Below are 72,089 nucleotides of genomic sequence, written 5' to 3'. Positions count from 1 at the left end.
AAATTCTGTGATCGGTTGGTGAGTTATAGTTGGACCTAAATCAAGGAGAAACCTAAATCTACTGATGGGGCGAGATCTCTTTGGTGCAAGATCAGATCTGTAAATATGATAGTCTGGGATATAATTGAAGTCTGAAAAATTATCTATACCTACAGGTCTGACATAGTGCAGGCGCGGAGATTCGCAGGATCGACACAACGCAGGTGCGGATACCCGCAGGTCTGACACAGTTGAGGTGCGGATATCCACAGGATCGTCACAGTGAAGGCGTGCGGATATCCGTAGGCTTTACATAGTGCAGGCGCGAAGTCCGACGAACCGACACAGTAGAAGTGCGAATACCCACAGGTTGGCCACAGAGAAGGCGCGGACGTACGCAGGTTTCTATTGGTGAAGTTACAGATTTTTTTTCTTGAAATATGTTTTAGCTGCTTTTGTTTATTACTACAGTGTTCAGGGTTCTGAATTGGTATCTGGTTATTGGTACTGTGTTCTAAGAAGTTATTGATTCAGTATTTGTACAAGGAAGTTGGTTGATTGTAGATCTATTTGATGTTTGATTGATATCCATGGATCCAGTTTGAAAATTTATGAAACGTGGTCCTTGGAAGAAAAGAGAAGTTTTATGTAGGTCAGCACCTATGGGGGTTGTAGCTCCCTTCCAGAAGTGACTGGAGAATGAGAGAAGGTTGTATCCTTATGCAGGTTGAAGCCTGCATGCTGGTATAAGACTGCACTAGTACAAAATCATTGTAAAAGGAAGTTTCTAATTGAAAGAAGATAGAGACATATTGCAGCAGGTGGTTTTCACCCACATTGGGTTTCCACCTTATATCTTGTGTTCTTTTGTGTGACTGTCTGCTCTACTTTTCTGTTCCTGCTTACTGTTATATGGTTCTGACACACAGCTTAATAATCAACATCCGAAGAATAAATTAAATTATAAGTCTGGGAGGTATACGCAAGTTTCATTAGTCAGATCTGAAAATCTTTGTATAAATTGAAAAGAGTTTGATAATACTGATTCACCCCCCCACCCCCCCCACTCTCAGTATTATTTCCAACAAATTTGGTGTTTTGGTAATAAGAATGAGTTTTATTTTGAGCCAACACTGAGTTAACTCAGAGGGCTGAAGCTCTTGGGTTAGGGCCCAACCCTAGCTTCCAAGGCTCCTCTTTCTTGTATAAGTATGTTTAGCGTAGTTTCATAGATTCATTGTTAATTTGCTTTTTAGATGCATTTCCATTACAAGTAGTGTAGATTAGATTGGTTGTTTATTAGTTTGCTTCCATTTGTGCTTGACTTCAGTAGTAGGTTAACAGAGATAAAAGGATCACCACAAGGTTGTTAGCAAGTGTCTCAGCCCCACTTCCTCCCTTTGGGATCATGACTTGAGGAAGGGACCCTTAAGCAGCCCCAAAAACACAAATTTCTAGTTCTTTTATGAGCTTTGGAGTTTGTTGTCTTTAAATTAGTATTTGGTTAGTTTTGCAAGGTAGATTTCCATTGTCATATTTTTCATCTTCATTTCTGCAGAAAATCTTATCCATGCTTCCATTCCTTTCAACAACTTTCCTCATGCATAGTGTAGGAAATTAATTCATTAATTCTACTTTTCTAGTTTATGAAAATGTTTCTTGTTTGCATAGATTTTTGGAAGATATACATGTTTTATGCAGAGTAGGTGATTCAGGAGAAGAGTAAGAATTCATAGCCAATAGCCACCTTCCACTCCATCCACCTTAGCCATCCCTTGTTTTCACCATCACCTTCACTAGTTTTCATCATTTTTCATAGAAATTTTCCAAGCACATTGAGCGCATTCAGCCATCTACTATCTTTGATGTTGATTTATGAGTGGTCCTGGACCTTCTACCACTCCATTCCACCCACAAAACACCTTTCCTTGGCCTTCTATCACCTTCAACACCAGACATGTTTCTCTCGGCTGTATCATGTAGGTTTAGAGGGGATCATGTAAGTTTCTATTACATCCTGTAGGTTTTCCTGAAATGGCTTGCTTTGAGGCTGAATTGATGGAAAACCTCTAGGAGGTCACCAAAAGACTCCCAATGGTATTCCACACAATCCAACCATCTCATAACCCTTCCAACCATCCTCAAACATCCTTAATTCACTTGCCACATCAACAAAAGCAATTAGTTTGCATACTTGATTTTGCATAAAAAGGCAAAAAAAAAAAAATAGATTTAGTTCAGTCTCTTTACTTGCACATTAGTGATGTTTGATTATTCTTACTTCTATATCTTATATAGTATCATTTGGTTCATGTTGATTTAACATTTCTTAGAGTAGATCTCCCTTAGAGTATATTTACCTTTCTTCCATCAAATAATCAAGCTTCTTATGACTCCATAGAAGTCTGGCTTGAAACCCCAATGGTCTCTCTCCAACTAAACAGTGACAACAGGCAGAACCATCACTTTTACTTGTGTATACAACATTGTAACCTCCATGTTTGTATGAACCCCAAGTTGATAAAGTAAAGCTGGCAACCCAGAAGTTGCAACATCCTTGCTGCAATACTGGCACTCATCACCCATCATCCCCCATTTTGATATGCATTTGGAAATCCTTCTCCTCCGGGCTACTGAAAAACTCCTTACACCCTGTCATATGCAACGAGGCACCTAAATCAAGGTACTGCACACTCCCCATAACATTTTTGGCCATGCATGGTACTTGGGTGAAGTCTAATTCAAATTTTGAAGCCAATTCTTCAACGGATGCTCCTCCTGAATGCTTCTTATTAGAATTTTCGTGCAAACATTTTGTTGAATAGTTCCTCAACTCATCGCAGTAGAAGCATTTTGTCTTGCTGATTTCTTTCTTCTTGCCTTATTTTGGTTAGAATCAGGTTTTCTCTGGGTCTTCTTCCCTTTTCCCTTCTTCAACTTTTCAACCAATGAAAAATTCTCTTCATCCTCAACTTTGGATGCTATTCCATCCTGGTTATTTCTCCTGAACTCTTCTTGAACCAAATCACACCACAACTTTTCCCAATTCGGTAATTTTTCCCTTCCATTCACAGGGTCCTAGTAGTTGTGCTAGGATTTTGGATGACCTGCTAGAGCTAAGCTCACCAGGTGATCTTCTACAACATTTACCCCAACCCCTCCAGGATCATCTTGAACTTGTGTAAATCTAGAGAGATATTGCGGAATAGTATCATTCTTCTACATCTTAATGTTTCAAACTTTATCTTCCACGACCAATTTTCTATGGTCACTGCTATTTTCAAATAGCTTAGTCAGTGCCTTTCACATAGAAAATGGTATCCCTTTTCCATGGATATTTGAGACCACATGGTCTCGTACACCCTCCAGAAGAATTCACCTGGTATTTGCAACATCCTTCTTCCATTGGGCTAATTGTTGTGCATCCAACTATGGAGGTTTTTCAATATCATTTTTAACATATTCTAACATACAATTGTCATAGAGCATTGCTTTCATTCAATCCTTACAGGCTATGAAATTAGAGCTACCCTCAAAGTCATACTCCAGTCTCAGTTCGTTGAAAGACATTCTCTCAATCCTGAAGAAAATTTGTTGCACATGTTATGTTCCTATACCAATAGGTGTCATAATATATGAATGGATGAGATTAAATCTGTAATATGTACATACCTTTGCTTTCTGCAAATGTTTTCCATATTTGTAAAAAATAAAAAATGTGAAGAGGGTAGGTCCTAAAAGAAAAATCAAGGGACAAAAAGAATGAAAAAGATCAAAAAGATGAAAAATGAATCCCAAAGAAAAAGAAAAGAAAAAAGACCAAGAAAGTGTGCAAGTCCAAATGCCACTACTGTTTTATTTTTTGTACAATAATGATCGTGTGCAACCTGTTATTTATGCCACAATCCATGGTAACCAAACAATTTAATCTTGGTTATTCCATGTTTTCAATTTCATGCTTAGAGATAGAGAATAAAATATAACCAAACTGTTTAATCTTGGTAGATAAGTAGATAGGTAGAGTAAATAAAAAAGGATCTCAACAGTTTAATCTGAGCCCTTGGATGTAATAAGGATAGATTTAGATAGATTTCTATTGTAAAAGAAAAGAAAGTTTTGATAAGGGTTTTCCAATTTAAGTGCACCCTAATAAAGAGTAAAGAAATGGTAGGATGAGTAGATGGGTAAGTAGTTGGATGGTTGTAGAATTATGGTGATTTATCTTGTCATTTACTTTTATCATCAAATTTCTTAAAGTGTGGATGACAATGGAATAGTTACAAAGTCAAGTGATTAATTCCCCCCCATTCATTTCACTTTTTTACTAATTTCCCACAAGCAAAAATCAAAGTGCCTAAAACTTCAAGTTAAAGGGGCTCAGAGCATTTCTCTGACTTCTGGAGGGACCAGACCCTCGGCCCAATAACAAATATTCACTCCCTTAATAAACATTCATCTCACCTAAAAATCCTTTTTCCTATGGTAAAATTACCATTTACCTATGAAAAGTAATTAACCTTACCTGAAACCCCTTGTTTACATAAAAACCCATAAAAGAGCATTAAGCCTAAGTTATGATGTGTAAATTCAAATGCATGAGCAAATGTGTCAAGATATTGTACTTGGCGCGATTTGTTCTCATTCCATTTCATAATAACTTCTTTTATTATATTTAACTCCTGAGAAACAAAACCCTTTTCCCATATAGTTAATTAAAATCCCATATGTTAAATATCCCACCCTGATGGTTTGAAAAGTAATCCATAATAATAAATAATTAAATGGATTAATTAGTCGAGTTGTGACTAATTAAGAGCCATAACCCTTCGCCTTAAAAAAATGGATTAATTGATCAAACCATGATTAATTAATAACCCTTCTTCCAATCACATCACCCCTGATGTCATTAAGCTGCCCTAACTCGTAATTAAAATTCCATCAGGCCCCTCCATTAACTCCCCGATCAAGTCATGTTCTCGATCATCATACGATCTAACCCCTTTAGATCTAACGGTTGGCACACATATCGGGCGACCTTCGATACTTACCATTACCCGCCCAACGTGAGTAGTTTTACTATTCACCCCTCTACTACGTGTCACCTGATGAATGGCATCGGGCAGACCTCTCCCAAAACTGCCAAGTCCCCAAAAGTGGTGCCATAAATTCTGCTTACCACCTCCACTATGCATAAAAATGTCACCTCCTTCAGTTGGCGCCAGCTATGGTTTTCCATTATACCTGCCAAAATCATTGACTTTGCAGATAAACCAAAAATACTCATTGTTTCCTTTTGTTACCAAGAAAAGAACCTTCTGGTCTCCATGAAAACACTGAGTACGTTCGCGTTGTCCACCTACTACCGTCAACCTTCCATAGTCGCTGAAATCCAAACCATTGTGCAGACCTATGCGCTTCCTGAAAACAGTGCACAACCACCATTTTACCGTTCAAACAACCGAAACTAGGTATTTACCCTATTTTCGACTATGAAACCCTATTTTCATGCCAAACCTGAACTATATTGCTTTAAAAATTAAGTAATTTAGTAAGATAAGCTATCTGATAGTCCTGAAACACTCTGAAATAGACCAATTATTCCCAATTCTTCTAAAATCCTTTGCCCCATCCTTGAATCCACAAGAACCAAGGATGGATACCCCAATTGCTTTGAATGTCATGCTCGTTACTACTCCCCACAGAGATTTAGACCATCTTCCCCTGGCTGACAAAGATTTTCAGATTAAATACCTCATCTTTGAAGAATCCCCTTTGAAATTACATTTCAGACACCAAGATAACTACTTGAACCATCTAGATAAGATAGGCCTCTGGGAGTCAAACCTACCCAAGTATCAATTCCCCATCATTCATGTCTTCCTGGAGAGATTGTTCACTACTATCATGCAAATTATGACCCTATCATGAGAGATGTAATGTCCCCAGATCAGAAAGTCCTATTTACTATCACTGCAGAATCCATAAATGAGATGTTACAGTTACGACTTGGTGAAAACCTCACCCACCTTACCATTCCTGACTTGCTCGACAGATTCTCAAAACTATCTAGTTCCAGAAGTATTCAAATCCTCCAGACTTTCATTGCTTAAGAAAGATACACAACAAAGGACCCCCCGCCTTACATGTTAGCCTTCTTTTCTGGTCTAGGCAAAGATATCACATCAATAATATCATGCATTTTAGGTTTTACCACTAGTGAGTATGTAGATGATATCATATTTGCCTACATGTCTATTTTCACTCCTGGCCAGCCTCCTGCAGTCAAATTTGATTATGCAAAATTCATCTCAGATAAGATGCATGATCAGTTTCTGAGATTGGAAAATGAAAGAGTGTTCAAATATTCATCAGTCCTGTACCATTTATTTCTTTACTATCAAACTGATAAGTTTCCCTTGTCTGTCCAAAAACTTGATACCAAAGGAAATCCTAGATCTGTCGTCTTCTGGACCCCTCTATTCCACAGGTCAAATTCTCCCTACACATATACAAATTTCATTGATCTATTTGTACACCCAATGGTTACCATGTTTCTAGGAAGCCCTCCTCCCAGGATCAGTGCAGACATCAAGAGGGTCTTGAAATTGTCAAAGCAATGCAAAGTAGGGGATTGGTACTTGTACCAAAACCATACAGAAATCAGAATATATGGATGTGAGTTGCCACCTTAAAAAATGCCAAGGTAACTCCCCATGAGATTATTTGCTCTGGAGTACTACTGGAAAATGATCAATTTTGATGAGATTCATTGTGTTAAAACCAAGAAGAAGGCCCAACTAAGAATCAAAGATCATCTTGGCCCATTCTTTTGTAACAGTAGAGAAGCAGGAAAGGAGGCAAATGAAATCCTCCAAAGGTTGAGATTAAAACAAAGTTTCATATGGACCTATGATCCCCATAGCTTTATTTGTAATAGGAGGAAGAAAAATAAACTATCTCCTTACATCCACCATATGATCCAAGAAATTGAACAGTATGCCAATAAAACTGAATAGATGGAAAACAAATTAGTAGATCAAGATAGTACACAGGTTGCAGTTGACAATGTGTTGATGGATTTAGAAAGGAGGCTTGATAAATATTTATTTGTATAGGTGCCTGGAGAAACTCCATCTCAAAGGCAGTCACAGGAACACAGTGGACAAACTTCAGAGCAAGCAAGGCCATCAGAACAACCAGGATCATTAGAGGCCGGACCATAAGAACAAGGAGAGCCATCAAAACAATAGGAGCTTTCAGAACAACAAGAAGAATTTGAACAACCTGAAATTTCAGAGGAATTTGCTCAACTTGAAAAAATCATGATCAATCCTCCTGTTTTGCAGACTCCTCTCAATCAGGAAAGAAACCTTAAGAAAAACTGAGAGGAGGCCACTCCTTCCAGCATTCCTATTGATAAAATTTTTGATAAGAAGCAAAGGTTAAACCCATTTTCTGAACAATAATAAACCGAAGAAACAGCAGGCAACACAGTGGCATAAAGAACTGATAGTGGGCATACTACCCCTTCAAGAGGCACACCATCTACCTCACAGTTCCAAGTATTAGAAAGGCAACATAGCACAGAGGTATCTTCCTTCAGGGCTCCTTCTGGTAAGATCCAGGATATCAAAGAAAAGTATAAAGAAATCAAAGCAAATAATGAGAAACTAAAGGTCCAAACCTATGCTCATTATCTTAGAATGGCTCCAACCAACCAGACAAGGCTGATGTTAGCCTTTGATATAAAAGAAGGCAAAATGTAGATGAGCTTTCTTAAGCCAACTGTGCAACAACCAAGATCAATGGCTAGCTATTTGAAAACTGATTTTGAAGTTTTGGCAAAGGATATTCATCCCATTGACCAAATAGAGCTGCATAAACAAACAAGTGAAATGGTCTACTCTACATTGACCAACAAAGCAATCACAGCTCATCAACTATAGAAATCACTGAATAACACATCTACACAACTTCAATTGTATATTGCCTCTTCTTAGGCCAAAGACACCAGAATAAAGATTTTGGAAGACTTGATCATAGAGCTAGGACATGATCCCAAGGATGTCAAAGCAGCAGAGTAATCAATAAAGAAGAAAAATGATGACATAGCTGCACTAAACAAGCAGCTTAAGATTCCTCCTCTTCACTATCCTCAAACTACTGAAGTTTTAGAAAAATAGAAGGAGGAAGAGCTTATGGACCTAGTCCTTAAGTTGAATGATCAATTAAAGGAAACTGAGAAAGAATTGGAGAATTTGATGTAGTCCAAGCAGATTGAGCTGGCCATCGCTCCTCAGATTGTAATACCTACAATTTCCACAGCAGTACCCTCCACCCTGGTAGTTTCCTTGGCACCGACGATTCCAACAGTAAAAACATTGCCAGTAGCAGGTACTACTTCAACCATAGGTACATCAACTAGTACAGGGACAACAAAAGAAAGTATAGATGAATTGGTTAAGACTATGGAACAAATGAGCATCCATGCCACAAAAATGAAGAAGCTCAGAGACCAAGTAACAAGTTTGGAAACAAGCTGTGAACTTGCACAAATTCAGAATAAAGAAGAAGCACAAAAAAACCAAAGAATGGTGGAACAAATAAGAATCCTTGAAAAGGATTTGACACTAGAAAAGCCATTGGGAGATGTCAAGGATATACTATGGACCAATATCATTGATTCCATCAATGATATTTGGCCTTCCATTCAGGTTATTTTTGAGAAAATTGAATTAGTCAAAATAGCCATGGAAGCCATACAAAAGACAAAGGAAGAATTGGGAGACAAGCCTAAAGAAGCAAATCAGTTGATAGGTTTTTTGAACAGTAGAAACAGGTACCAACTAGATGAATTAGAAATTCAGGATAGAACCACAACTATCATTGAGAGAAAGAAGGTTCTTGCTAAAAGGAACCTGATGTCTAATTTGGACAAAAAATGTCAAAGCGTTCAAGCAAACATCGATAGTTTCATGTTAAAATATTGAATTTTGAGAGAAAAAGGACTTCCTAGTCCCTTGGTCATACATGACAAATTAATGACACAAGAAGATTACATTGACAGGTTGCACAAACAATCCAAGAGCCAAGCTAGTTCTTCAGGAGTAAAAGCATTACCCACAGGAAAGGTACTTTATGATGGCCTGGAGAATCTATTCTATATAGAACATGAAATCAAGCACTTGTTCATCGGCAAACTCAATTTTTCCAAATACACAGAAGCTGATGAAGTCTACAGGAAAATGATCAGAATAAAATTACCAGATAGTGAATGGTGGACCAATTTTATAGATTTACTATAAGTTACTGTAGTAAATCTAGAAGGTAAAGATAGCAGCCAGGTAATACAGGATTAATCAACACAGGTAAAGAGTATCAGTAGGTTAAAGATAAGTTTGAATCCAACACATAACTACCAAGGCAACTGCAAGAGCCAAATCTGAATTCTAGCAGCCAACACATTCACAAATAAAGGGACAACAAGCAAACATATTTCCATCTGTCTCTATCTTCGCGTAGAATATAAATTTTGTTTTCTAGATTGATTCTCATATAGTTGTGAGATATTTTGTATCAAATTTTGTATAAATACTTCACAATTCAAAGTAATTAGTGTGGATTTAAAAAGCATTTCTAGAGACATTGTGTTTTAAGCTAAGGAGCTATTGTGTTCAAGACTGGACTGGTTTATTGGACTATGAAATAAAGCTGAGGACATTTCACACCATTCTTGTGCACATCTGGAACAAATAAGTATCATTTTCTCATGTTTAAATACTTGTATTCTCTTTATGTCACGAATTACTCATATGTGTTTCTAATATAATATTAAAAGCAAACAAGGAATGATACCATCAGAATTAGCTTAAGTGCTCTCTGTTTTGACTGTTTTCTTTATTTATGTTTTCTTCTAAACTGCCTTGGTCTAGATATTCTTAATTGCCTTCTTACTTCCGTATTTTACCCCCTTTGGCCCATAGTATAGGATTCTTCATTGCCCTTTTCTACTGGCCATCCTTCCCTTCTTCATCTTAATCCCTATTAAGGATTCTTCACTGTCATTAGCCCTGGTTAGCACTCTCATCCATTTAAACTTGCAGATTTGATTTTACTGTGTTAGCCTACCCGTTGAACTCTTACCTCAGTGATAAATCAAATCCAGTTAAGCCTTTCTTGATTGACACCATAGCCCAATGGCCTAAATATTTTCTCTGCCCATCTGTCTTCTTAATTCCACCACCAAATCAAAACAAACAACCACGAACATTAAGAACTAGCCTGAAATCCTAATTCAACAAAGTTAAATTATAAAGAGAGAACCCTCTATGGACTTAGGTTGGCTAGAACCTGAGTCTAAAATATTGGTTTGTGGTTACCTCGGGCCATTCCTTCTTTAATAACTTCTAAGGAAAAATGAGTGATAACATAATGGCGACCATACTGGGGATCCAAAACCCTTAGTTTTAATAAACCTTTGAAGAATTCAAATTTTTATTCATAAGCATCTTAAAGGGTTATTAGAAGTCATTTCAAAAGTTCATAAAATTTAAAACAATCATAAAAAGCTCAAAATATGGCTTCAGGGAGAACTCACTATACCAGGGCCAACCCTGATCCAAATCCTTCCCTTGTATTTGAAAATCCAAACCTTATTCTGAGGATAATAAAAAGACAAGAAAGTTCAGTAAGCCCCAGACCTATTTTTAGATCCCATTCATGCCCTGTTGAGTGGTTATTCATTGAAGACATCCCTTTTGATGAGTATTTTGGTCTCTCTTTGTTCAAATCCACATCTGATAGTGAACTGTTGGACCTAGCCCCAGATCCGGAATTCCTTAGAGAACTTGAAATCCAACGAGCCAAATTGTCAATTGATCAAATCTACTAAACTCCCCTCAAACACCCCTTACCACTGATAGACACCCTGAACTTTCTGAAATCTAGCTTAAACATATTTTAGCTCACCATATTTTCCCACACCACTGAAGATCATCCCTCAACCTCATTTCCATTCATACCTTCAATCCCTCATCAACCCATGACTGCCACTCAAACACCTATTACCTCTGTTAGATCAACTCCCCTTGTAGTCCCAAATCCTCCAATTACCCAAACTTCTGTTCTCAACTCTGTAGAGCTTAGAGCTATGACACTCAGATATGTCCCCCTTGTAATGCCTGCTCCTCAAGGTTCCTTACTAGCAGATTATCAAAGTAAAATCACCTCATTTCATGGAATTGGAACATACACAACACAACAACACACTAAGAAAATGACAGATTATTTTGAACTGCATGAGATTGACATAGGAGATGTCCAAATGAGAATCTTTGTCTAAAGTCTAGCTGGAGAAGTGAGAACATGGTTTAGATCTTTTCCCCCTCAGAGCATAGATAGTTTAGAAGTCTTTTATCAACAATTCCTTAATAGGTGGGAGAAGAAAATGAACCCCCTTCAAGTTCTATCTGAATATGAAAACCTTAAAAGGGGACCAAATGAAACTGTTCAAGACTATTGTACTAGGTTTAACAACGTGTACAATGCAATCCCTCCTGACCTTGGACCTCCACCTGGTTTAGCCCTGATTAAGTTTCCAGACGAATTTGACACAGATATGGTTTTTCAACTTAGAGAAAGGAATCCCCCTACACTTAAAGATATGAAAAGTGTAGCAGTTAGCGTAGAAGCTAATCTGTGGTCCAAAAGGGTTAGAGTTAGAAATGAGAGAATAACACCTTTGAAAGATGAATCTTCACCCTTTGATAAGAAAATGGATGCTTTAGCTAAAGGAATGGAAAGGTTGATGGATGGAATAGAAGTCATTGAAAAAAAACCTCACTGGGATAACCAACAGGCTAATCTAGTAAGGCACCCAAACTTTAGGAAAAACCAGAACCAAAACACTGGTAAAAATGGACCTGATCAAAACAGTAGGCCACCTTTCCAAGAAAATTATGCTAAGAATTCCCACCAAGAAGACCCTGAGATAGACACTCAGATCAACCTTATGGGTTTAGATAATGAAGAAACTATTTTTCTAACTCAGGATGATCAAGAATTATACATGCTTCAACAATTACAAACTCAAACAGGAGAATCTTTTGACTATAAGCAAGGGTATGAATCTGCTATTTTTGAAGTTCATAAATAGTACAACTTAAGAAGCAAGGAGAACATTGATGTTCCTAATCAGAATAAAAAAGCAATACCTGACCAGCCTAAGAAAGTAAAAGCTATAAATTAAAATCCTCAAGTTACAAAAACCTTACAAATCCTTTCTAGACCACATCAAAATCCTTCTAGTCCCACCATTGAAGATGTAACCAATAACCAACCTTATAATGAGCAGCCTTCCACTTTAGTGCCCCTCAAAGGAACAGTGGAACAACCTCTTGAAATCATATTAGAAAATTCGAATAAAAACACTCCTAACAATGAAAAAGAAAAACATACTACTCAGAACTTTGGCTCTAAAATTCCAAATATTCAAATAGATAAATCCTCTCTGCCTTTCAATTTGGGAGCAGAGGTGGCCAAACTCAAAATTTCAGTGCCTTTGATAGAATTGGTTAAACATGAAACTTACAGATCTCAAATTAGTAAATCTCTAAACTTTGTTGAAAATGAAGATTCTGTGAATCTATTTGATGACCAGCCTGAGTTAATTTTTGGACCAGATGTTAATGGAAAGCCAGTTGAAGGAGGGGTACCACCCTTCTACATCAGCCTTAACATCCACGATAAAATCCTACATAATGCCATGCTTGACTCTGGGGCCTCACATAATCTTATGCTTAACTCTGTAACGGAAAAGATAAACTTGGATATCACCAGGCCTTATAAGGATCTCCTTTCCTTTGATTCAAGCCAAGTTAAATGCTTAGGTCTCATAACAAATTTTTGTGTCTCCCTAGTTCAATACCCTGCCAAGACCATACTTATGGACATAGTTCTTGCTGACATACCACCCAAGTCTGGTATGTTTTTGTCTAGATCTTAAGGCGCCAAACTCCAGGGATCTCTACAACTGGACATGTCTTATGCTACCATATCAGTCTTTGGACACCCCAAGAAGCTGTATAGAGAGACTCTCATGAAGTATGTAGTGAGTTCCCAGGAGAGACCTCAGAATTTTCCCATATATTTAGTACATTCTGATATTGATTCCTTCATACTTTACAATGATGAAAATAATCAAGAAGACAATTCAAGTAGTATAACAGAAGAACCAAAAGAAATTGTAGTATTAAAAGAAAATCAAAATGTCCAAATTCATTAAACATTAGATAAAAAAGATAATCTAGATACCTCAGTCAAGAAAGATCTCTCTACCCTACATGAAAATTATAAGCATGAAATCCTATGGCATCTGGAGTTTGATGGGTCAGTCAACAAATTAGGTGGAGGAGTAGGTGTATGGATTTATAACTTAGAAAATGATCATTTAGAAGGTCATGCCTACAGGTTGAACTTTAAATGCACAAAAAATATAGCGAATATGAAGCACTTCTGTTAGGTATGAAGCTAGTCAAAAGGTTAGGAGCCATTAGAGTCTCTATCATGGGAGATTCTGAGTTAGTGATTAAACAAATTAATGTTGTTTATATGTCTAAAGATCCTAGACTAGGGTTTTATAGAGGAACAGTCATAGAGATACTCAATACATTCTTAGAAACCAAACTTGTTGTTATCCCTAGAAAACACAACATGCAGGCTCACAGCTTAGCCATGCTTTCTAGCACTTGTAAGTTGCCTTCTCATCCCAACCATCAGTACACTACTGAGGTTAGGCATAGACCTGCTATTCACAATTTAAAGAACTGGAAAGTGTTTGATAATGATCAGCAAATTAACCATTTTCTAACTCTAAATAAGGAATTTGTGAATAGTAACATAGACACAAACATAACAGTAGAGATTGATTGTTCTGATAAAGTAGAAATTAATAAACTAGAAGATGATCAGATAGATAGATTTCACCCTACAAATTTTACTAAAGCAGATATTCGAAACCTTAAACAGATGGAAATTGATGAAGTCATTGATGAAGAAACTGAAGTCATAAACCTTAAAGATAATTTTCTACCCAAAGGATTAACTCCTTTGGAGGACTTATTCGATTCAAACGATATTCCCAAAAAGCCTAAAATGGAACCTTTGAAATCAGAGATTGAGGAATGTAACATAGGATTTGAAGAGAATCCCAAATTAATAAAGCTGTCAAAGTCATTACCTCCCAACGAAAAACTGAAATATATGGAACTACTAAAAGAATTCCAGGATGTTTTTGCTTGGAGTTATGAGGACATGAAATCCTATGATACTAGCATAATACAACACACTATTCCACTAAAGGAAGATCAAAAGTCCTTTAAACAGAATCTTAGAAGAATTAACCCTATTCTACTACCTTCTATTGAAAAGGAGATTAAGAGAATGTATGAAGTAAGAATCATTGCATCTATCAGGGTCTCAAACTGGGTTTCCAATTTGGTACCCACAAGAAAGAAAATTGGCGAAATTAGGCTATGTGTTGACCTTAGGAATTTGAATAAAGTTTCACTTAAGGATAACTATCCTCTTCTGAAAATGGATCACATACTACAGAGGGTAGTAGGTTCCTCCAGGATCTCACTTCTACATGGGTTCTCTGGTTATAACGAAATCCTAGTCCACCCAGATGATTAGGCAAAGACTGCATTCACAACTCCATGGGGCACTTTCATGTATGTGAAAATGCCATTTGGGTTAAGAAATGCAGGGGCCACCTTTCAAAGAGCAATGGACATAGCCTTTTCCAAAGAAATCCATGACTTCCTAGTAATTTACCTTGATGACCTCACAGTATTCTCTAAATCAAATCAACAAGACCTGGATCATCTTAGGTAGGTCTTTATTAAATGCAGGAAATATGGAATTTCTCTGAATCCTAAAAAGTCTCTATTTGGGTTGGAAGAAGGGAAATTATTAGGCCACATTATCTCCAAATATGGTATCAGGATTGACCAAACAAGAATTGAAGCTATTTTGCAGATACCACATCCCAGGAATATCAATGAACTTCAAGCATTTCTAGGGAAGATAAACTTTTTGAGGAGATTTATCTCTAATTCAGCTGAGTTAATTAGATTACTAAACAACATGTTAAAGAAAGATTTGAATATTAAATGGACTCTAGAGGCAAAAAAGTGATTTGAAGATATAAATTTGGCCTTAACTCAGACACCAGTCCTAATGAGTCCAATGTTTGATAGGGAATTTATCATATTTTCTTTTGCTTCAGAACACACCATTGCTGTAGTCCTTTTGCAGAAAAATAATTAGGGTTTCGAACAGCCAATAGCCTTCTTTAGTAAAGCCTTGAGATATGCACCTTTAAAGTATAACATAATGGAGAAACAATCTTTTTCTCTTGTTAAAGCCATAAAGGATTTCAGAGTTTATATTTTTTACTCCCATATAGTATTTTATGTTCCCAATGTTGTGGTTAAAGACATTCTAACACAGGATGGACCTGATGGAAAAAGGGGAAATGGATAGCTACAATATTAGAGTATGATTTGATAATTAAACTTAAAATATGGATCAAAGGCCAAGGTTTGGCTAAGCTAATGGCTGAATCAAACTATCAAACCCTAGACATAAACTTCATTGGAAAACTGGATAACGAGGAGGAGATGGTGACTCCATAGATCAGCCAAGCCTTTACAGACTCACCATGGTATGCTGACATAATATATGTTCTACAAAACCTTCAAGCTCCTCCAGAGCTATCCAGGACTAAAAGTATGTTTTTAAAGATGAAATCTTTAAAGTGTTGCATAATTGATAATGCCTTATTTTGTAAAAATCATGAAGGCATATTTTTGAATTGGTTATTAAAGGAGGAATCTGATAAAATTTTGCAAGAATCTCATGCAGGTGACTGTGGGGGACATCTCTATTGGAAGAAAATAGCTGATAAGTTCTTAAGGGCTGGTTTTTATTGGCCCACTCTGTTTGCTGATGTGAAAAAATTTGTAACCTCATGCCATAAATGTAAAATTTTTGAAGGGAAAAGAAAAATACTGTGATTACCTTTGAAACCTATATCTACTGAAACACCTTTTCAACAATGGGGTCTTGACTTCATATTCATCCTCCCTCCTCTGCCCAACATAGATGGATCTTAACTACCACAGATTATTTTACAAAGTGGATAGAAGAAATACCCTCAAGACAAGCCATTGATACTGTCATAATATGTTTTCTTGAGACCAACATTCTATCCAGATTCAGTTGCCCAACTAAAATCATCACAGACAATGATACAACCTTTAAATAAAAAAGGATGATTAATTTTTGCAACAAATATCACATAAACCTTGGCCATTCCACAACCTACTATCCCTATGGAAATGGACTTGCAGAATCATCCAATAAAAGCCTAATTAATATCATCAAAAAACTATTGGAATACAATAAGAAGACTTGGAATAAGAAATTGGTGAATGATTTATGGGCAGACAAACTGACCATAAATAAATCTATTGGCACCAGTCCCTATTAGCTAGTCTTTGGAATGGAGTTCATCTTCCCATCTTCTTTGGGAACTCCAGTGATGAAATTACTCCAAGAAGCACACGTTGAGCCTAATGATATTCAAAGAGGGATCAACCAGACTATTCATTCGTAGCAAACCAGACAAGAAGTCTACATCAGATCTCAAGTGGTGTAGGAGAAAATTAAGAAAGCATTTGACAAAAGAACCAAGGTAGAAGATTTCTATCAACTCAAGAAGGGAAGATAAAGGGAAACATGGGATGTTTGACTTCCTGTGGAAAGGTCCTTAGATTATTTATGATTTTAGAGGTAATAATGTATATTTTCTTAAAGAACTGGATGGTGCAAAAGTAGAAGGACGACCGGTGAATGGTCGAATGCTTAAACATTATATAGATCCCAGTTATTGATTCCACTAATCACTTGTACATACTGTACCCTGCATAAAGTTCAGTGTGGATTGGATGGTAAGCTTTGGGGTTGAAGCCCGAAGAGAAGGCCCTAAGCTTTAAAGTTTTACTGTCAATAAATATCAATAAAGCAGCAATGTAAAAAGGAAAGTTGCAGAGTAAAAAGCCACAGAAATTTACAAGGTCATTAATCTACTAGTTCTTGACATTTCACCAGGGAATGTCGTCCCCAAGTGGAGCCACTATTATGTTCCTATACCAATAGGAGTCATACTATATGAATGGATGAGATTAAATTTGTAAAATGTACATACCTTTGCTTTCTGCAAATGCTTTCCATATTTGTAAAACATCAAAAAAATTTAAAAATGTAAAGAGGGTAGGTCCTAAAAGAAAAATCAAAGGAAAAAAGGAATGAAAAAGGTCAAAAAGATGAAAAATGAACCCTAAAGAAAAAGAAAAGAAAAAAAGAAAAAATACCAGGAAAGTGTGCGAGTCCAAATGCCACTATTGTTTTATTTTTTGTACAATAATGATTGTGTGCAACTTGTTATTTATGCCACAATCCATGGTAACCAAACAGTTTAATCTTGGTTATTCCATATTTTCAATTTCATGCTTAGAGATAGAGAATAAAATCCGACCAAACTATTTAATCTTGGCAGATTAGTAGATAGGTAGAGTAAATAAAAAAGGAGCTCAACAGTTTAATGTGAACCCTTGGATGTAATAAGGATAGATTTAGATAGATTTCTATTGTAAAAGAAAAGAAAGGTTTGATAAGGGTTTTCCAATTTAAGTGTACCCTAATAAGGAGAAGAAAAATGGTAGGATGAATAGATGGGTAAGTAGTTGGATGGTTGCAGAATTATGGTGATTTATCTTGTCATTCCTTTCACCATCAAATTGCTTAAAGTGTGGATGACAATGGAATAGTTACAAAGTCAAGTGATTAATTCCCCCCCATTCAGATCACTTTTTTACTAATTTCCCACAAGCAAAAATCAAAGTGCCTAAAACTTTAAGTTAAAGGGGCTCAGAGCATTTCTCTGACTTCTGGAGGGACCGGACCCTCGGCCCAATAACTTATAAGGATTAAGTACTTCAACCCCTTTACAAACATTCACTCCCTTCATAAACATTCATCTCACCTAAAAATCCCTTTTCCTAAGGTAAAATTACCATTTACCTAGGAAAAGTAATTAACCTTACCTAAAACCCCTTGTTTACATAAAAACCCATAAAAGAGCATTAAGCCTAAGTTATGATGTGTAAATTAAAATGCATGAGCAAATGTGTCAAGATATTATAATTGGCATGATTTGTTCTCATTTCCATTTCATATTAACTTTAACTTTTATTACAAAACCCTTTTCCCGTATAGTTAATTAAAATCCCATATGTTAAATACCCCGCTCCTATGGTTTGAAAAATAAACCATAATAATAAGTAATTAAATGGATTAATTAGTCAAGTTGCGACTAATTAAGAGACATAACCAATTATTCCCAATTCTTATAAAACCCTTTGCCCCATCCTTGAATCCACAAGAACCAAGGATGGACACCCCAATTTCTTTGAATGTCATGCTAGTTACTACTCCCCATAGAGATTTAGACCATCTTCCCCTGGATGACAAAGATTTTTAGATTAAAGACCTCATCTTTGAAGAATTCCCTTTGAAATTACATTGCAGACACCAAGATAACTACTTGAACCATGCAAATAAGATAGGCCTCTGGGAATAAAACCTACCCAAGTATCAATTCCACAGCGTTCATGTCTTCTCGGAGATTGTTCACTATTGTCATGCGAATTATGACCCTATCAAAAAGTCTTATTTACTATCACTGCAGAATCCATAAATGAGATGTTACAGTTACAACCTGGTGAAAACCTCACCCCCCTTACCATTGTTGACTTGCTCGACAAATTCTCCAAACTATCTAGTTCCAAAAGTACTCAAATCCTCCACACTTTCATTGCCGAAGAAAGATACATAACAAAGGACCCCCCACCTTACATGTCAGCCTTCTTTTCTGGACTGGGAAACGATATCACATCAATGATATCATGCATTTTAGGTTTTACCACTAGCGAATATGTAGATGATATCATTTTTTCCTGCATGTATATTTCCACTTCTAGCTAGCCTCCTGTAGTCAAATTTGATTATGCAAAATTCATCTCAGATAAGGTGCACGATCAGTTTCTGAGATTGGAAAATGAAAGAGTGTTCAAATATTCATCAGTCCTATACCATTTATTTCTTTACTATCAGGCTAATAAGTTTGCTTTCTCTGTCCAAAAACTTGATACCAAAGGAAATCCTAGATTTGTCGTCTTCTTGACCCCTCTGTTCCACAGGTCAAATTCTCCCTCCACATATACAGATTTCATTGATCTATTTGTACACCCAGTGGCTACCATGTTTCTAGGAAGCCCTCCTACCAGGATCATTGTAGACATCAAGAGGGTCTTAAAATTGTCAAAGCAATACAAAGTAGCGGATTGTTACTTGTACCAAAACCATACATAAATTAGAATCTATGGATGTGAGTTGCCACCTTACAAAATGCCAAGGTATCTCCCCATGAGATTATTTGCTCTGGAGTACTATAGGAAAATTATCAATTTTGATGAGATTCATTTTGTTAAAACCAAGAAGAAGGCCCAACTAAGAATCAAAGATCATCTTGGCCCATTCATTTGTAACAGTAGAGAAGTAGGAAAGGAGGCGGATGAAATCCTCCAAAGGTTGAGATTAAAACAAAGTTTCATATGGACCTATGATCCCCACAACTTTATTTGTAATAGGAGGTAGAAAAATAAGCTATCTCCTTACATCCACCATAGGATCCCAGAAATTGAACAGTATGCCAATCAATCTGAATGGATGGAAAACACATTAGTAGATCAAGATAGTACACAGGTTGCAGTTGACAATGTATTGATGGATTTAGAAAGGAGGCTTGATAAAGATTTATTTGTACAGGTGCCTGGAGAAACTCCATCTCAAAGGCAGTCACAAGAACATAGTGGACAGACTTCAGAGCAAGCAAGGCCATTAGGCCAGCTAGGATCATCTGAGGCCGGACCATCAGAACAAGCAGAGCCATCAAAACAACTGGAGCTTTCAGAACAACAAGAAGAATCTGAGCAGCCTGAAAGTTTAGAGGAATTTTCTCAACTTCAACAAATCATGAGCAATCCTCCTATTTTACAGACTCCTCTCAATGAGGAAAGAAACCTTAAGAGAAACTGAGAGGAGGCCACTCCTTCCAGCATGTCTATTGATCAAACTTTTGCTAAGAGGCAAAGGTTAAACCCATTTTCTGAACAAGAATACACCAAGGAAACAACAGGCAACACAGTGGCAGAAAGAATTGATAGTGGGCATACTACCCCTTCAGGAGGCACACCATCTACCTCATAGTTCCAGGTATTAGAAAGGCAACATAGCACAAAGGTATCTTCCTTCAGGGCTCCTTCTGGTCAGAGCCAGGATATCAAAGAAAAATATAAAGAAATCAAAGCAAGGAATGAGAAACTAAAGGTCCAAACCTATGCTCATTATCTCAGAATGGCTCCAACCAACCAGACAAGGCTGATGTCAGCCTTTGATATAAAAGAAGGAAAAATGTAGATGAGCTTTCTTAAGCCAACTGTGCAACAACCAAGATCAATGGCTGACTATTTGAAAACTGATTTTGAAGTTTTGGCAAAGGATATTCATCCCATTGACCAAATAGAGCTACATAAACAAACAGGTGAAATGGTCTACTCTACATTGACCAACAAAGCAATCGCAGCTCATCAACTACAAAACTCATTGAATAACACATCTGCACAGCTTCAATTGGAAAGGGACTCTTCTTAGGCCAAAGACAACAGAATAAAGACTTTGGAAGACTTGATCATAGAGCTAGGACATGATCCCAAGGATGTCAAAGAAGCAGAGCAATTAATAAAGAAGAAAACTGATGATATAGTTGCACTAAAGAAGCAGCTTAAGATTCCTCCTCTTCACCATCCTCAAAATGCTAAAGTTTTAGAAAATCAGAAGGAGGAAGAGCTTATGGACCTAGTCCTTAAGTTGAATGATCAATTAAAGGAAACTGAGAAAGAATTGGAGAATTTGATTTAGTCCAAGCAGAGTGAGCTGGCCACTGCTCCTTAGACTGTAATACCTACAGTTTCCACAACAGTACCCTCCACCCTGGCAATTTAATTGGCACCAATGATACCAACAGTAATAGCATTTCCAGTAGCAGGTACTACTTCAGCCAAAAGTACATCAACTAGTACCGGGACAACAATAGAAAGAACAAATGAATTGGTTAAGGCTATGGAAAAAATGAGCATCCAGGCCACAGAACTGAAGAAGCTTAGAGACCAAGTAAGAAGTTTGGAAACAAGTTGTGAACTTGCACAAATTTAGAATAGAGAAGAAGCACGAAAAAACCAAATAATGGTGGAACGAATAAGAATCCTTGAAAAGGATTTGACACTAGAAAAGCCATTGGGAGATATCAAGGATATACTATGGACCAATATCATTGATTCCATCAATGATATTTGGCCTTCCATTCAAGTTATTTTTGAGCAAACTGAATTAGTCAAAACAGCCATGGAAGCCATACAAAAGACGAAGGAAGAACTGTGAGGCAAGCCTGAAGAAGAAAATCAGTTTGAACAATAGAAACATGTACCAGCTGGATGAATTAGAAATTCGGGACAGAACCGCAACTATCATTGAGATAAAGAAGGTTCTTACTAAAAGGAACCTGATGTCTAATTTGGAGAAAAAATGTCAAAGCATTCAAGCAAACATCGACAGTTTCATGTTAAAATATGGCATTTTGAGAGAAAAAGGACTTCCTAGTCCCTTGGTCATACATGACAAATTAATGACACAAGAATATTACATTGACGGATTGAACAAATAGTCCAAGAGCCAAGCTAGTTCTTCAAGAGTAAAAGCATTACCCACAGGAAAGGTACTTGATGATGGCCTGGAGAATCTATTCGATATAGAATATGAAATCAAGCACTTGTTCACTAGCAAACCCAAATTCGCCAAATAATAAAATTACCATAAACCTTAGATCAAGATAGTGCACAGGTTGCAGTTGACAATGTCTTGATGGATTTAGAAAGGAGGCTTGATAAATATTTATTTGTACAGGTGCCTGGAGAAACTCCATCTCAAAGGCAGTCATAGGAACACAATGGATAGACTTCAGAGCAAGCAGGGCCATTAGGCAAACCAAGATCATCAGAGGCCAGACCATCAGAACAAGCAAAGCCATCAAAACAACATGAGCTTTCAGAACGACAAGAAGAATCTAAGCAGCCTGAAATTTCAGAGGAATTCGCTCACCCTGAACAAATCATGAGCAATCCTATTATTTTGAAGACTCCTCTCAATGAGGAAAGAAACCTTAAGAGAAACCGAGAGGAGGCCACTCGTTCCAACATGCATATTGATCAAACTTTTGGTAGGAGGCAAAGGTTAAACCCATTTTTTGAACAAGAATACACTGAAGAAACAACATGAAACATAGTAGCAGAAAGAATTGATAGTGGGCATACTACCCCTTCAGGAGGCACACAATCTACCTCACAGTTCTAGGTATTAGAAAGGCAACAAAGCACAGAGGTATCTTCCTTCTGGGCTCCTTTTGGTCAGAGCCAGGATATCAAAGAAAAGTATAAATAAATCAAAGCAAGGAATGAGAAACTAAAGGTCCAAACCTATGCTCATTATCTGAAAATGGCTCCAACCAACCAGACAAAGCTGATGTCAGCCTTTGATATAAAAGAAGGAAAAATGTAGATGAGCTTTCTCAAGCCAACTGTACAACAACCAAGATCGATGGCTGACTATTTGAAAACTGATTTTGAAGTTTTGGCACAGGATATTCATCCCATTGACCAAATAGAGTTGTATAAACAAACATGTGAAATGGTCTACTCTACATTGACCAACAAAGCAATCGCAGCTCATCAACTACAGAACTAACTGAATAACACATCTACACAGCTTCAATTGGAAAAGGCCTCTTCTCAGGCCAAAGACACCAGAATAAAGACTTTGGAAGACTTTATCATAGAGCTGGGACATGATCCCAAGGATGTCAAAGCAACAGAGAAATTAATAAAGAAGAAAAATGATGACATAGATGCACTAAAGAAGCAGCTTAAGATTCCTCCTCTTCACCATCCTCAAACTACTGAAGTTTTGGAAAAATAGGAGGAAGAGCTTATGGACCTAGTCCTTAAGTTGAATGATAAATTAAAGGAAACTGAGAAAGAATTGGAGAATTTGATATAGTCCAAGCATAGTGAGCTGGCCACCACTCCTCAGATTGTAATAGCTACAGTTTCAATATCTGTACCCTCCACCTTGGCAGTTTCCTTGGCACCAACAATTCCAACAGTAATAGCATTGCTAGTAGTAGGTACTACTTCAACCACAAGTACATCAACTAGTACGGGGACAACAATAGAAAGAACAGATGAATTGGTTAAGGCTATGGAAAAAATGAGCATCCAGGCCACAGAACTGAAGAAGATTAGAGACCAAGTAAGAAGTTTGGAAACAAGTTTTGAACTTGCACAAATTTAGAATAAAGAAGAAGCACGAAAAAACCAAATAATGGTGGAACGAATAAGAATCCTTGAAAAGGATTTGACACTAGAAAAGCCATTGGGAGATATCAAGGATATACTATGGACCAATATCATTGATTCCATCAACGATATCTGGCCTTCCATTCAAGTTATTTTTGAGCAAACTGAATTTGTCAAAACAGCCATGGAAGCCATACAAAAGACAAAGGAAGAACTGGGAGACAAGCCTGAAGAAGAAAATCAATTGATAAATTTTTTGAACAGTAGAAATAGGTACCAGCTGGATGAATTAAAAATTCAGGACATAACCATAACTATCATTGAGATAAAGAAGGTTCTTACTAAAAGGAACCTGATGTCTAATTTATAGAAAAAATGTCAAATCATTCATGAACACATCGACAGTTTCATGCTAAAATATGCATTTTTAGAGAAAAAGTAATTCCTAGTCCCCTGGTCATACATGACAAATTAATGACACAAGAATATTATATTGATAGATTGAACAAACAATCCAAGAGACAAGCTAGTTCTTCAGGAGTAAAAGCATTACCCACAGGAAAGGTATTTTATGATGGCTTGGAGAATCTGTTCTATATAGAATATGAAATCAAACAATTGTTCACCAGCAAACCCAAATTTTACAAATAATAAAATTACCATAAAACTTTAAATCAAAAAGGATGATTGATTTTTGCAACAGATATCACATAAACCTTGGCCATTCCATAATATATTATCCCCAGGGAAATGGATTTGAAAAATCATCCAATAAAATCCTAATTAATATCATCCAAAAATTATTGGAATACAATAACAAGAATTGGAATAAGAAATTAGTGAATGCTTTGTGGGCAGACAGACTGACCACAAAGAAATCTACTGGCATTAGTCCCTATCAGCTATTCTATGGAATGGAGGCCATCTTCCCATCTTCTTTGGGAACTCCAATGATGAAATTACTCCAAGAAGCACAAGTTGAGCTCAATGATATTCAGAGAAGTATCAACCAGACCATTCATTTGCAGCAAACCAGAGAACAAATCTACATCAGATCTCAAGTGGTGCAGGAGAAAATTACGAAAGCATTTGACAAAAGAACCAAGGCAGAAAATTTCTATCTAGGAGACAAAGTACTGAAATGGGATTGAAGAAGGGAAGATAAAGATAAACATGGGAAGTTTGACTTCCCGTGGAAAGGTACTTACATTATTTATGCTTTCAGAGGTAATAATGAACATTTTCTTAAAGAACTGGATGTTGCAGAAGTAGAAGGAGGACCAGTGAATAGTCGAATGCTTAAACATTATATAGATCCCAGTTATTGATTCCACTAATCACTTGTACATACTGTATCCTGCATAAAAATAGTGTGGATTGGATGATAAGCTTTGGGGTTGAAGCCCGAAGAGAAGGCCCTAAGCTTTAAATTTTAACTATCAATAAAGCAGCAAAGTAAAAAGGAAAGTTGCAGAGTAAAAAACCACAGAAATTCAGAAGGCCATTGATCTACTAGTTCTTGACATTTCACCAGGAAATGCCATCTCTAGGTGGAGCCACTATTATGTTCCTATAGCAATAGGTGTCATAATATATGAATGGATGAGATTAAATCTATAATATGTACATACCTTTGCTTTCTGCAAATGTTTTCTATATTTGTAAAAAATCAAAAAAATTAAAAAATGTAAAGAGGGTAGGTCCTAAAAGAAAAATCAAAGGAAAAAAAGAATGAAAAAGGTCAAAAAGATGAAAAATGAACCCCAAAGAAAAAGAAAAGAAAAAAAGAAAAAAGACCAGGAAAGTGTGCGAGTCCAAATTCCAATACTATTTTATTTTTTGTACAATAATGATTGTGTGCAACTTGTTATTTATGCCACAATCCATGGTAGCTAAATAGTTTAATCTTGGTTATTCCATGTTTTCAATTTCATGCTTAGAGATAGAGAATAAAATCCAACCAAACTGTTTAATCTTGGGAGATAAGTAGATAGGTAGAGTAAATAAAAAAGGAGCTCAACAGTTTAATGTGAGCCCTTGGATGTAATAAGGATATATTTAGATAGATTTCTATTGTAAAAGAAAAGAAATGTTTGATAAGGGTTTGCCAGTTTAAGTGCACCCTAATAAAGAGTAGAAAAATGGTAGGATGAGTAGATGGGTATGTAGTAGGATTGTTGCAATATTATGGTGATTTATCTTGTCATTTACTTTCATCATCAAATTGCTTAAAGTGTGTATGACAATGGAACAATTATAAAGTCAAGTGATTAATTTCCCCCCATTCATTTCACTTTTTTACTAATTTCCCACAAGTAAAAATCAAAGTGCCGAAAACTTTAAGTTAAAGGGGCTCAAAGCATCTCTCTAACTTCTGGAGGGACTAGACCCTCGGCCCAATAACTTATAAGGATTAAGTACTTCAACCCCTTTACAAACATTCACTCCCTTCATAAATGTTCATCTCACCTAAAAAACCCTTTTCCTAAGGTAAAATTACCATTTACCTAAGAAGAGAAATTAACCTTACCTGAAACCACTTGTTTACATAAAAACCCATGAAAGAGCATTAAGCCTAAGTTATGATGTGTAAATTCAAATGCATGAGAAAATGTGTCAAAATTTGTTCTCATTTCCATTTCATATTAGCTTTAAATTTTATTATATTTAACTCTCGAGAAACAAAACCCTTTTCTCATATAGTTAATTAAAATCCCATATGTTAAATATCCTTCCCCGATGGTTTGAAAAATAAACCTTAATAATAAATAATTAAATGGATTAATTAGTCGAGTTGCGACTAATTAAGAGCCATAACACTTCGCCTTACAAAAAGGGATTAATTAATCAAACCATGATTAATTAATAACCCTTCCTCCAATCACATCACCCTCGACATCATTAAGCTGCCCTAACTCGTAATTAAAATCCCGCTCGGCCCCTCCATTAACTCCCTGATCAAGTCACGTTCCCGATCACCGTACGATCTGTTAGCATTATGACACTCGTTTGGCACTATAACATAGGTGTTGTCCTTGATGGAAACTCACTCAGATGGCAGATCACTATTCAGTTCTCAGGATGAAGGAAAAAGAGGTATACGCAGGTTCCCTTTGACGAAGTTGCATATACGCACGATATTGCTGATAAAAAGTCGCGTATGCATATGCACACACTTTCATGCACGAAAAAGCACATACGTGTGGGAAAAATTATTTTTGGTCCATGGTATTTAGTCCTTGGTATTTGGACATATGGTTTTGGACCATGGTATTGTAAGGCCTAAGACTATAAAAGGGGAAGGAGATCATTAGGCATGCATATTGACTTAAGCATTGAATATCTAATGAAGAGCTAAATCTGAAATACTGGTCATTGGGTTATGGTGCATAGCTGGATCTGAATCAAGGAGGAGCCTAAGCGCAAGAAGAAGGATAAGTACTATTGATGGGTCAAGATATTAAGGCTTGAATAATAGTATCTTGGTGTGATTTTGATCTGTTATTTTTGGTGCATGACTTGATCTATAAATCTGATAATCTTGGTATAACTGATGTCTGAATAAGTGAAAAGGATAAATTATCTTTTATATATATGTACGCAGGTTCAGCGAAGAAAAGGCGCATATACACGCTGGTTCTGTAATTCAAAATAGCGTATACGCAGGTTGGCCTTATTTTAGAAGCGTATGCACGTAGGTGGTACACATTGAAGTAGCGTACGTCTCTTGAAATATGTTTTAGCTACTTCTATTTATTGTTGCAGTGTTTTGGGTTCAGAATTGGTGTCTGGTTACTGTTACTGTTTTTTGGGTACAACATTCAGAGAGGTGACTATTTGATTTAGTTTTGTTTGGTGCAAATGAGATTGGTTGATGCAGATATACTTGATGTTTGAATGATGTTATTCATGGATCCAGTCTGAAAATTTATGAAATGTGGTCCCTGGAAGAAAAAGAGAAGGTTGTAGCCTTCTGTAGGTCAGCGCCTACGTACTAGTACCTCAGCTATTACAAGAGCTAAGGGGGTTGTAGCTCCCTTCCAGGAGAAGCTGGAGAACGAGAAAAGGTAGTAGCCTTTTGCAGGTAGCAGCTTGCGTACTAGTATAAGACTGCACCAGTACATAAACATTGTAAAATGAAGTTTCTAATTAAAAGAAGATAGAGACGAATTGCAGCAGGTGGTTTTCACCCACATTGGGTTTCCACCTTATATCTTATGTTCTTATGTGTGACTGCCTGTTCTGTTTTACTGTTCCTGGTTACTGTTTATATGGTTTGATGCACAGATTAATGATCAACATCTGAAGAATAATTTAAGTTACAATTCTGCTGGTTATACGCTGGTTTCCTTAATTGTAGTCGCGTACATATGCAGTTTTCACTAACTAAAGTAGCGTATACAAATCTGATTGTGGAATGAAAAATAATTGACCTGATAATATTGATTCACCCCCCCCCCCCCCCCCCCTCTCAGTATTATTTCCAACAATTGATATCAAAGCAGGTCCTTCAGAAGAAGCTTGATCGCTTGAAGGAAGATCTATCATCATGAGCAACTACGAAAAAGAGGCATCTATCAGGCCACCAATTTTTGATGGGAGAAACTTTGTCTATTGGAAGGTAAGAATCACAACCTATCTTCAATCTCTTGGTACAGAAGTTTTGGATATCGTGGAAACAAGATACACATTTCCATCAGCAACTCCTATAGATACGGCTGGTAAGAAGCAGTATGAAACAAATGCAAAGGTTGTCAATACTCTATTAGGGAGTTTATCTCAATCAGAATTCGTCAAGGTTATGAAGCTCAAAACCACAAAGGAAATATGGGACAAGATCATTCTGAGCTATGAAGGAGACGATCAGGTAAAATGTGCAAAACTACAAACTATCAGAATTCAATATGAAAATCTCAAAATGCACAATGATGAAAGTGTGGCTAATTATTTCTTACGTATAGATGAGATTGTTAAGTGTATGAAAAAATTGGGTGAAGAAATAAAAGAAGCTAATTTGGTTGAAAAGGTTCTAAGATCTTTGTCTTCTAAATTTGAATCAAAAGTTTCGGCCATAGAAGAAAAGCAGAATCTTCAAAGCATTACCATGTCATAGCTACACGAAATCCTAACTGCTTTCAAAATGAGAAAAGGGGGACCATCAGACATGAAAGAATCTACATTCAAAGCCTTAGGAAAAGGAGAATACAATGAGTCAGGACATATGTCAGAAGGAGAGGAAGAATCAAACTTTGTCAAGAACCTTCAATGGGGTTCTGGAAGATTAAGAGGTAAGCTACCTTTTAAATTCTTTGCTTGTGGAAGAGTCGGTCACTATGCAGCCAAGTGTCCTTATAAAGATAACCTTGACAAAGGTAAGGAACCAGGCAGATGGAACTACAAACAAAATGTAAGTAAGAAGAGCTATTGAAGACAGTGATGGATTTTCAAATAGTGATGAAGATGAACAAGGTAATGATTATAGACTTTTGATGGCTTTTGAAGATGATGATTTCTTGGATGCTATAGATGAAGAAGGTCTTTATGAAGAAATTTCTAAACTTAAAATTTGTTTAGAAGAAAAGAATATGATTATAGATACTCTGACATTCCAACTTGCTGAAAGGGAAAAATACAATGAAAAGTTAGAATGTGAAATTGTGGGACTTAGAAAAGATATTGAGAAAACAAAAGCTCTTAATCTTAGATTTGATAAAGGATTTGAAACTTTAGATAAGATTATCAAAGTGCAACATTCTCCTATAATAAAGACAGGTCTTGGTTATCCTGGAGAAAAATCTCAAGAACAGAAGCCATCTACCTCCAAATGTTATCTTGAAGTAGCAAGGGGAAGTGAACAAGTTGACAATCGATAGCAAAGGCACAATATAGATCACCAGGTAAATCAGGGACAATTTACTCGAGGGAAATCTACTTCAAGGATGAACAGAATCTACAACCAACCGCAAGTAAATCATTCTCAATTTGCCTCAAGAATGGATGTCAATGGAAACTACAATCATTTGGCCAATATGTTTGATAATCGCAGGAATTTCTTCAATGGCCAATGTTTCTCTTGTCATAACTTTGGACACAAAGCTGCTCAATGTGTTTCCTACAAGACCATCATGACTAGAGAAGCTCAAAATCAAAGGAGTATGACTGGGATCATGAAAGGGACCTACAATAACTTTTCTGCTCTTGAAAATGAAATAGAATGTTCTATTTGTAATAACTTAGGTCATGAAGATTCTGAATGCAGGAGTAGGCTTCGGCAAACAACTCAGAAAGAGCAAGCTTCATTAAGTCCCAAAACATGGAGAAAGAAAGAAATGCAACTAGAGAGATGTGGTATAGCCTTATATGCGGAAGGGCAGGAAAATCAGTGGTACATCGAAAGTGGATGCTCGAAACATATGACAGGTGATAAAGAACAACTTCAGTCATATAGTGCCTTAGAAAAGGAAAAGAAGGTCTCATTTGGAAATGACATGCCTGCATTTATAAAAGGTAAAGGTTCTGTTATTTTGAAAGAAAAGGTCAAAGATGGAAATGTTATGTACGTTGATGGCTTAAAGCATAATCTATTGAGTGTCAATCAAATGTGTGATCAAGGAAATGAGGTAATATTTCGATCAAATGGATGTATTGTTCGTGAGCTTGATACAGGAGAAACAGTGATCAAAGGCATAAGAACTCCAAATAATTTATACATACTCAAAGGAGGACAACAACAATGTTATCTAAGCAAGAATGATGAACACTGGCTGTGGCACAAAAGATTGGGGCATCTAAGCTTCTCTCAAATAAGGAAAGCATGCAAATATCAGGTGGTTCGTGATCTCCCTGACATCAGAATTCCAGATAATTCAATATGCAAATCATGACAGTTTGGTAAGCAAACCAAAACTAATTTCCCTGAGAAGGAAGGATCAACTAGTAGGCCACTTGAACTTGTCCATACTGATGTATGTGGTCCATCTAGGAAAAGGTCACCTCGAGGAGAAGAATACTTCATATTGTTCATTGAAGACTTTTCCAGGATGTGTTGGATAGGACTTAAGAAGCATAAAGACGAAGATTTCGAAAAGTTCAAAGCATTGAAAGCCTTGGTTGAAAATGAATCAAATCGCAGATGCCTCAGGTCTGATCGAGGAGGGGAATTTACCTCAAATGAATTTTTCGATTTTTGTGAAGAACATGGAATAAGAAGGGAATTCTCTACTGCAAGGACTGCTCAGCAAAATGGAGTGGTCGAAAGGATGAACAGAACGGTTCAACAAATGGCTTGTACTATGCTGGATGAGTCTGAAACTCCCGCAACCTTCTGGGGTGAAGCTGCATTTGCTGCAGTTACTATTCTCAATAAGACAAATCTCCGGGTGAACAACACTCAAACTCCTCATGAACTTTGGTATGGTAAGACTCCTACGGTAAAATACTTCAAAATTTTTGGAAGCAAATGTTACATCAAAAGGACTAATGAAAACCTTGGCAAGTTTGAACCTAGAGCAGCTGAAGGCATTCTCCTTGGTTACTCTCCTCACAACAAAGGATATAAATGTTACAATAAAATACTTGGAATTTTTTTTGAAAGTATTGATGTAGTGGTTGATGAAGAAGGAAACATTCCTAGGTAGGTAAAATCCAAAGATTTCGAAGATGATGAGGATTGTCCTTCAACACCAAATGAGACTTATGATGAAGAAGAAACCCATGAGGCACCAAAAGAACATATAAGGGTAGAAGAAAAGACTCCATCAAGGTACGTTCAGAAGAATCATCTAGAAACTCAAATTTTGGGGCAGAAAGAGGCAGGTGTACAAACAAGAAGAACTATCTCAGAAGCTTCAAGCTATCTAGCATTACTTTCCTCCACTGAACCACAAAATGTAAGTGAAGCTTGCAAAGATGAATTCTGGGTCAAGGCCATGAACGAAGAAATTGATCGGATTGAAAAGAATAATACTTGGGATTTGGTGCCTAGACCAAATGAATGAGAATGGAGATGTTATTAGAAACAAGGCCAAACTTGTTTGCAAAGGGTATGCTCAACAAGAAGGTATAGACTTTGAAGAAACTTTTGCACCAGTTGCTAGAATTGATGCCATAAGAATGTTCCTTGCTCTTTCTAGCTTTCAGAAGTTCAAAGTATATCAAATGGATGTAAAATCTGCGTTTCTAAATGGAGACTTAGAAGAAGAAGTGTATATTGAGCAACTAGATAGGTTTATCCTTTGAAATGATCCAAAACTTGTATGCAGACTCAAAAACGCTCTCTATGGCCTTAAACAGGCTCCAAGGTCTTGGTATTATCACTTGGATAAGTACCTCCATCACCAAGGTTTTACAAAAGGTTCAACAGATAGCAACCTATATATAAAAATTGACAATGATAAGTTGTTAATACTTGTTGTGTATGTTGATGATATCATCTTTGGTAGCAATGAAGAAGATATGAGTCAAATTTTTGCCTTGGTGATGCAAAAAGAGTTTGAAAATGTGCATGCTTGGTGAGCTCACATATTTTCTTGGTTTACAAGTCCAAAAAAACAAAGACAGTATTTTTCTATCACAAACCAAGTACCTCAAGTAGATATTGAAGAAATATGGGATGGAGGATTCAAAACCAGTATGTACCACTATGGTAACAGGATGCAACCTCAGTGAAAATGATGAATCAGCAGTAGTGCATCCACCAACCTATAGATCCATGGTTGGAAGTTTGCTCTATTTAACAAGTACCCGACCAAACATCATGACTGCAGTGGGAATAGTTGGAAGATTTCAGGCAAATCCAAAGGAAACTCATCTTCAGACAATTAAGAGAATTTTCAAATATCTTCAAGGAACTCAAAACTATGGCTTATGGTATCCTAGAAATACAGATCTCACACTTCATGCTTATACAGATGTAGATTGGGCAGGAAGTGTGGATGACAGAAAAAGCACTAGTGGTGGTGCATTCTTTATGGGTTCCAGATTAGTATCTTGGTTCAGCAAGAAAGAAAGTTCAATTGCATTATCTACAACCGAAGCAGAATATGTGGCTGCTGCATCTTGTTGCACACAACTCCTTTGGATGATGCAAACATTGCCAGACATTCCAATCGCTTGTACTCCACCTATTTCCATTTTTTGTGATAATACAAGTGCAATCAGTATTTCAAAGAATCCAGTCATGCATTCAAAGACCAAGCACATACTTATCAAATATCATTTTCTCCGGGAACAAGTGCTTGAACAAAAGGTAAAATTGGAGTATGTCCCCTCCAAAGAACAAGTTGCTGATATACTCACCAAACCACTACCCAGGGAGACAGTTGAATACCTCAGACAGAAGCTGGGAGTAGTTGATGCATCATCTTTCTATTGAAAATTATCTATTTCAGAGAAAAGTGGTTGTACGCAAGTTTTATGAGGATCATCCACGTATATACGCCGGTTTCTGTGGATACAGTCGCGTATATGTTGGTTTTAAGGAAATAATTGGGCCAAACTTAAGATGGAAAGAGTCTGATATGGGTATGAAAGAGACCTTCTGGCACAGTTTCAGGGGGAGCATATACTTCTAATAACGCATTGTTGGCATTATCTTAGAAGATCTTGGTTCAATTTCACAACTGTTTTTGTTCAGGTGTAACAGGTGCAGAAGAAGATCATGGTTACTAGTCTGCATGATGATTAACAGATGCTGCTGATGATAGTTGTTGATGACTATCATAGTCTTGTTGTAGATATTTCGTCTCTATGTCATGTATTTGTTTTCTTATCAAGGTCATGTAACGACCTTTTTGGTTTCCCCACTATGCCTAGGATGGATGTTGTAATGTTCTTGTTTTATCTTGTGTAAACTTTTGGTGTATCCCCACTTGGTTGGGAGATGGATGTATGTATGAGTCTTTGGTGATAGGAAGGTCATTTATGATGTATAAAGTCATGTTTCTTCGTGTAGAACATTTTCTTGTAGACCTTGCCTTCAGTCAGGGGGAGCATGGACAACACAGGAAAGCAGAGATTTCAACATGTATTCCGGGGGAGCAAAACCCTTTGCCCTTGATGTCAAAGGGGGAGAATGAATTTGAGTGACTTGGGGTTGCCATCAAGTCCAAAGGGGGAGATTGTTGGCGTTATGACACTGGTTTGGCACTATGACCCAAGTGTTGTCCTTGATGGCAACTCACTCAGATGGCAGATCATTGTTCAGTTCTCAGGATGAAGGAAAAAGAGGTATACATAGGTTCCCTTTGATGAAGACACGTATACGCACGGGATTGCCGATAAAAAGTCGCGTATGCGTATGCACACACTTTCATGCACGAAAAAGCACGTACGTGTGGGAAAACTTATTTTTGGTCCATGGTATTTAGTCCTTGGTATTTGGACCTATGGTTTTCGACCATAGTATCTCGTTTGAAGTGTTGAACCTAGGTATTTGGTCCAACGTATTGATTCTTTATGGTTTTGGACCATGGTATTGTAAGGCCTAAGACTATAAAAGGAGAAGGAGATCATTAGGCATGCATATTGACTTAAGCATTGAATATCTAATGAAGAGCTAAATATGAAATACTGGTCATTGGGTTATGGTCAATAGCTGGATCTAAATCAAGGAGGAACCTGAGCATAAGAAGAAGGATAAGTACTATTGATGGGTCAAGATCTTAAGGCTTGAATAATATTATCTTGGTGTGATTTTGATATATTATTTTTGGTGCATGACTTGATCTATAAATCTAATAATCTTGGTATAACTGATGTCTGAATAAGTGAAAAGGATAAATTATCTTTTATAGATATGTACACAGGCTTAGCGAAGCAAAGGCGCGTATACACGCTGGTTCTCTAATTCAAAATAGCATATACGTAGGTTGGCCTTATTTCAGAAGCATATGCATGCATTTGGTACACATTGAAGTAGCGTACGTCTCTTGAAATATGTTTTAGCTACTTATGTTTATTGCTGTAGTGTTCTGGGTTCATAATTGGTGTCTGGTTACTGTTACTGTTTTCTGGGTACAACATTCAGAGAGGTGACTATTTGATACAATTTTGTTTGGTGCAAAGGAGATTGGTTGATGCAGATATACTTGATGTTTGATTGATGTTATTAATGGATCTAGTTTGAAAATTTATGAAATGTGGTCCCTAGAAGAAAAAGAGAAGGTTGTAGCCTTCGTAGGTCAGCGCCTACGTACTAGTACCTCAGCTAGTAAAAGAGCTAAGGGGGTTGTAGCTCCCTTCCAGGAGAAGCTGGAGAATGAGAGAAGGTAGTAGCCTTCTGTAGGTAGCAGCCTGCGTACTGGTATAAGACTACACCAGTACAGAAACATTGTAAAAGGAAGTTTCTAATTAAAAGAAGATAGAGACGAATTGCAGCATGTGGTTTTCACCCACATTGGGTTTCCACATTATATCTTGTGTTCTTATGTGCGACTGCCTGTTCTGTTTTACTGTTCCTGGTTACTTTTTATATGGTTTGATGCACATATTAATGATCAACATCTGAAGAATAATTTAAGTTACAAGTCTGTTGGTTATACACTGGTTTCCTTAACTGTAGTTGCTTACATACGCTGTTTTCACTAACTGAAGTAGCATATACAAATCTTATTATGGAATGAAAAATAATTGACCTCATAATACTGATTCACCCCCCCTCTCAGTATTGTTTCCAACACGATTTGACCCCTTCAGATATAACGGCTGGTGCTCATATTAGGCGGCCTCTAATACTGACCTTTACCCACCCGACGTGAGTGGTTTTACTATTCATCCCTCTGCTACGTGTCACCTGATGAATGGCATCAGACAGACCTCTGTCAATACCGTCAAGTCCCCAAAATTAGTGCAATAGATTCTGCTTACCACCTCCACTACGCGACAAAATGTCACCTCTGTCAGTTGGCGCCAACTGTCGTTTTCCATTATACCCGCCAAAATCATTGACTTTACAGATAAACCAAAAATACTCATTGTTTCCATTTTTTACCAAGAAAAGAATCTTCTATTATCCATGTAAACACAGAGTACATTTGAGTTGTCAACCTGCTACCGTCAACCTTCCATAGCCGCTGAACTCCAAACCATTGTGCAGACCTGTGCGCTTCCTGCAAATAGTGCATAGCCACCATTTTACTGTTCAAACAATCAAAACCAGGTATTTACCCTATTTTCGACTGAGAAACCCTGTTTTCGTCCCAAACCTGAACTATATTGCTTTAAAAATTAAGTAATTTAGTAAGCTAAGCTGTCTGATAGTCCTGAAAGACTATGAAACAGACCAATTATTCCCAATTCTTCTAAAACCCTTTGCCCCATCCTTGACTCCACAAGAGCCAAGGATGGATGCCCCAATTGCTTTGAATGTCATGCCAGTTACTACTCCCCATAGAGATTTAGACCATCTTCCCCTCGCTGACAAAGATTTTTAGATTAAAGACCTCATCTTTGAAGAATCCCCTTTGAAATTACATTGCAGACACCGAGATAACTACTTGAACCATGCAGATAAGATAGGCCTCTGGGAATCAAACCTGCCCAAGTATCAATTACGCAGCATTCATGTCTTCTCGGAGATTGTTCACTATTGTCATGCAAATTATGACCCTATCATGAGAGCTGTAATGTCCCTAGATCAAAAAGTCCTATTTACTATCACTGTAGAATCCATAAATGAGATGTTACAGTTACAACCTGGTGAAAACCTCACCCCCCTTACCATTGTTGACTTGCTTGACAAATTCTCCAAACTATCTAGTTCCAAAAGTTCTCAAATCCTCCACACTTTCATTGTTGAAGGAAGATACATAATAAAGGACCCCCCGTCTTACATGTCAGCCTTCTTTTATGTATATAATATCATTTTTACCTACATGTCTATTTTCACTCCTAGCTAGCCTACTGCAATCAAATTTGATTATGCAAAATTCATCTTAGATAATATGCATGATCAGTTTCTAAGATTGGAAAATGAAAGAGTGTTCAAGTATTCATCAGTCCTATACCATTTATTTCTTTACTATCAGACTAATAAGTTTCCCTTCTCTATCCAAAAACTTAATACCAAAGGAAATCCTAGATCTGTCGTCTTCTGGACCCCTTTGTTCCACAGGTCAAATTCTCCCTACACATATACAGATTTCATTGATCTATTTGTACACCCAGTGGCTACCATGTTGCTAGGAAGCCCTCCTCCCAGGATCAGTGTAGACATCAAGAGGGTCTTGCAATTGTCAAAGCAATACAAAGTAGGGGATTGGTACTTGTACCAAAACCATACAGAAATCAGAATCTATGGATGTGAGTTGCCACCTTACAAAATGCCAAGGTATCTCCCCATGAGATTATTTGCTCTAGAGTACTACAGGAAAATGATCAATTCTGATGAGATTCATTTTGTTAAAACCAAGAAGAAGGCCCAACTAAGAATCAAAGATCATCTTGGCCCATTCATTTGTAACAGTAGAGAAGCAGGAAAGGAGGCAGATGAAATCCTCCAAAGGTTGAGATTAAAATAAAGTTTCATATGGACCTATGATCCCCATAACTTTATTTGTAATAGGAGGCAGAAAAATAAGCTATCTCCTTACATCCACCATAGGATCCCAGAAATTTAACAGTATGCCAATCAAATTGAATGGATGGAAAACACATTAGTAGATCAAGATAGTACACAGGTTGCAGTTGACAATGTGTTGATGGATTTAGAAAGGAGGCTTGATAAATATTTATTTGTATAGTTGCCTGCAGAAACTCCATCTCAAAGGTAGTCACGAGAACACAGTGGGCAGACTTCAGAGCAAGCAGGGCCAGCAGACCAACTAGGATCATTAGAGGCTAGACCATCAGAACAAGCATAGCCATCAAAACAACAGGAGCTTTTAGAACAACAAGAAGAATCTGAGTAGCCTGAAATTTCAAAGGAATTTGATCAACCTGAACAAATCATGAGCAATCCTCCTATTTTGCAGACTCCTCTCAATGAGGAAAGAAACCTTAAGAGAAACCAAGAGGAGGCCACTCCTTCCAGCATGCCTATTGATCAAACTTTTTCTAAGAGGCAAAGGTTAAACCCATTTTCTGAACAAGAATACACTGAAGAAACAACAGGCAACATAGTGGCAGAAAGAACTGATAGTGGGCATACTACCCCTTCAGGAGACAGACCATCTACCTCACAGTTCCAGGTATTAGAAAGGAAACATAGCATAGAGGCATCTTCCTTCAGGGCTCCTTTTGGTCAGAGCTAGGATATCAAAGAAAAGTATAAAGAAATCAAACTAAGGAATGAGGAACTAAAGGTCCAAACCTCTGCTCGTTATCTAAGAATGGTTCCATCCAACCAAACAAGGCTAATGTCAGCCTTTGATATAAAAGAAGGCAAAATGTAGATGAGCTTTCTTAAGCCAACTGTGCAGCAACCAAAATCAATGGCTGACTGTTTGAAAACTAATTTTGAAGTTTTGGCAAAGGATATTCATCCCATTGACCAAATAGAGCTGCATAAACAAACAGGTGAAATGGTCTACTCTACATTGACCAACAAAGCTTTCGCAACTCATCAACTACAGAACTCACTGAATAACACATCTGCACAACTTCAATTAGAAAATGCCTCTTCTCAGGCCAAAGACACTAGAATAAAGACTTTGTAAGACTTGATCATAGAGCTGGGACATGATCCCAAGGATGTCAAAGTAGCAGAGCAACTAATAAAGAAGAAAAATGATGACATAGCTACACTTCAGAAGCAGTTAAGATTCCTCCTCTTCACCATCCTCAAACTGCTGAAGTTTTAGAAAAACAGAAGGAGGAAGAGCTTATGGACCTAGTCCTTAAGTTGAATGATCAATTAAAGGAAATTGAGAAAGAATTGGAGAATTTGATGTAGTCCAAGCAGAGTGAGATGGCCATCGCTCCTCAGACTGTAATACCTACAGTTTCCACAGTAGTACCCTCCACCCTGGCAGTTTTCTTGGCACCAATGATTCCAATAGTAACAGCATTGCCAGTAGCAAGTACTACTTCAGCCACAGATACAACAACCAGTACATGGACAACAACAGAAAGGACATATGAATTGGTTAAGGATATGGAACAAATGAGAATCCAGGCCACAGAACTGAAGAAGCTTAGAGACCAAGTAACAAGTTTGGAAACAAGTTGTGAACTTGCACAAATTCAGAATAAAGAAGAACCACGAGCAAACCGAAGAATGGTGGAACGAATAAGAATCCTTGAAAAGGATTTCACACTAGAAAATCCATTAGGATATATCAAGGATATACTATGGACCAATATCATTGATTCCATCAATGATATTTGGCCTTCCATTCAGGTTATTTTTGAGCAAACTGAATTAATCAAAACATCCATAGAAGCCATACAAAAGACAAAGGAAGAACTAGGAGACAAGCCTGAAGAAGCAAATCAGTTGATAGATTTTTTGTACAGTAGAAACAGGTACCAACTAGATGAATTAGAAATTCAGTACAAAACCGCAACTATCATTGAGATAAAGAAGGTTCTTACTAAAAGGAACTTGATGTCTAATTTGGAGAAAAAATTTCAAATCATTCAAGCAGACATCGACAGTTTCATGTTAAAATATGGCATTTTGAGAGAAAAAGGACTTCCTAATCCTCTGGTCATACATGAAAAATTAATGACACAAGAAGATTACATTGACAGATTGCACAAACAGTCCAAGAGCCAAGCTAGTTCTTCAGGAGTAAAAGCATTACCCACAGGAAAGGTACTTTATGATGGCCTGGAGAATTTGTTCTATATAGAACATGAAATCAAGCACTTGTTCACCAGCAAACCCAATTTTTCCAAATATACAGAAGCCGATGAAGTCTACAGGAAAATGATTAGAATAAAATTACTAGATAGTGAATGGTGGACTAATTTTACAGATTTCCTATAAGTTACTATAGTAAATCTAGAAGGTAAAGATAACAGCTAGGTAATACAGGATTAGTCAACAAACGTAAAGATTATCAGTAGGTTAAAGATAAGATTGAAACCAACACATAACTACCAATTAAACTGTAAGAGCCAAATCCAAATTCTAGCAGCCAACACATTCACAAATAAAGAGACAGCGAACAAACAGATTTCCATCTGTCTCTATCTTCGTGTAGAAGATGTTTCCTAGGTTGATTCTCATACAGTTATGAGATATTTTATAACAAATTTTGTATAAATACTTCACAAGTCGAAGTAATTAGTGTGGATTAAAAAATAATTTCTAGAGACATTTTGTTTTAAGCCAAGGAGCTATTGTATTCAAGATTGGACTGGTTTATTGGATTATGAAATAAAGCTGAGGACATTTCACTCGATTCTTGTGCACATCTAGAACAAATAAGTATCATTTTCTCATGTTTAAATATTTTATTCTCTTTATGTCACGAATTATTCATATGTGTTTCTTATATAATCTTAAAATCAAACAAGGAATGATATCATTAGAATTAGCTTAAGTGCTCTCTATTTTGACTGCTTGCTTTATTTATGTTTTCTTCTAAACTGCCTTGGTCTGGAGATTCTTAATTGCCTCCTTACTTTCGTAGTTTACCCCCTTTGGCCCATAGTATAGGATTCTTCATTTCCCTTTGCTATTGGCCATCCTTCCCTTCTTCATCTTAATCCTATTAAGGATTCTTCATTGCCGTTAGCCCTGGTTAGGACTCTCATCCATTTAAACCTGTAGATTTCCTCTTGCTATTTTAACCTGCCTTGTGAACTCTTACCTTAGTGATAAATCAAATCTAGTTAATCCTTTCTTGATTGACTCCATAGCCCAATGGCCTAAATATTTGCTCCGCCCATCTGTCTTCTTAATTCCACCACCAAATAAAAACAAACAACCCCAAACATTAAGAACTAGCCTGAAATCCTAATTCAACAAAGTTAAACTATAAAGAGAGAGCCCTCTCTGGACATAGGTTGGCTAGAACCTGAGTATAAAAGATTGGTTTATGGTTACCTCAGGCCATTCCTTCTTTAATAACTTCTAAGGAAAAATACCGAGTGATAACATAGTGGCAACCATACTGGGGATTCAAAACCCTTAGTTTTAATAACCTTTGAAGAATTCAAAGTTTTATTCATAAGCATCTTAAAGGGTTATCAGAAGTTATTTCAAAAGTTCATAAAATTTAAAATAATCATAAAAATCTCGAAATCTAGCTTCAGGGAGAACTCACTGTACTAGGGCCAACCCTAATCGAAATCCTCCCCTTGTATTTGAAAATCCAAACCTTATTCCGAGGATAATCACAAGAAAATAAAGTTCAGTAAACACCTGACCTGTTTTTAGATCCCATTCATGCCTTGTTAAGTGGTTATTATTTGAAGACATCCCTTTTGATGAGTATTTTGGTCTCTCTTTGTTTAGAACCACATCTGATAGTGAACTATTGGACCTAGTCCCAGATCTAGAATTCCTTAGAGAACTTGAAATCCAATGAGCCAACTTGTCAATTGATCAAAATCTACTGAAATCCCCTCAAACACCCCTTACCACTGATAGACACCTTGAACTTTCTGAAACAGTTTCAACATCTTTTAGCTCACCATCTTTTCCCCACACCACTGAAGATCATCCCTCAACCTCATTTCCGTTCATACCTTCAACCCCTCATCAGCCCATCACTACCCCTTAAACACCTATTACCTCTATTATATCAACTACCTTTGTTGTCCCAAATCCTCTAGTTACCCCAACTTCTGTTCTCAACTCTGTACAGCTTAGAGCTATGGCACTCAGATATGCCCCCTTTGTAATGCCTGCTCCTCAAAGTGCCTTACCAATAGGTTATCGAAGTAAAATCACCTCATTTGATGGCACTGGAACATACACAGCACAACAACACACTAAGAAAATGATAGATTATTTTGAACTGCACAAGATTGACATAGGAGATGTCCAAATGAGAATCTTTTTCCAAAGTCTAGTTGGAGAAGTGAGAACATGGTTTAGATCTTTACCCCCTAAAAGCATAGATAGTTTAGAAGTCCTTTACCAACAATTCCTTATAGGTGGGAGAAGAAAAAGAACCCCCTTCAAATTCTATCTGAATATGAAAACCTTAAATGGGGACCAAACGAAACTGTTCAAGACTACTGTACCAGGTTTAACAACATGTATAATTCAATTCCTCTTGACCTTAGGCCTCTACCTGGTTTAGCCTTGATTAAGTTTCCAGATGGGTTTGACACAGATATGGCTTTTCAACTTAGAGAAAGGAATCCCCCTACACTTGAAGATATGCAAAGTGTAGCGGTTAGCGTAGAAGCTAATCTGCTGTCCAAAAGGGCTAGAGTTAGAAATGAGAGAAGAACATCTTTGAAAGATGAATCTTCACCCTTTGATCAGAAAATGGATTCTTTAGCTAAAGGAATGGAAAGGTTGATGGATAGAATAGAATTCATTGAAAGAAAACCTCACTGGGATAACCAACAGGCTGATCCAGTAAGGAACCCAAACTTTAGGAAAAACCAGAACCAAAACACTAGTAAAAATGGACCTGATCAGAACATTAGGCCACCTTTCCAAGAAAAATATGTTGAGACTTCCCACCAAGAAGACCCTGAGATAGACACCTAGATCAACCTTATGGGTTTAGATAATGAAGAAACTGTTTTTCTAACTCAGGATGATCAAGAATTATACATGATTCAACAATTACAAACTCAAACAGGAGAATCTTTCGACTATAAGAAAGGGTGTGACTCTAGTATTTTCAAAGTTCATAAAGAGTACAACTTAAGAAGCAAGAAGAACACTGATGTTCCTGATCAAAATAAAAAATCAATACCTAACCAACCTAAGAAAGTAAAAGCTATGAATCAGAATCCTCAAGTTACAAAAACGTTACAAATCCTTTCTATACCACATCAAAATCCTCTTAGTCCCACCATTGATGATGTAACCAATAACCAGCCTTCTAATGAGAAGCCTTCCACTTCAGTCCCCCTCAAAGTAATAGTGGAACATCCTCCTGAAATCATATTAGAAAATCTGACCAAAAGCACTCCTAACAATGAAAAAGAAAAACATACTACTCAGAACTTTGGCTCTAAAATTCCATATATTCAAATAGATAAATCCTCTCTGTCTTTCAATTTGGGAGCAGAGGTGGCCAAACTCAAAATTCCAGTGCCTTTGACAAAATTGGTTAAGCATGAAACTTACACATCTCAAATTAGTAAATCTCTGACCTTTGCTGAAAGTGAAGATTCTGTGAATCTATTTGATGACCAACCTGAGTTAATTTTCGGACCGGATGTTAATGGAAAGCTAGTTTAAGGAGGGGTACCACCCTTCTACATCAGCCTTAACATCCACGATAAAATCCTACATAATGCCATGCTTGACTCTGGGGCCTCACATAATCTTATGCCTAAGTCTGTAATGGAAAAGCTAAACTTGGATATCACCAGGCCTTATAAGGATCTCTTTTCCTTTGATTCAAGCCAGGTTAAATGCTTAGGTCTCATAAAAGATTTGTGTGTCTCCCTAGTTCAATACCCTACCAAGACCATACTTTTTGACATAGTTGTTGTTGACATACCACCCAAGTATGGTATGCTATTGTCTAGATCTTGAGGCACTAAACTGCAGGGATCTATGCAACTGGAAATGTCTTATGCTACCATATCAGTCTGTGGACACCCAAAGAAGCTATATAGAGAGACTCTCATGAAGTATGTAGTGAGTTCCCAGGAGAGACCTCAAAATTTTCCCATATATTCAGTACATTCTGATATTGATTCGTTCATACTTTACAATGATGAAAATAATCAAGAAGACAATTCAAGTAGTATAACAACAGAACCAAAAGAAATTATAGTATTAAAAGAAAATCAAAATGTTCAAATTCATGAAATGTCAGATAAAAAAGATAATCTAGATACCTCAGTCAAGAAAGATCTCACTATCCCAGATGAAAATTATGAGCATGAAATCCTATGGCCTCTAGAGTTTGATGGGTCAGTCAAAAAATTAGGTGTAGGAGCAGGTGTATGGATTTATATATTATAAAATGATCATTCAGAAGGTCATGCCTACAAGTTGAACTTTAAATGCATAAAAAATATGGTGGAATATGAAGCACTTATGTTAGATCTGGAGCTAGTCAAAAGGTTAGGAGCCATTAGAGTCTCTATCATGGGAGATTTTTAGTTAGTGATTAAACAAATTAATGTTGTTTATATGACTAGAGATCCTAGACTAGGCTTTTATAGAGGAACAATCATAGATATACTAAATAATTTCTTAGAAACCCAACTTGCTGTTATCCCCAGAAAACACAACATGCAGGCTCACAACTTAGCCATGTTTACTAGTACTTGTAAGTTACCTTTTCAACCCAACCATTAGTACACTACTAAGGTTAGGCATAGACCTGCTATTCCTGAGAATTTAAAGAACTGGCAAGTGTTTGATAATGATTAGAAAATTAACATTTTCTAACTCTAAATGAGGAATTTGTGAATAGTAACATAGACACAGACATAGCAATAGAGATTGATTATTCTGATAAAGTAGAAATTAACAAACTAGAAGATGATCATATAGATAGATTTCACCCTACAAAGTTTACTAAAGCAGATATTCGAAACCTAAAACAGATGGAAATTGATGAAGTCATTGATGAAGAAACTGAAGTCATAAACCTTAAAGATAATTTTCTATCCAAAGGATTTACTCCTTTGGAGGACTTATTTGATTCAAACAATATTCCCAAAAATCTTAAAATGGAACCTTTGAAATCAAACATTGAGGAATGTAACATAGGATTTGAAGAGAATCCAAAATTAATAAAGTTGTCAAAACCATTACCTCCCAATGAAAAATTGAAATATATGGAACTACTGAAAGAATTCCATGATGTTTTTGCTTGGAGTTATGAGGACCTGAAATCCTATGATACTAGCATAATATAACAAACTATTCCATTAAAGGAAGATCAAAAGCCCTTTAAACAGAAGCTTAGAAGAATTAACCCTATTCTACTGCCTTCTATTGAAAAGGAGATTAAGAAAATATATGAAGTAGGAATCATTGCACCTATCAAGTTCTTAGACTAGGTTTCCAATTTGGTACCCACAAGAAAGAAAACTGGCGAAATTAGGTTGTGTGTTGACCTTAGGAATTTGAATAAATTTTCAGTTAAGGATAACTATCCTCTTCTAAAAATGGATCACGTACTACAAAGGGTAGTAGGTTCCTCCAGGATCTCACTAATAGATGGGTTCTCTGGTTATAACCAAATCCTAGTCCACCCAGATGATCAGGCAAAGACTGCATTCACAACTCCATGGGGCACTTTCATATATGTGAAAATGCCATTTTTGTTAAGAAATGCAGGGGCCACCTTTCAAAGATAAATGGACATAGCCTTTGCCAAAGAAATCCATGACTTCCTGGTAATTTACCTTGATGACCTCACAATATTCTCTAAATTAGATCAACAACAACTGGATCATCTTAGGCAGGTCTTTATTAAATGTAGGAAATATGGAATTTCTCTGAATCCTAAAAAGTCTCTATTTGGGTTGGAAGAAGGGAAATTATTAGGCCACATTATCTCCAAAGATGGTATCAGTATTGAACCAACAATAATTGAAGCTATTTTGTAGATACCACATCCCAGGAATATCAAAGAACTTCAAGCATTTCTAGGGAAGATAAAATTTTTGAGGAGATTTATCTCTAATTTAGCTGAGTTAATTAGATTACTAAACAACATGTTAAAGAAATATTCGACTATTATATGGACTCTAGAGGAAAAAAAGTCATTTGAAGATATAAAGCTAGCCTTTACTCAAACACCAGTCCTAATCAGTCCAATGTTTGATAGGGGATTTATCATATTTTCTTTTGCTTCAAAACACACCATTGTTGCAGTCCTTTTGCAAAAAAATAATCAGGGTTTTGAATAGCCAATAGCCTTCTTTAGTAAAGCCTTGAGTGATGCACCTTTAAAGTATAACATAATGGAGAAACACGCTTTTTCTCTGGTTAAAGCCATAAAAGATTTCAGAGTTTATATTTTGTACTCCCATATAGTAGCTTATGTTCCCAATGTCGTGGTTAAAGACATTCTAACAAAGGATGGACCTGATGGAAAAAGGGGAAAATGGATAGCTACAATATTAGAGTATGATTTGATAATTAAACCTACAAAATTGATCAAAGGCCAAGCTTTGGCTAAGATAATGGTTGAATCAAGCCATTAATCCCTAGACATAAACTTCATTGGAGAACTGGATAATGAGGAGGAGATGACGACTCCACGGATCAACCAAGCCTTTACAGACTCACCATGGTATGCCGAAATAATATATGTTCTACAAAACCTTCAAGCTCCTCCAGAGCTATCCAGGACTAAAAGTAGGATTTTAAAGATGAAATCTGTAAAGTTTTGCATAATTGATAATGCCTTATTTTGGGAAAATCATGAAGGCATATTGTTGAATTGTTCATTAAAGGACGAATCTAATAAAATTTTGCAAGAATTTCATGCAGGGGACTGTATGTCAAACGGAGATCGTATGCCAAAGTGATGACCCCGAGAAATTGATGTACCAATTTACCCAAAACGGGGCCCATAGTTGGTGCTTCTTATCCTAGGGTTAGGTTTTTTGATGTTTAGGGTTTTCCATTGTTTCTCAACAATAAATAGGCCTTCGAGCCTCATTGTAAGATAGTTCAGAGGCATGTATCCACAACATCTCTTCTCAGAGATAAGCTACCATCGCCCTAGATAGTTTATTTCCATTTCTATTCGTAAGCATATTTCAGTGTTTTACAGTAATGAAATGAAGTATTTTTTTTGTTGAATCTCTGTATGTATGATTATATCTGTAATTTATTGCATTCCTATTTAAATCTGGATCAGTGGTATCAGAGTATTTTTCTCTTTCTCCTTCTTTCTTTGCATGTCCCCAACGAGGTCGGGATATAAGGAGTTAGGGATTGAACTAGTCGAACCTTTGCAAGACCAACCATGCAAATCCCGATGGCCTCCCATGGCAGATGAAAAGAAAGGCAAGGGGGTGGGAGATCCTATCAAAATCTTGCTCGAAGAGGCCATCGAGTGAAAAAGGAACGCAATGATGGAAAACGTTTCCTAGATCCTTCAGCGGCTACCCAGGGGCGACACATCTACTTCTAGCAGCTACTTTGGAAGTGCCACACCCTTTAAGGTACAAGATAAATTTGACACTCCCATATTTGAGGGTCAAATAGATGTAGATGCCAGAGATAAATGGTTAAATCTGCTAGAAGGGTATTTTTCTGTTCATGATTTTTCCAGCTGGGAAAAGATTACTTTCGCTCTTCTCTAAGTTGCCCCCCATGTCAAGGACTGGTGGGAAACCTACTGCAAGCAGAAGCATGAAGTACGACCTCACTGTTTTCAATCGCATCCACTTGGAATTCATTCCAGGCTACCATCAAGGAGTAGTACTACCTTGTCGGAAGCTATGAGGATCAATACATAAATTGGACCACATTGCAGTAGGGAAGGGACCAAGACGTGCCAGAGTTTACCAATATTTTCCATACCCTTCGCACAAAGTTGGGTATCAAGGATTCAGAGCAACATTTGGTACTCAAATACCGTGGCTTCCTACACTAGTACATCTAGGGAGAAATAGAATTCCTGAATATCTCCTTGCTCGGCACGGCCTACTGATATGTTGTCAAGATCGAGCAAAAGTTTAAATAGAAGAAGCGAGATTTTGGACCTGTGAATCCAAAGCAAGGAAAAGGTGACCCCAAACCACAAAACAAAGGACAAAGCCAAGGCAGGGTGACCCAAGACAACCCACCAAAGTCACAAGTAAAGAATAGTGCCGCAAAGCCGAAAAAAGACACGGGAAAGTGGTGTGAGGTTCATAAGAGCTCTACTCACAACACAAGCGAGTTTCGGGCCAAGCAGTCACTGGTGGCGGAGCTAAAGGTTTTAAAATCAAATGCATGTTCCAACTCTGAGTCAAAACCCGACAAGGGGAATGAAAAAGGGAAGGAGATTATCGATGTGGAGCCCAACACCACCATTGCCACCACAAAGATCCAAAAGGAGGAACCCGAAGATCGAGAGGAGGACAAGCGCCTCTTCTACTCCCAGATGTGGGTAAAGGGCTCCCTGCTATAGTTCATTGTCAACAGTGGGAGCCAAAAGAACCTCATTTTGGCATAGGTCGTGAAGCGGCTGGGCTTACTGACCACAGCACATCCACAACCATACACCATCGGGTGGCTTCACCAAGGATGAGATCTTCACGTGATCTAGCAGTGTCACCTTCCATACAACATCAAGCCTTTCATGGATGAGGTATTGTGTGACATTGCCCCCCTTGATGTTTGCGATGTATTATTAGGAAAGCCATACTTGTGGAAGAAACATGTTGTGTATGAATCAAGGTCTCATGCTATTATTGTTACTTTGGGAAATAAATTGTACAGGATACCAGAGGTAGCACCACCTACCACCATCTCTTTGGTTACTTCAAGACAATGCAGTAAGCTCATTTCCAAAACCAGGAAATTTGTTTTCCTGATGATACACTCTCAAGGAAAGAAGAAGACGGTGGCCATGACCTCTAGACAGGGCCCCTCTGCATGACAACTACATATGGACAAGGTCATGGAGGAGTACGAGGACGTCTTCACCTCCCCCCCAGGGGTTCCTCTGCACTATCAGTTCAATCATTCCATCAATCTAACCCCAGATGCGTCGCTGCCCAATGGACCAATCTATCGGTGCTTTGTTCTGGAGAATGATGAAATCAAGAGGTAGATTAAGGAGTTGTTGTAGAAAGGTCACATTCGACCGAGTTCATCACCCTGTGGGAACCCGATCATGTTGGTATAGAAAAAGGATGGGACTTGGAGACTTTGTATTGACTATTGGGCACTAAACAAGATCAATATCTAGAATAGGTATCCGATCCCATGAATTGATGACCTTCTGGACCAACTGAAGGGGGCGAAATATTTCAGCAAGATCGATTTGAAGTTAGGATATCACTAGGTACCAATCGAACCCTCTGATGTGTGGAAAACTGCATTCAAAGCCAAGGAGGGACTTTTCAAATGGTTGGTTATGCATTTAGGGTTGATGAATGCTCTTGCAACCTTCATGAGGCTAATGGACGACATCTTGCGGCCATTCACCAACTCATTTGTAGTGGTATACATGGATGGCATCCTGATCTTCAGCTAGAGTTGGGAAGAGCACCTCCACCACATCCAATAGGTTCTCCAAACACTGCGGCAACATAAGTTATGTGCCAATTTGGAGAAATGCACTTTTGGCATGACCCAATTTCAGTATATGGGATACATTATTGATGAACAGGGGGTGCATGTGGATCCATCCAAGATCCAAGTTATTCGAGATTGGCCATATTCAACCAATCTGACAAAGCTCCGCAGCTTTCTTGGTCTTCCCAACTTCTACTGCATGTTTGTGTTGGGATTTTCTCATATCACTTGGGCCTTGAGTGAAGTCACCAAGGGAGGAGTTAAAGAAAAATTCTTTTGGTCTGAATCTCAATCGAAGGCATTCATAGAGTTGAAACATCGCCTCTCCTCAGCACGAGTGGTCGCATTACCATACTTGCGACAACCATTTGGGATTGAGACATATGCCTTTGACTATGCTATTGGGGCAGTCCTTACTCAACACGGGCATCCAGTGGCATATCACAGTGGGACACTTTCAGACACAGTCCAGAAGTATCCCACTTATGAAACAGAGATGTATTCCATTGTGCAGGCCTTCTGAAAATGGAAGCATTACATTTTTGGGAAGGAAATAGTCATCCACACAGACCACCGGCCCCTATAGTTCATACAGATGCAAGGGGAGTTGCAGAATGATCACCATCAGAAGTGGTCCACATACCTACAACAGTTCCATTTGAATATCAAGTATAAGAAGGGCAGCACCAATAATGTTGCAGATTGCCTCAGTCGATCACCAATCATGGCGTTAACCATTGTGCTCAACTCTTGTGGGCATGAGAACTTTTATTGGCCACTTCTCTACAAAATTGACCCAGAATTCAGCCACACATACCAAACACTCTTGGAGGGTCAGCATGTTCCAGATTTTGACCTCTAGGATGCCCTATTATGCCACTTGGGTCACCTTTGTGTTCCTTCAAGTGAGCGTGCCAAAATTATTTGGGAATCACACTACAGTCAGGCTGTTGAGCATTTCGGGGTCGAGAAAATTGTGGTAGCACTACAAAATCATTTCTATTGGCTGAATCTTCGACATGATGTTAGGAAGTACATCAGATCCTACATTGCCTACGCCATTGCCAAAGCGACCATCAAGAAGCAAGGCCTCTATCCTCTGTTGCCTACCCCTAGCCGACCTTGGGAATCCATCTCCATGGATTACATGTCGGGCCTTCCTTCTACTAAGCATGGAAACAACTGTGTTTTTGTGGTCGTCCATAGGTTCTCGAAGATGGCCACTATGGCAGCCTGCAAGAAACATATCACAACAGAAGCCACTACTAAACTCTTCTTTGAACGAGTGTGGGTACACATTGAGATCCCACAGTCCATCATCTCATATTGCTACAACAGGTTCCTCAGTACATTTTGGTCCAGTCTCTGGTTGATGCTGGACACCAAACTCACTAAGTGCGCAGCCTTCCATCCCCAAACTGATGGTCAGACGGAGGTTGTCAACAGGATGATCATGCACATTCTGCACATGTACAACTCAAAGCATACAAGCACATGGGATGAGAGCCTCCCCTATGTTTATCACAACTATAACCAGGCTCTCCACAGCTCGACTGGCCACAACCCTTTTTAGGTGGGCTTGGGATTCCAACCACTATGTCCCATTGATGTGGCCATGCCTTTTGCAGCTACTCACGCAGATTCGGCTCATATCTAGTCTGAAAGAGATAAGGCAAACAAATTCATTGAGCACATCCAACATATCCTCGAGTAGGTCTATGACATTCTAGAGAAATCAAATGCCATGTACATGCAGCGACATGATCAACATCAGGTGTCATGCAAGTTTCAAATGGGCGACAAAGTCTAGTTGCATTTTCAGAAGGAACACCTTACTAGAGCCTATCAAAAACTCAGACCACTCTAATATTGTCCTTACACCATTACCAAGGCTAGGGGGGACAATGCATTTGAGCTTAGCATTCCCCCATTCCTTGGCCTGCACCCAATGTTAATGTGGACCGCCTTTGGCCATACTTTCCACCATTACTAGACACATCCGACATTGTAGAACAACTCACACCAATAGAGTTAAATCCAGATTGCATGGAATAAGCTGCAACTGATTGGATCATGGACACACAGATCAAGCACACTCGCCAACAGAAGATCCAACTGTATCAAGTTTTCAAAGCAGGCTAACTCCTTCACCAGGACAAGTGGCTCACCAAGGATCAAGTTCAGCATAAGTTTCCTCATCTCATGGAGGAACTCAATGCAATGGGGATCATTGTTGTCTAATGGGGGAGGAATGATCCAGGTGGATATTGGTGGCCACCCATTAATTCCACTTGGACCCTCACAATTGTTTCTTTTAGTTTTTTAGCTTCCTTAATTGTAGCACAATTTAATATTTTTAGCATTTTTTCAGGTCTTGAACTTCCGGAGTCGTTTTGAGGCCCTAAATGACGTTTTTTAGGAAAATTGGGAGCAACATGGGTTGTTGGACTAATTTTGCTCTTCCCAAAGTTGTAGTCCTCGGATAGATCTTTCTAACAAGGTATTGTGTATGTCAAATGAAGATCGTATGCCAAAGTTACGACCCCGAGAAGTTGATGTACCAATTTACCCAAAACATGGCCCATAGTTGGTGCTTCATCTCCTAGGGTTAGGTTTTTGGATGTTTAGGGTTTTCCATTGTTTCTCAACAATAAATAGGCCTTTGAGCCTCATTGTAAGATAGTTCAAAGGCATGTAGCTGCCACATCTCTTCTCAGAGATAAGCTACCATCGCCCTAGCTAGTTTATTTCCATTTCTGTTTGTAAGAGTATTTCATTATTTTACAGTAATGAAATGAAATATTATTTCTATTGCATCTTTGTATGTATGATTATATTTGTAATTTGTTGTGTTCCTATTTAAATCTGGATCAGAAATATCCAACTGCACTATAAATATCATCTCATCATGATGTATCTTGAAAGTACATATGGAAGATAAACATTTGTATCATCATTAATACCCATCTCATATTATCTCATGAAAGAAGAGGAATCCATAACCAATGGTAGTGTAGATCAATCCATCAAACTCTACCAAACTTTAAGTCAAATCACATGACCTTCATCTCAGCGATATAAACAAGGAACCCTTTGATAATAAGTTGAACAATCTTGATCTAAAGAAGAAGAATAATCATCATACAGGAGTCCATCTCAACCAACATCATCATCATAGGGAATCATCCATGTTCCATCCTATATCCACTAATAAATATAATCATCATCATCATCTCATATTGGTGCATCTCCATCATTTAGTAATATTGAATCTGAATAATGTAACACTGTAGAGGAGCCCAAATCAACTGACAACAACAACAAAGAGTTTACATCAACCTAGAACAACATCAGGGAACCCTACTCAACCTATAATGACAATGGGGAGCCCAGACCAACCCTGTATCCAATAATCAAGATCAACTTACCACAAGGGCAAGGATCACACTCTAAGGATCAAAAGAGGGTGGGTCATAAGACCCTGCCACCCTCAACAAGAATGATAGAGGAAAGTCCTCATGTTTACGGTTAGAACCCCTACCAGATGTGATCCTTAGTGATCAAGATATTAAACATCATGCATCCTAGACATAGGGAGTGTGACATTACATGATGCATCCATATGTATTGCTATGGTCCCTAACCACTTTCCCCAACTCATTGGCCAAATGAGAGGTACTTCCCAAGAGTACTAGACTGCAATGGTAGGATGTATGTTGGGGTATCCGTGGGAGAAGGTGAACCATTCATCCTGCTCATGTGCCATAGGAGAAGGTGAACCACTCATCCTATGCATATATCATTATCCATAGGGGAAGGTGAACCACTGACCCTATGCTCATATATATCATCATGGGGTATAAAAAGTGAAGGTGAACTACTCACCCTTTACACAATGTACCTATAAGGGAAGGTGAACCACTCACCCTGTGGTCACACATAGCTCCAAGAAGTACCTCATTCCCCTAGGAACTCCTAGAGCTCAATGTCCAACTTAAGCGGGACCCTCATGGGAGGGTCCTTCCACGATTCCAAGTCTCTCTTGGGTGAGTAAGAATTCGACCTTCCCCAAGGGCTTCATGAGGATGAATAAAACCTAATCATCTGTCCTAATGAGATGGAGCCTTATTGCTCCTTATTTTACCATATTAATATGATATCAATATGCTTGGAGTGATCGTGGAACATGAGATTCTCTGAAAGGAGAATCATACTTTGGTTGACACAATAGATAACAATGTTATCCAAAACATGCTCGAATACATCATTGTATAACTTTCTCAACCAAATCGCTTCAAAATAGGCCATACTAGCTTAGATTTGGCCTTGACGGTGCTTAGAACAACTAATTTCTACTTCATGCTCCAATTAATTGAAGTAGATCCCAACATCCAGACATGCTTTTTCTATCCACCACACTATTATCCTAGTCAACATCGGAATATACATGTATCCTTAAATTTCCATAGTTGATAGTGCCACCAAGATATCTTAGAAGATTATTTGCAACAACCTTGAGTACGTAGTGAGGCTCAGTATCAGCTAAAATAAATCACTAAAAAATCATGTTTCCTTATGCAGAACTTAGAGAAAAACTCCTTTGTTTTCCTTATCCATCTGTTAGGTCCCTATAATACTAGTGTAGCCCTTTTATTATTATTGTTAGTGTAGCCCTCTATTGTTATTGTTCTGCATATGTAGCCCCCATATTGTTATTATGCCCCATAGAAGCCCACTATTGTTATTGTTGCGTCTTTACATTATTATTGTTATGTAAACTCTAATCATATTGTGACCCCTTATACTCCTATATTTAGCAATGAGGTCTAATCATTTGTATCATCCAATATATGTTCATTTATGTGATGTAAGGGAGGTTTGTCGTCAAAGAGGCTGATTTTGATTTTTTTTATTTTTTATTTTGATTTGGTTGCATAACATTTGGTGCCAGAGATTTGGATTCTAGGGTTTTGTTTCCTCGAATAGGACATATTTTCATTTTCAGTATAACGTTTTCTCTACAAATATTAAGCTATTGAGATTGTAACCACATGGAGCCAAAATCTTGGTGAACATTGTGTAGGAGTTTCAAATCTTGGTTTGCTATATTTTATGAGATATGGGTCCAAGAAATTAGGGTTCTTGCATGCTCTAGAACTCAATCTTAAACAACTGGCCTAGGGAGAATCATCATAACTTTCCCTTCAAGAATCATATTTGAATTTCGTAAAAACTAACAAAAATTTCATGGACTTTGGTTTCTCGGGTATCAATTTTAGGGCCAAAATATGAAACCGTGACATGTGGAATTCCATACAAGTTTTCTCTACTGAACTAGTCCATAATGAGGCCATCATGGGAGATTTGGCATAACTTCATCTCGAAGAATCCAATTTTGATTTGACTTGTGGAATTGGAAAGAAGATTCATAGGGATACCAGAAGATGAAATTTTAGATCTTGAAGAGATGAAATTAGGAAGCTACAATAGTTTCAATATTGAGCTCCTAAAAAGCAAGAAAAAGGTGTGTATTTTTAAAAAAAATCATAAATTGTGTTTTAGAAATACGTTAGAAGTGATTTAAAGGGCATAGAGAAGCATATATATCGTTGTTTGATTCTAAAATTCGTATAAGAAAAAAATGGGCACACCTAGTAAGTAGCCAGAAAGCTCTACTATGATGCATGATGAAGAAGAAGAAATGCAACATGATATATCAAATTTATGAGACCAAGTGGAACAAATTTCGCTCTCACAAAGAGTAACCAAAATTGAAATGGAAGTTAAGATGGATGGCTTGAAGAATGGTTTAAAAGAAGACATGGAAGCTAAGATGGATGGCCTCAAGAATGGTTTAATAGCAGACGTGGAATATTTTTAGGATGTCATAAATGTTAAGATGTAAGGTTTGAAGAATGGTTTAAAAACATAAATGAAAAGGGACCTGGAATATTTGAGAGAAGTTTTGACAAATTTGCTTCAAGAAATGCTTCCTAGTGGTGACAAGGTACTCCATGAAAATCATGATGAGGATAAAAGGAATACGGATTTTGATTGTATATACTCCAATAGTGGGTTGAAGACTAGACACATTCCAAATATTGATATGAGGAAGTTTTATGGAAAGGATATAGTAACATGGATACTAGAGATGGAGAAATTCTTTGATCTACATAATGTGTCAAACACACAAAAGGTACACATTGCATCTTTATATTTAGAACAAAATCAATTTTTGTGGTATCAATTCCTTTTGTCTCGTAAATCAATTGTCATTTGAAGAATTTTTGTAGAAGAATTGGTAGCATATTATGAGGATACAAGGAGGAATACCTTCTTTATCCAATTGATAAATCTCAAACAAAAGGGTTCAATGTTAGAGAACTATGAGGAATTCCAAAGATTGAATATCAAGGTAAATGATATTCTAGAGGGGCATAGGATTGATGCCTTCATAGAAAGTTTAATGCATAACATCAAACATGAGGCTTTCCTTTGGGAACATGACTCAATTTAGAAGGAATTTAGGGTAGTAAGAAAAATTGAAAGAAAAATTATGGCAACAAGGAAATCTACCACTCACAACTATAAAGAGGAAGTGTTGTTGCTTCTAGCCTTACAAAACCTACAGTGTTGAAACCACAATAATTGGAGGAAAAAAGAGAAAAAGGGCTTTGTTATAGTTGTGATAGAAAATACACTAAAGGTCATAAGTGTGCTGAGAATAAATTATTTTACATAGACTTTGAAGAGGAGGAAGAAAAGGAACAAGAAACATCAAAATAAGAGGATATACACCACAAAACAACCCCAGTGAAAGAATAAATGAATCTGACCATATATTGTAATGCATTAGTAGGAATTACCACTCCCCAAACTCTCAAGATAGAAGGATATATCAAGAATAAAAAGGTAATTATGTTGATTAATTCTAGCAGTGCCCATAATTTTATTCATTGTAAGATAGCCAAGGAATTAAATTTATTTCTATATCCAACACCAAAGTGTCAAGTGATGGTTGCAAATGAAGGAACTATAAAATTCTCTAGAAATTTCCATAATGTCAAGCTAACAATGGGGGAATATGTACTAAATTTTAAATGCTTTCCATTCCAATGGGTGGTGTTGACGTTGTACTAGGAGTCCAATTGTTAAAATATTTGGGGATGATAGCTTTTAATTTTCAATAAATTTTCATGATTGTTTTTTGGGAAGGAAAGGAAATTGAATTAAGGGGTAATGCAACAAAACCAGGGAAGATAATTAGCTCTGATGGCATGAAAAATATTTTGAAGAAAGAGAAATGGGGAATAATTGCACAATTACGCGCACTAGAGGTTCAAACATCAAAAGAATCTAGTTCTGTAGATCTCCAAAAAGTTTTAGACAATCATTCCAAGGTATTTGAGACTCCCAAATACCTCCCGCCTATTCATGATTATGATCATGCTATTCAATTGATTCCAAGAAGTGTTCCTCCAAACATCAGGTCTTAAAGATATCCCTATGCCCAAAAGAGTGAAATTGAACATATGGTTGCAGAAATTCTAGAGGTTGGTATAATTAAACCTAGTCAAATTTATTTATTTGCTCCAGTAGTATTGGTGCACAATAAGGATGGATCATGGTGCATGTGTCTGGATTATAGGGAGCTCAAAAATATCATTCTTAAAGATAAATTTCCCATTCCTGTCATGGATGAATTGTTAGATGAATTACATGGAGAAATTTACTTCACCAAGTTGTATCTTCATTCAGGATACCGTCAAATTAGAATGATATTGAAGAAATCCAAAGAAAACATCTAGAACTCATGAAGGTCATTATGAATTTTTGGTTATTCCTTTAGCCTTACTTATGCACCTTCCACATTTCTAGGTTTGATGAATTCCATTTTCAAACCCTTCCTTAGAAAATTTATGTTATTTATTTTTTATGATATACTAATTTACAACAAGTCTTGGAAGGATCATGTTCAACATATTGACAGGGTGGTCAAACTATTAGAGGAGAAACAATTATATGAAAAAAACCCCCAAATGCTTCTCTGGAGTACAAGAGATGGAATAATTGGGTCATATTGTATCTCATGAGGGTGTTAAGGTAGACCCTAACAAAATTAAATCCATTAAGGAATGGAAAATCCCCACAACCCTAAATAATCTTCGAGGATTTCTTGGGTTGACTGGGTATTATCGCAATTTTGTTAAGAGTTACGGGAGAACGCTAGTGCCTCTAACAAAATTACTGAAGAAATATGTATTTTCATGGACTCTAGAAGAAGCTAAGGCCTTTGAGCATTTTAAAGAGGCAATGTGCAAAGAACTAGTCTTAGCTACATAATATTTCAAAAAAAACCTTTATAGTGGAATGTGATGCCTCAGGAAATGGAATTGGTGTTGTTTTAATCCAAGAGGGAAGGCCCATTTCTTTTGAAATTTGTCCAATCAACGGACAATGTTTACACAAGATTATTTATGAGAAGGAAATGTTGAAAATACTACATGCACTAAAGAAATGGTGACCTTACCTAATGGGAAGCCACTTCAAGGTAAAAAAGGGTCACAATAGACTTAAATAGTTTTTGGAACACATATTATCTTCAGAAGAGCAACAAAAATGGGTCACTGAGATGTTGGGTTATTACTTCGAAATCATCTACAAAAATGGATGCAAAATGTTATTGCAAATGCACTCACAAAAAAAGATGAGTATGTGGAAGCATTTCTCTGTGCCATTTCTATTATCCAACATGATTGGATAACTGAAGAAAGGGATGAATGGAAGAAAGATGAAGAGGTGTGGACACTCTTTCAAAAGTTGTAGCAATACCCCAATATATATGATACATTTATCTAAAAAATGATTCATTATGGTACATCTATCGTTTATATCTCTATAAGAATTCCCAACTCAAAAAAAATATTCTTTTAGAATTACACAACTCCCCCATAGGAGGGCACTCAATATTTTTAAAAACTTACCACAGGGTCGAAAAGGAATTTTTTTGGGATGGACTTAAATATGATATTCAGTAGTTTGTGGCGGAATGTTTTCTTTTCCAATAAAATAAATTTGAGACAATTAAGACCTTGGGTTTCTTACAACCTTTAGCCATTCCAAGCCAACGTTGGGAGGAGGTATCAATGGATTTTATCACACGTTTGCCCAAGTCTAAAGGAAAGAGTGTCATCATGGTTGTAGTTGATATAATTACCAAGTATGCACACTTTTGTGTATTATCTCATCCATTTAAATCTAGTACAAGCTACTGCATTTATGGAAACAATTCAAAAGCCACATGGAAACCCAAAGATTATTGTAAGCAATAGAGACTCATTTTCACTGGAAATTTTTGGATGGAATTATTTTCTTATCTAGGTACTCAATTAGATCATAACTCATCTTATCATCTCAATCTTATGGAAAAACTGAGATAGTAAACAAATGTCTGGAAGGATATCTTCGTTGCTTTGTATCTGATAAAAAAACACAATGGGTCAAGTGGTTACCTCTGCCTGAATGGTGGTATAACACTTCCTTCCATATTGCAGCAAACATTTATGGAACTTTATGGATATCATCCACCATCCATCACATCATATCTAAGGTAAAAATATAAGGTTCAAGAAGTGGAATATCACATCAAGCATCAACAATGAATTCTTGAAATCTTAAAGGATAACCTCAGTTGGGCACATAATCGAATGAAACAACAGGTTGATCAAAATTGCAATGAAAGAAGTTTTGATGTAGGTGACTGGGTATTTTTACCACTACAACCATACACGTAATTTTCCCTAAATAAAGCTAAGAAGGATAATAAATTATCACCCAAGTACTATGGTCCTTACAAGGTGATGCAAAATATCAGAACTATAGCATACAAATTGGATCTTCCTACATCTTTCTGAGTACACCCATTTTTCCATGTTTCATGATTAAAGAAGGTTATCAGTGACAAGCTCATAGTTCAAACAAAATTGCCAAAACTTGATGAAGAAGGAAAAATCATATTGGAGCCTGAAGAAATCATGGAAATAAGAACCCGACAACTACGAAATCAGTCAATTTCAGAGTATCTCATTAAGTGGAAGAACTTAGCTGTTGAAGATTCCATGAGGGAGGATGAGAATTTTATACAGAAGCATCCAGAACTACTCAAGCATTGAGGACAACACTCTTTTGAAGGAGAGAGGCATGTTAGGTCTCTATAATACTAGTGTAGCCCCTTATTGTTATTGTTGTTCCTATGTAGCCCCCATATTGTTATTATACCCCATAGAATCCCACTACTGTTATTTTTGTGCCTTTACATTATTATTTTTATGTAGGTTCTAATTATATTGTGACCCCTTAGACTCCTATATATATAAAGGAGGTATAATCATTTGTATCATTAAAGAATTATTCATTTATGTGATGTAAAGCAGGTTTCCCCCTCTAAGAGGCTAATTTTGAAGTCGTTGATCTATCCTTTTTTTGATTTAGTTGCATAACATCATACTTACTCCCTCTCACACAGGGAAGAAACAATCATAAGAATTTTTCTCTATCCATGAATATGTATCTCTCTCTCTCTCTCTCTCTCTCTCTCTCTCTCTCTCACTATATATATATATATGAGAAAACACAAGGATCCATGAAATCTAGTAATCCATCAATGTTAGCCAACATCCCAAAAATACTTCTTTATGGGAAGTGGATCCTAAAATTGTCTGAGATAGACCAACCCTGTCAGCAAAGAAAATTTATCTCAATAATAAAAAATAACATCAGATGATAATTGTTTCATTCTACAATGATGGGACTTCTAAACATCCACCACAAATAAATAGAAGGCTATGGGATCAAGGATTTCTCCCTCTGAATGTGAAGCCTCTTCTATTGTCAATCAAGCCATCAACCTGATTTACATATTAAAAATTGTAATATTCAACCTTCGTAGTACATACTTTTTTAAATCTTGTGTTATGAAACCAGCTCACAAAAGGATAGAAAAGATAGATCAACGCCTTAGAATTCAGCCTCTTCAAGGGGGCAACCTCATTTACATTACACAAATGAATGATGCTTTGATGATTCAAATGACAAAACCTCCTTTCTATATATAGGAGTCTAAGGAGTCACAATATAACCCAGCCGACCTAACAATAATAATATAAAGGCACAAAAATAACAATAGAGGGATTCTATGGGGCATAGTAATAACAATATGGGGACAATAAGGGCACAACAATATTAATAAGGGATATAACTACAATAGTAATGGGTAATCACTAGCATTATAGGGACCTAATATTCCCTTATCCTTCAAAAAGGTGTTGTCCTCAACGCTTGAGTAGTTCTAGATTCTTCTGTATAAAATTCTCATCCTCCCATGTCGAATCTTCAGTGGATAAGTTCTTCCACTTAATGAGATACTCCCAAATTGATCGATTTCGTAGCTTTTGAGTTCTTGTTTCTGTGACTGCTTTCGGTTCCAATATAATTTTTCCTTCCTCGTCAAGTTCTGGCAATATTGTTTGAACTGGGAGATTGTCGCCTATAACCTTCTTTAAACATGAAACATGGAAAACTGGGTGCACTTGAGAAGCTGTAGGAAGCTCCAATTTGTATGCCATAGTACCAATCTTTTCCAACACCTTGTACAGACCGTAATACTTTGGTGATAATTTATTATCCTTCTTAGCTTGGTTGAGGGACATTTCTTTATATGGTTGTAGCTGTAGGAATACCCAATCACCTACATCAAAACTTCTTTCACTGCGATGTTGATCTGCCTATTGTTTCATTCTATTCTGCGCCAACACGAGGTTATCCTTTAAGACTTGGAGGACTTGTTGTTGATGCTCAATGTGATGTTCCACTGCTTGAACCTTAGAATTTTCTCTTAAATATGATGTGATGGATGGTGGCTAATATCCATAAAGCGCCATAAATGGGGTCATTTTTGTTGTTGTATGGAAGGAAGTTTTATACCACCATTCAGCCAAAGGCAACCGTTTGACCCATTGTGTCTGTTTATTAGATACAAAGCAACTAAGATATCCTTCCAAACATTTGTTTACTATCTCAGTTTGTCCATCAGAATGAGGATGATAAGATGAGCTATGAGCTAACTGAGTATTGAGACAAGAAAATAATTATGTCCAAAAATTTCCAATGAAAATGGGAACTCTATCACTTACAATAATCTTTGGGTTTCCATGTAGCTTTTGAATTGTTTCCATAAATGCAGTAGAAACTGTACTAGCTTTAAATGGATGTGATAATGCACAAAAGTGTGCATACTTGGTAAGTTTCTCAACTACCACCATGATGACACTCATTCCCTCAGACTTGGGTAAACCTGTGATAAAATCCATTGAAACCTCATCCCAACGTTGGCTTGGAATGGATAAAGGTTGTAATAGACCAAGGGTCTTAATTGTTTCAACTTTATTTTATTGGCAAACCAAAAATTCTGCCACAAAATTTTGAATATCCGATTTAAGGCCATCCCAAAAAAATCCCTTCTTAACCCTGTGGTAAGTTTTTAAAAATACTAAGTGCCCTCCTAAGGGAGAAGTGTGAAATTCCATAAGAATCTTTTGTTTGAGTTGGGAATTCTTACAGAGGTATAAGCGATCTTTGTACCATAACGAATCATTTTTCCAGCTAAATGTATTAGATGTACTGGAATCATGTTGTAACTTTGAATAAGTGCCCACACTTCTTCATCATTCTTCCATTCCTCCCTTGCTTTGTTTATCCAATCTGGTTGGATAATAGAAATGGCATACAACAATGCTTCCACATCCTCATCCTTTCTTGAGAGTGCATCTGCCACCACATTTTGCTTCCCCTTTTTGTAAATGATTTCAAAGTCATAACCCAACATATTTGTGACCCACTTTTGTTGCTCTTCAGAGGATAATCTTTGTTCTAAAAGTTATTTAAGGCTATCATGATCCGTTTTTACCTTGAAGTGTCTTCCCATTAGGTAGGGTCGCCATTTCTTAAGTGCATGTAGTATTGCTAACATTTCGTTCTCATAAATGGCTTTGTGTAAAAACTTTCCCTTGATAGGACGACTTGCAAAAGCAATGGGTCTTTCATATTGCATTAAAACAACACCAATTCCATTTCCTGAACCATCACATTCCACAATAAAGGTTTTTGTGAAGTTCGGTGTAGCTAAGACCAGTGCTTGGCACATTGCCTCTTTAAGATGTTCGAAGGCCTTTGTTGCTTCTGGAGTCCATGAAAATGCATCTTTCTTCAATAATGTTGTTAGAGGTGCTACTATTCTCCCATAATTTTTAACAAACTTGCGATAATACCCTGTCAACCCGAGAAAACCTTGTGGATGCTTTATGGATGTGGGGATTTTCCATTCCTTAATGGCTTTAATTTTGCTAGGGTCTACCTTAACTCCTTCATTAGATTCAATATGACCCAGATATTCCACCTCTTGTACTCCAAAGAAACATTTAGATATTTTTGCATATAATTGTTTCTCCTCCAATAGTTGTAGCACCCTGTCAACATGTTCAACATGATCCTTCCAAGACTTGCTGTAGATTAGTATATCATCAAAAAATACTAACACAAATTTTCTAAGGAAGGGTTTGAAAATGGAATTCATCAAACCTTGAAATGTAGAAGGTGCATTGGTAAGGCCAAAAGGCATGACCAAAAATTCATAATGACCCTCATGAGTTCTAAATGCTATTTTCAGAATGTCTTTAGTCTTCATTCTGATTTGATGATATCCTGAATGAAGATCCAACTTGGTGAAGTAAATTGATCCATGCAATTCATCCAGTAATTCATCAATGACAGGAATGGGAAACTTATCTTTAATAGTGAGCTTGTTGAGCTCCCTATAATTCGGACATATGTGCCATGATCCATCCTTCTTGTGCACCAATTCTACTAGAGCAGAGAAAGAACTTTGACTAGGTTGAATTATACTAGCCTCTAGCATTTCTACAACCATACGTTCAATTTCACTCTTTTGGGCATAGGGATATTTGTACGGCCTGATGTTTGGAGGAACACTTCCTAGAATCAGATGAATAGCATGATCATGATCACGAATAGGTTGGAGACCTTTGGGAGTCTCAAATACCTTGGAATGATTGTCCAAGACTTTTTGGAGATCTGGAGAAATAGATGTTTTCGATGTGGAAACATACATAATTTTACAATTACACCTCTTTGTTCCTTTATTAGAAGCTTTGTCATACCGTTAGAGCTGACTATCTTTCCTGGTTTCCTTACAATACCCCTTAATTCAACTTCCTTTCCTTCCACAGAAAATTTCATGAAAAGTTCTTGAAAATAAAAGCTATTGTTCCCAAGGATTATAGTCATTGGACTCTTAGTACAACATCAGCACCTCCCATTGGAATGGAAAGCATTGGGCTAGTCAATACATATTCTCCCATGGATAGCTTGATATTATGGCACTTTACAGAGCAATTTATTGTTCCTCCATTTGCAACTGTCACTTGACACTCTGGTGCTGGATATAGGAAGCAATTCAATTCTTTTGCTACCTTACAATGAACAAAATTGTGGGTACTTCCTGAATCAATCAACACTATTACTTTTTTCTTCTTGATTTGTCCTTCTATCTTGATGGTTTGAGGAGTTGTAATTCCCACCAATGCATTACAAGATATGGTCGGATTCATTTCTTCTTTATCTAGGCTTTGTTCCTAGAGTATATCTTCTTCTTTTGACCTTTCTTGCTCCTTTTCTTATTCCTCTTCACAATCTATGTAGAATAATTTCTTCTTAGCACACTTATGACCTTTAGTGTATTTGCTATCACAACTGTAACAAAGCCCTTTTGTTATTTTTTCTTCCAATTGTTGTGGTGTCAAATTTATAGGTTGTGGAAGACTAGGGGCAACAACACTTCCATATTTATAGTTGTGAGTGGTATGCTTCCTGGTTGCCATAATTTTGCTTTCCATTTTTCTTGCTAACCTGAATGCCTTCTCTAATGAACCAGGTTCCCAAAGGCGAACATCATGTTGGATATTATCCTTTAAAGTCCTTATGAACACATCAATCCTATGCTCCTCTGGAATATTTTTTACTGTTATATTCAATTTTTGGAACTCTTCAATGTGCTCCATTATTGAACCCTTTTGTTTGAGACTTATCAATTGGCTAAAAAAAGTGTCACTTTTTGTATCCTCATAATGTGCTGTCAATTCTTCCGTAAAAATTGCCCAAGTGATAATTTGTTTACGAGAGAAAAGCCATTGAAAACATACAAACTAATTTGGTTCCACATATAAAATTGCAAGATGTACCTTTTGTGTGTTTTTCACATTATTGAGATCGAAAAATTGCTCCATCTGTAATATCCATGTTGCGGGATCCTTTCCATCAAACTTCCTCATATCGATTTTTAGAATATGGTGGGTCTTCGATCCAACATTAGAGCCTATGAAATCATGATTAACATTTCTTTTGTTCGCATCATGAGTTTCATTTACTACCCTTTCACCATTTGTAAGTATTTCTTGTAGAAAATTTGTCAAATCTGTCTTCAAATCTGCCATTCTGTCTTCAAATCTGCCATGTCTTTCTTCAAATTTGTCTTCAAATCTATCTTCAAATCGTCCATCTTAGCTTCCACGCCATTCATCTTAGCTTCCACACCCTTTATCTTAGATTCCATGCCATTTATCTTAACTTCTGTTAGCTTTTCTGAGAGTGACATTTGTTGCACTTGGTCTTGTAATTTTGATATATCTTGTAGCATTCCTTCCTCTTCTTCATGAGTCATGCTAGAGCTTTCAGGTTTCTTACTAGGTGTTTGAATTTTATTTCCTCGGGGCACTAGATATCGATAATAATGCTCTACTATGCCCTTTGAATTCCTTCAAAATAAATTTTCAAACCAAGCTTAAGCAAAAATTTAAAAAAAATCTACACACCTTTTTTCACTTTGTAGGAGCTCGATATTGCCTCTGATGTATCTCTGTAATTTCAGATCATCCAATTCTGAAATTGTGACATGCAATAGCCCTCTATGTCCTCCTTCCAATGCCACCAATCTGATCCAAATTGGATTCTCCAAGGAAGAGTTATGCCAAATCTCCCACAGTGACTTGATTATAGACTAGTTCAGTAGAGCGAACTTGTATGACATGCCACGTGTCCCTTTTTCGACCTTTGGCTCTGAAAAATATATACAAAAATCTACAATCCGTCCTCTTTTTGTACCTTCTTACGAAACTTCAATCTGATGCTCAGAGAGAAATTTATAACGATTTTCCCGAGGTCACATGTTTGGAATGTAATTCAAGAGTCTACAAAAAGACCAACTCCCTTAGATCATATCTCCACAAATATAGTGCAAAAGTCTCTGAAATTCGGACCCAAGGTTTAGTGTGATTTCGTCTCAAATGGGTTTTTTTTTTTCGCTTCTGAAACTTCGCAGAAAAAGGTTATAGCAAAAATGCCACAATGACCTATTTGGAGTAGCGAAACCCAAGAAACCCAAGCTCTGATACCAAATGTTATGAAACTAGCTCACAAAAAGATAGAAAAGATAGATCAACGCCTTAGAATTCAGCCTCTTCGAGGGGGAAACCTCCTTTACATTACACAAATGAATGATTATTTTATTATTCAAATGACAAAACCTCCTTTCTATATATAGGAGTCTAAGGAGTCACAATATAACCCAGCTGGCCTAACAATAATAATATAAAGGCACAAAAATAACAATAGAGGGATTCTATGGGGCATAGTAATAACAATATGGGGACAATAGGGGCACAAAAATATTAGTAAGAGATAACTACAATAGTAATGGGGTAATCACTGGTATTATAGGGACCTAACATCTTCCAAAATATTAGGTTCCTATTCTAACTTTCCTTTTCTTGCACCATCTTCCTCCCTGCACTAGATGATTCTTAAGAAGGATCTTCTTTCATTAGGAGGTTAGAAGTATACAAATGCTTCAAATACTCATGCAGGAAAAATAATAAAAGTGATAAACCTAAACAAGATAAGTACCATAAAAAATAGGTTTAGAAGATACTTATCTAGCTCCCTCTTGATTTGATCTTCAAAAGAAACTATAGTTCATCATCTACAAAATCCAGAAATCATAAAATACCACAGAACATCAGCAATAGTATGCAAAATCAACCAAATTTACCAATGGATAAGCTCAAACATATAATCTTTAGGTCATCTAAGTTTTTCATTGAATTATTCACAGATGTTGAGGCAATAGCTCACATTAGGGTTTCAAAACCTCTAGCAAGCATCTCATTTCAAGCAAACTTTAAGGGTGTTGGAAATAATACTGAGAGGGGGGGTGAATCAGTATTATCAGATCAATCAAACCTTTTCAATGCTCAGAAACATATACGCTACTTCAGTTAAGTAAAACAGCGTGTACACGCTACTGTGACTAAATAAAACAGCGTATAAGCAGAAAACTCATAACTTAGTTAGCTTATTCTTCAGTTAAGTTCATCAGGACATTATTCAGCACATTAACAGTAAGCAGATGCAGTATAACAGAACGGATCAAAAGTCACACACATGAACACCAAGATATAAGGTGGAAACCCAATGTGGGTGAAAACCACCTGCTGCAAGTTATCTCTATCTTTCTTTAAGAAACTTCAGTTTACAATCTTTTGTACTGGTGCAGCCTTATACCAGTACGCAGGCTACAACCTGCAGAAGGCTACAACCTTCTCTCGTTCTCCAAACTTCCTTGGAAGGGAGCTCCAACCCCCTTTGTTCTTGTACTAGCCAAGATACTAGTACGTAGGTGCTGACCTACAATCTTCTTTTCTTCAGGTATCACCTTTCATACATTTTCAGACTTGAATATTCCTGAAGCACAACATTACAATCTGAAGACCACAATTCATTCAATTTCCACAACAGATCATTGAAGCATAAAACAACCAAACTCTGAATCACTGAACCACTGAAAATCACCAGTTATCAGAACACAGAGCAGACTACAGAACTCTGCAATAACTGTCAGACCCCACTGTAAACCCAAAAACAAGCTTCAAAAGATATACGCTACTTCAAGGAGCCAAACCCGCGTATACACGCTCTTTTACCGAAGCCAACCTGCGTACAGATCTAAAAATAAACTTTCTCAATTTGCAGCTGTACCAGACATTAGTTAGACCCAGAACATAGCATTGCGACAATATGCAGATCTAGAAATAAGCATAATCAACCATATCATGATAGTGCATTTCAAACTATTAGATCCCGATCTATCCTTAGATCTAGTCTTCCATCAACCAATGTGATCTCTCCTTGGCTTAGATCAAGCAACCCAGCACCTGCAAATCAGATCTCTTTCACTCTTAGATATTCAAGCCTTGTTGAAAGATGATTTTGCCTAATGATCTTCTTCTCCTTATATAGTCTTAGGCCTAGCTCAATACCAAGAGCCAAAACCATAGTAACACAATACCATCAACTTCAAAACTAGGGATCGACACGCCCGTCGAGACACAATGGTCCGAAATCATAGGCACAACTTCCAAGGACTAACCACCATGGACCAAAGGAACCTTTCCACATACACGCGCTTTTTATGAATCTAACTAGCGTGTACACGCGACTTGGGCTTAACGAAACGGCGTGTATGAGCTTCCTTGGCATGCTGTACTGAGATCTGTCTTCTGATTAAGATGCCATCACTTGTACCAACCTCTGAGCACTTGTACCATCCTCTGAGTGAGTTGCCATCAAGGACAACACTTGAATCATAATGCCAACAATCTCCCCCTTTGGACTTGATGGCAACCACCACACCAAGTCACTCTCCCCCTTTGACATCAAGAGCAAAGGGCTGTGCTCCCCCTGAGGACATGCTGATACCTCTGCTTGGCTGTGCTGACTCGTGCTCCCCCTGACAGTAGGCCAGATCTGAAAAAGATGTTCTTCAACAAGAGCCAAGATTTATACACCATAAGGGACCTTCCTATCACCAAAAGACTCAATACATACATCCATACTCCCTACCAAGAGGGGACATATCAGAAACAACCAATTATATTACAGCATTCATCCCAGGCATAGTGGGGAAACCAACATAGGCCGTTACATGACCTTGACACCATAAAAGAGATATGACAAGAGAGATACATGACATAGAGACAACAGATCTAGACCAAGACTTAGAAAAGACACCAGCAACATCTGATAAACATCTTGTTAGATCAGCAACCAGAATTTCTTTCTGAGCTCCTTCTCCTGAAACCAACAACCAAAACATCTGAATGCCAACAATGCTTTATGAGACTTTTGAGCTGCTCCCCCTGAACCTGTGCCTGTTGCACTCCCTGAAACTGTGCCTGAAGAATTCTGACATTCCTATTGCTTTTCAGAACTTCAGAGTTTTCCCTTGCTGTTCAGAACTTCATATACGCGTTTTATCCTATATAAAACAGCGTATGTACGCGGATATTCTTTCTGCAACAAGCGTCCAGCATACACGCGACTTACCCACCATAAATCCGCGTGTATACGCTCATATCCCTTCCGTAACCTGCGTATACCAACTTTTCTGTAGAACAAACAATCTTCAACAACAGGATGAAGCATCAACTACTCCCAGCTTTTGTCTGAGATATTCAAAAGTTTCCCTGGGCAGTGGTTTTGTGAGAATATCAGCAACTTGCTCCTTAGAAGGAACATACTCCAACTTGACCTTCTGCTCAAGCACTTGTTCCCGAAGAAAATGGTACTTGATTGGTATGTGCTTGGTCTTTGAGTGCATGACAGGATTCTTTGAAATGCTGATTGCACTTGTATTATCACATAAGATAGAGACAGGTGGAGTGCAAGTGATTTGAAAGTCCTGCAAGGTCTGCATCATCCAAAGAAGTTGTGTGCAACAAGATGCTGCAGCCACATATTCTGCTTCAGCTGTAGATAAGGCAATCGAACTTTGTTTCTTGCTGAACCAAGATACTAATCTAGAACCCATGAAGAAAGCACCTCCACTTGTGCTTTTCCTATCATCCACACTTCCAGCCCAATCTGCATCTGTGTAAGCATGAAGAGTGAGATCAGTATTTCTAGGATACCATAAGCCATAGTTTTGGGTCCCTTGAAGATATTTGAAGATTCTTTTGACTGCCTGAAGATGAGTTTCCTTTGGGTTGGCTTGAAATCTTCCAACCATTCCTACTGCATGTGTAATATCTGGTCGAGTACCTGTCAAATAAAGCAAACTCCCAATCATGGATCTATAAGTGGGTTGGTGAACTGCTGCTGATTCATCATTTGCACTGAGGCTGCATCCTGTAACCATGGGTGTACATACTGGTTTTGACTCTTCCATGCCATACTTCTTCAAGATCTGCTTGAGGTATTTGGTTTGAGACAAGAAGATACCTCCTTCATTTTGTTGGATTTGCAATCCAAGAAAATATGTCAATTCTCCAAGAAGTGACATTTCGAATTCTTTCTGCATAACCAAGGCAAAGTTTTGACTCATGGTCTCTTCATTGCTGCCAAAAATAATATCATCTACATAAACAACAAGGATTAGCAATTTGTTATTTTCAACTTTTATATAGAGATTGCTATCTGCTGATCCTTTTGAAAAGCCTTGTTGGTGAAGATATTTGTCCAAGCGATAGTACCAAGCCCTTGGAGCTTGTTTGAGCCCATAGAGTGCCTTTTTCAATCTGCATACAAGGTTTGGATCATTTCCAAGAATGAACCCATCTGGCTGCTCAATATATACTTCTTCTTCTAAGTCTCCATTTAGGAAGGCTGATTTCACGTCCATTTGAAATACCTTGAAGTTTTGAAAGCTTGAGAGAGCAAGGAACATTCGGATGGCCTCTAGTCTTGCCACAGGAGCAAAGGTCTCTTCAAAATCTATTCCTTCTTGCTGTGCATACCCTTTACAAACAAGTCTGGCCTTGTTTCTAATTACTTCTCCATTTTCATTTAACTTATTCTTGAAGACCCATTTTGTTCCTATTACATTCTTATCTTTTGGTCTAGGAACTAATTCCCAAGTGTTGTTCCTTTCGATTTGCTCAAGTTCTTCATCCATTGCTTTGACCCAACATTCATCTTTGCATGCTTCTTTCACATTTTGTGGTTCAATGGAGGAGAGTAGAGCCAAGTAGCTTGAAGCTTCTGCAAGTGTCCTTCTTGTTTGTACTCCTGCTTCTTTCTGCCCCACAATCTGAGTTTCTGGATGATTCTTTTGGACATATCTGGATGGAGTCTTCTCTTCTATTCTTGTCTGCTCCTCTGGTTCTTCTTGAGATTCTTCTTCTTCATCATTTCGCCTTTGAGAGTAACCTTCATCTTCTTCAATGTCTTCATGATGAACTTGCCTAGGAATATATCCCTTCTCATCAACCACTATATCAATACTGTCAACAATTCTGCCAAGTCTTTTATTGTAGCACTTGTATGCTTTGCTATGTGGAGAATAACCAAGAAGAATGCCCTCATCTGCTCTAGGTTCAAGTTTGCCAAGTTGCTCATCAGTATTCTTAATATAACATTTGCTCCCAAAGATTTTGAAATGCTTCACGGAAGGAGTTTTACCACTCCAAAGCTCATGAGGTGTTTGAGTGCTGTTTACTCGGACATTTGTTTTGTTAAGAATGATAACAGCAGCATGTGCAGCTTCACCCCAGAAGGTTGCAGGAGTACCTGATTCATCGAGCATAGCACGAGCCATTTGTTGGATAGTTCTGTTCATTCTTTCCACAACCCCATTTTGCTGAGGAGTTCTAGCTGTAGAGAATTCTCTTCTTATCCCATGTTCATCGCAGAAATCGAAAAATTCATTTGATGTGAACTCCCCACCTCTGTCAGATCTGAGGCACTTAATTTTGTGTCCTGATTCATTTTCAGCCAATGCTTTGAAGGATTTGAATTTTTCGAATGCTTCATCTTTGTGCTTCATAAGCCCTAACCAAACAAACCTTGAGAAATCATCAATGAATAATATCAGATATTCTTCTCCTCGAGGTGTCCTTTTCCTAAATGGACCACATACATCTGTATGGACTAGCTCAAGAGGCAAGCTAGCTGATCCTTCCTTTTCTGGAAAGTTAGTTCTGGTTTGCTTTCCAAACTGACAAGATTTGCATATAGTGTTGTCTGGAATTTTGATATCTGGAAGATCGCGAACTGCCTGATATTTGCATGCTTTTCTTATTTGTGAGAAGCTTAGATGTCCCAACCTTCGATGCCATAACCAGTGCTCTTCATCCTTGCTAAGATAGCATTGTTGTTGTCCTTCTTCAAATATGTACAGATTATTTGGAGTTCTTTTGCCTTTGAGAACTGTTTTACCTGTATCAAGATCACGAACAAGACATCCATTCGATCTGAAAATAACCTCGGTTTTTTGATCACACATCTGACTGACACTTAGAAGATTATGCTTCAATCCATCAACATACAAAACATTTCCAGCCTTGACCTTTTCTTTCAAAGGAGCAATACCTTTTCCTTTTATAGTTGCAGGAGTATCATTTCCAAAAGAAACTTTCTTTCCCTTTTCTAAAGTAGAATAAGATTCAAGTTTTTCTTTATCACCTGTCATATGTTTCGAACATCCACTGTCAATGTACCATAGATTTTCCTGTCCTTCTGCATAAAACGCTATCCCACATCTTTCTGTCTGAGGTTCTTTTATTCTCCATTTTTTGGTGCTCGTGGCTTGTTCCTTTTTCTCCTGAAACCTGCTCCTGCATTCAGATTCTTTATGACCAAAATTATTGCAAATAGAACATTCAACTTCATTTTCAAGAACCGAAAAGTTGTTATAGGTCCTCTTTGTAATCCCTGTCATACTTCTTTGTTTTTGAGCTTCCCTAGTCATGATTGTTTTATATGCAACACATTGAGCTGCTTTGTGACCAAAGTTATGGCAAGAAAAGCATTGTCCATTGAAGAAGCTTCTGCGGTTATTGAATCTACCAGCCAACTGATTGTAATTTCTATTTTCATCTATTCTTGTGCCAAACTGAGAAGATTTTACCTGTGGTTGGTTGTAGCTTTTGTTCACCCTTAAGAAGGATTGTCCCTGATAGTTTCTGTTTGTAATTCGTCCCTGCTTTACCTGATTATCTTCATTGTTCTTCTGCTCATTTCTTCTTGCTGCATCAAGATAATTCTTTGAGGTGGATGCTTTAGAGGTTTCTCCATTATAGCCCAAACCTGTCTTGTTTAGAGGAGAC

Source organism: Pinus tabuliformis, chromosome 9 (genome assembly GCF_031772625.1).
Source record: "Pinus tabuliformis cultivar Carrire ecotype Pingquan chromosome 9, CPIR1, whole genome shotgun sequence".
Lineage (NCBI taxonomy): Eukaryota > Viridiplantae > Streptophyta > Pinopsida > Pinales > Pinaceae > Pinus > Pinus tabuliformis.
This window is presented reverse-complemented; position numbering follows the sequence as displayed.